This window comes from Dreissena polymorpha, chromosome 1 (assembly GCF_020536995.1).
Source record: "Dreissena polymorpha isolate Duluth1 chromosome 1, UMN_Dpol_1.0, whole genome shotgun sequence".
NCBI lineage: Eukaryota > Metazoa > Mollusca > Bivalvia > Myida > Dreissenidae > Dreissena > Dreissena polymorpha.
In genome coordinates, this window is record NC_068355.1 from 88,677,123 (window position 1) to 88,749,211 (window position 72,089).

The following is a 72,089-nucleotide window of genomic DNA, read 5'->3' on the forward strand; positions in this document are numbered from 1 at the left end:
TCTCACACCTGTATCATGTCGCCAGTGGTGCTCGGACCTGTATCATGTCGCTAGTGGGACTTGGACCTGTATCATGTCGCAAGTAGGACTCAGACCTGTATTATGTTGCCAGTGGGACTTGGACCTGTATCATGTCACCAGTGGGACTCAGATATGTATCATGTCGCCAGTGGGACTCAGAACTGTATCATGTCGCCAGTGGATCTTAGACCTCTATCATGTCGCCAGTTTGGCTAGGACCTGTATTATTTCGCCAGTAGGACTCGGACCTGTATCATGTCGTTAGTGGGACTCAGACCTGTATCATGTCGCCAGTTGGACTCGGACCAGTATCATGTCTCCAGTGGGACTTGGACCTGTATCATGTCGCCAGTGGGACTTGGACCTTTATCATGTCTCCATTAGGACTTGGACCTGTATCATGTCGCCAGTGGGACTCGGACCTGTAAAATGTCGCCAGTGGGACTCGGACCCTGTATCATATCGCTAGTGGGACTATGATCTGTATCATGTCGCCATTTGGGCTCGGACCTGTATCATTTCGCCAGTGGGACTCGGACCTGTATCATGTCGCCAGTGGGACTCGGACCTGTATCATGTCGCTATTGGGACTCAGACCTGTATCATATCGCCAGTGGGACTTGGATCTGTATCATGTCTGTAGTGGGACTTGGACCTGTATCATATCTCCAGTGGGGCTCGGACCTGTATCTTGTCGCAAGTGGGACTGAGGCCCATATCATGTCGCCTGTGGGACTTGGACCTGTATCATGTCGGCAGTGGGGCTAAGATCTGTATCATGTCGCCAGTGGGATTTGGACCTGTATCATGTCGCCAGTGGGGCTCGGACCTGTATCATGTCGCCAGTGGGGATTGGACCTGTATCATGTCGCCAGTGGGACTCGGACCCTGTATCATGTCGCTAGTGGGACTCTGACGTGTATCATGACGCCAGTGGGGCTCGGACCTGTATCATGTCGCCAGTGGGACTCAGACCTGTATCATGTCGCCAGTGGTGCTCGGACCTGTATCATGTCGCTAGTGGGACTTGGACCTGTATCATGTCGCAAGTAGGACTCAGACCTGTATCATTTCGCCAGTAGGACTTGGATTTGTATCATGTCGCCAGTGGGACTCAGATCTGTATCATGTCGCCAGTGGATCTCAGACCTCTATCATGTCGCCAGTGGGGCTAGGACCTGTATCATGTCGCCAATTGGACTCGGACCTGTATCATGTCGTTAGTGGGACTCAGACCTGTATCATGTCGCCAGTGGGACACGGACCAGTATCATGTCTCCTGTGGGACTTTGACCTGTATCATGTCGCCAGTGGAACTTGTACCTGTATCATGTCTCCAGTGGGACTTGGACCTGTATCATGTCGCTAGTGGGACTATGACCTGTATCATGTCGCCATTTGGGCTCGGACCTGTATCATGTCGCCAGTGGGACTCGGACCTGTATCATGTCGCCAGTGGGACTCGGACCTGTATCATGTCGCTACTGGGACTCAGACCTGTATCATATCGCCAGTGGGACTTGGATCTGTATCATGTCTCCAGTGGGACTTGGACCTGTATCATGTCTCCAGTGGGGCTCGGACCTGTATCATGTCGCCAGTGGGACTCAGACCTGTATCATGTCGCCTGTGCGACTTGGGCCTGTATCATATCGCCAGTGGGGCTCGGACCTGTATCATGTCGCCAGTGGGATTTGGACCTGTATAATGTCGCCAGTGGGGCTCGGACCTGTATCATGTCGCCAGTGGGGATTGGACCTGTATCATGTCGCCAGTGGGACTCGGACCCTGTATCATGTCGCTAGTGGGACTCTGACGTGAATCATGTCGCCAGTGGGGCTCGGACCTGTATCATGTCGCCAGTGGGACTCAGACCTGTATCATGTCGCCATTGGGACTTGAAGTTGTATCATGTCGCCAGTGGGACTCGGACCTGTATCATGTCGCCAGTGGGACTCGGACCTGTATCACGCGCCAGTGGGGCTCAGACCTGTATCATGTCGCCAGTGGGTGTCACACCTGTATCAATTCTCCAGTGGGATTCGGACCTGTATCATGTCGCCAGTGGGACTAAGACCTGTATCATGTCGCCAGTTGGGCTAGAAAATGTATCATGTCGCCAGTGGGGCTCAGACCTGTATCATGTCGCCAGTGGGGCTCGGACCTGTATCATGTCGCCAGTGGGGCTCGGACCTGTATCCTGTCGCCAGTTGGACTCAGATTGTATCATGTCGCCAGTGGAACTCAGACCTGTATCATGTCGCCAGTAGGACTCAGACCTGTATCATGTCGCAAGTGGGACTCAGATCTGTATCATGTCGTCATTGGGACTCGGACCTGTATCATGTCGCCAGTGGGATTCAGACCTGTATCATATCGCCAGTGGAACTCAGACCTGTATCATGTCGCTAGTGGGTTTCGGACCTATATCATGTCGCCAGTGGGACTCAGACCTGTATCATGTCCCAACTGGGACTCAGACCTGAATCATGTCGCTAGTGGGGCTCGGACCTGTATCATGTCGCTGGTGGGACTCAGACCGTATCATGTCGCCAGTGGGGCTCGGACCTGTATCATGTCGCTAGTGGGGCTTGGACCTGTATCATGTCGCCAGTGGGACTCGGACCTGTATCATGTCTCCAGTGGGACTCAGACCTGTATCATGTCGCCAGTTGGGCTCGGACCTGTATAATGTCGCTAGTGGGACTTGGACCTGTATTACATCGCCAGTGGGACTTGGACCTTTATCATGTCGCCAGTCGTCCTGGACCTGTATCATGTCGCCAGTGGGACTCGGACCTGTATAATATCGCCAGTGGTACTCAGACCTGTATCATGTCGCCAGTGGATCTCAGACCTGTATCATGTCGCCAGTGGGGCTCGGACCTTTATCATGTCGCCAGTGGGACTCGGACCTGTATCATGTCGTTAGTGGAACTCAGACCTGTATCATTTCGCCAGTGTGACTCGGACCTGTATCATGTCTCCAGTGGGACTCAGACCTGTATCATGTCTCCAGTTGGACTTGGACCTGTATCATGTCTCCAGTGGGACTCAGACCTGTATCATGTCGTCAGTGGGGCTCGGACCTATATCATGTCGCCAGTGGGACTCAGACCTGTATCATGTCGCCAGTGGGACTCAGACCTGTATTATGTCGCCAGTGGGACTTGGACCTGTATCATGTCGCCAGTGGGGCTCGGACCTGTATCATGTCGCCAGTGGGGCTCGGATCTGTATCATGTCGCCAGTTGGGCTCGGACCTGTATCATGTCTCCAGTAGGGCTCGGACCTGTATAATGTCGCCAGTGGGACTCAGACCTGTATCATGTCTCCAGTGGGACTTGGACCTGCATCATGTCGCCAGTGGGACTCAGACCTGTATCATTTCGCCAGTGGGACTCGGACCTGTATCATGTAGCCAGTGGGACTCGGACCCTGTATCATGTCGCTAGTTGGACTCGGACCTGTATCATGTCGCCAGTGGGTCTCACACCTGTATCATGTCGCCAGTGGTGCTCGGACCTGTATCATGTCGCTAGTGGGACTTGGACCTGTATCATGTCGCAAGTAGGACTCAGACCTGTATTATGTTGCCAGTGGGACTTGGACCTGTATCATGTCACCAGTGGGACTCAGATATGTATCATGTCGCCAGTGGGACTCAGAACTGTATCATGTCGCCAGTGGATCTTAGACCTCTATCATGTCGCCAGTTTGGCTAGGACCTGTATTATTTCGCCAGTAGGACTCGGACCTGTATCATGTCGTTAGTGGGACTCAGACCTGTATCATGTCGCCAGTTGGACTCGGACCAGTATCATGTCTCCAGTGGGACTTGGACCTGTATCATGTCGCCAGTGGGACTTGGACCTTTATCATGTCTCCAGTAGGACTTGGACCTGTATCATGTCGCCAGTGGGACTCGGACCTGTAAAATGTCGCCAGTGGGACTCGGACCCTGTATCATATCGCTAGTGGGACTATGATCTGTATCATGTCGCCATTTGGGCTCGGACCTGTATCATTTCGCCAGTGGGACTCGGACCTGTATCATGTCGCCAGTGGGACTCGGACCTGTATCATGTCGCTATTGGGACTCAGACCTGTATCATATCGCCAGTGGGACTTGGATCTGTATCATGTCTGTAGTGGGACTTGGACCTGTATCATATCTCCAGTGGGGCTCGGACCTGTATCTTGTCGCAAGTGGGACTGAGGCCCATATCATGTCGCCTGTGGGACTTGGACCTGTATCATGTCGGCAGTGGGGCTAAGATCTGTATCATGTCGCCAGTGGGATTTGGACCTGTATCATGTCGCCAGTGGGGCTCGGACCTGTATCATGTCGCCAGTGGGACTCGGACCTGTATCATGTCGCTACTGGGACTCAGACCTGTATCATGTCGCCAGTGGGGATTGGACCTGTATCATGTCGCCAGTGGGGATTGGACCTGTATCATGTCGCCAGTGGGGATTGGACCTGTATCATGTCGCCAGTGGGACTTGGACCTGTATCATGTCGCCAGTGGGGATTGGACCTGTATCATGTCGCCAGTGGGACTCGGACCCTGTATCATGTCGCTAGTGGGACTCTGACGTGTATCATGTCGCCAGTGGGGCTCGGACCTGTATCATGTCGCCAGTGGGACTCAGACCTGTATCATGTCGCCAGTGGTGCTCGGACCTGTATCATGTCGCTAGTGGGACTTGGACCTGTATCATGTCGCAAGTAGGACTCAGACCTGTATCATTTCGCCAGTAGGACTTGGATTTGTATCATGTCGCCAGTGGGACTCAGATCTGTATCATGTCGCCAGTGGATCTCAGACCTCTATCATGTCGCCAGTGGGGCTAGGACCTGTATCATGTCGCCAGTTGGACTCGGACCTGTATCATGTCGTTAGTGGGACTCAGACCTGTATCATGTCGCCAGTGGGACACGGACCAGTATCATGTCTCCTGTGGGACTTTGACCTGTATCATGTCGCCAGTGGAACTTGTACCTGTATCATGTCTCCAGTGGGACTTGGACCTGTATCATGTCGCTAGTGGGACTATGACCTGTATCATGTCGCCATTTGGGCTCGGACCTGTATCATGTCGCCAGTGGGACTCGGACCTGTATCATGTCGCCAGTGGGACTCGGACCTGTATCATGTCGCTATTGGGACTCAGACCTGTATCATATCGCCAGTGGGACTTGGATCTGTATCATGTCTCCAGTGGGACTTGGACCTGTATCATGTCTCCAGTGGGGCTCGGACCTGTATCATGTCGCCAGTGGGACTCAGACCTGTATCATTTCGCCTGTGCGACTTGGGCCTGTATCATATCGCCAGTGGGGCTCGGACCTGTATCATGTCGCCAGTGGGATTTGGACCTGTATAATGTCGCAAGTGGGGCTCGGACCTGTATCATGTCGCCAGTGGGGATTGGACCTGTATCATGTCGCCAGTGGGACTCGGACCCTGTATCATGTCGCTAGTGGGACTCTGACGTGAATCATGTCGCCAGTGGGGCTCGGACCTGTATCATGTCGCCAGTGGGACTCAGACCTGTATCATGTCGCCATTGGGACTTGGAGTTGTATCATGTCGCCAGTGGGGCTCGGACCTGTATCATGTCGTCAGTGGGGCTCATCCTGTATCATGTCCACAATGTGACTCAGACCTGTATCATGTCGCCAGTGGGACTCGGACCTGTATCATGTCGCCAGTGGGACTCAGACCTGTATCATGTCGCCAGTGGGACTCGGACCTGTATCACGCGCCAGTGGGGCTCAGACCTGTATCATGTCGCCAGTGGGTGTCACACCTGTATCAATTCTCCAGTGGGATTCGGACCTGTATCATGTCGCCAGTGGGACTAAGACCTGTATCATGTCGCCAGTTGGGCTAGAAAATGTATCATGTCGCCAGTGGGGCTCAGACCTGTATCATGTCGCCAGTGGGGCTCGGACCTGTATCATGTCGCCAGTGGGGCTCGGACCTGTATCCTGTCGCCAGTTGGACTCAGATTGTATCATGTCGCCAGTGGAACTCAGACCTGTATCATGTCGCCAGTAGGACTCAGACCTGTATCATGTCGCAAGTGGGACTCAGATCTGTATCATGTCGTCATTGGGACTCGGACCTGTATCATGTCGCCAGTGGGATTCAGACCTGTATCATATCGCCAGTGGAACTCAGACCTGTATCATGTCGCTAGTGGGTTTCGGACCTATATCATGTCGCCAGTGGGACTCAGACCTGTATCATGTCCCAACTGGGACTCAGACCTGAATCATGTCGCTAGTGGGGCTCGGACCTGTATCATGTCGCTGGTGGGACTCAAACCGTATCATGTCGCCAGTGGGGCTCGGACCTGTATCATGTCGCTAGTGGGGCTTGGACCTGTATCATGTCGCCAGTGGGACTCGGACCTGTATCATGTCTCCAGTGGGACTCAGACCTGTATCATGTCGCCAGTTGTGCTCGGACCTGTATAATGTCGCTAGTGGGACTTGGACCTGTATTACATCGCCAGTGGGACTTGGACCTTTATCATGTCGCCAGTCGACCTGGACCTGTATCATGTCGCCAGTGGGACTCGGACCTGTATAATATCGCCAGTGGTACTCAGACCTGTATCATGTCGCCAGTGGATCTCAGACCTGTATCATGTCGCCAGTGGGGCTCGGACCTTTATCATGTCGCCAGTGGGACTCGGACCTGTATCATGTCGTTAGTGGAACTCAGACCTGTATCATTTCGCCAGTGTGACTCGGACCTGTATCATGTCTCCAGTGGGACTCAGACCTGTATCATGTCTCCAGTTGGACTTGCACCTGTATCATGTCGCTAGTGGGACTCGGACCTGTATCATGTCGCTAGTGGGACTCGGACCTGTATCATGTCTCCAGTGGGACTCAGACCTGTATCATGTCTCCAGTTGGACTTGGACCTGTATCATGTCTCCAATGGGGCTCAGACCTGGGCCCGTATTCTCCAAACAGTTCTTAGACTTAAGTCTAAGTCTAAGAATACAGAAAAAAATTTAAATTAAAATATTCAAGAATTTCTTTTATTTTGAGTCAAACTCTGCAGTAAACATCTCTATGTATATTATTCTTCATATAGAACATTTTGTTAATGACATAATCACCAATGGAGGCCTGTATATATTCAAACACTGAACACATTTTTCTTGGTTCTAAGTCTATTCCTTATTCTTAAGTCTATGAATCGGTTGGTGAATACGCGCCCTGTATCATTTCGCCTGTGGGACTCGGACCTGTATCATGTCGCTAGTGGGACTCAGACCAGTATCATGTCTCCAGTGGGACTTGGACCTGTTTCATGTCGCCAGTGGTGCTCAGACCAGTATCATGTCGCTAGTTGGGCTCGGACCTGAATCATGTCGCTAGTGGGACTCAGACCTGTATCATGTCGCTAGTGGGACTCAGACCTGTATCATTTCTCCAGTGGGACTCGGACCTGTATCATGTCTCCTGTGGGACTTTGACCTGTATCATGTCTCCAGTGAGACTCAGACCTGTATCATGTCTCCAGTGGGACTCAGACCTGTATCATGTCTCCAGTGGAACTCAGACCTGTATCATGTCGCCAGTGGGGCTCGGACCTGTATCGTGTCGCCAGTGGGACTCGGACCTGTATCATTTCGCGTGTGGAACTCAGACCTGTATCATGTCGCCAGTGGTGCTCAGACCAATATCATGTCGCCAGTGGGGCTCGGACCTGAATCATGTCGCTAGTGGGACTCAGACCTGTATCATGTCGCTAGTGGGACTCAGACCTGTATCATATCTTCAGTGGGACTCGGACCTGTATCATGTCTCCTGTGGGACTTTGACCTGTATCATGTCTCCAGTGAGACTCAGACCTGTATCATGTCTCCAGTGGGACTCAGACCTGTATCATGTCTCCAGTGGAACTTGGACCTGTATCATGTCTCCAGTGGAACTCAGACCTGTATCATGTCGCCAGTGGGGCTCGGACCTGTATCGTGTCGCCAGTGGGACTCGGACCTGTATCATTTCGCGTGTGGAACTCAGACCTGTATCATTTCGCCAGTGGGGCTCAGACCTGTATCATGTCGCCAGTGGGACTCAGACCTGTATCATGTCGCCAGTGGGACTCAGACCTGTATCATGTCGCACATGGGGCTCGGACCTGAATCGTTTGTAGCAGAAGGCCAGCGCACGAATAACTCGGTCGTCCTGATTGTTATTCATGGTGATTCACGTACGTGTTCACGCACAAAAAGTATCATTTACAATTAATCAATTGTTTCGCGTTAGTAACGCGTTATTATTTTAAAACATTTAAAATAATTATCATGCATACGTCATAAGTGGTTGTTTTATCCCTGATATATTAGTTTTTTGTATTATTTTTTAAATTAAAAAAAATCAGAATTGCCAATTCAACAATCTGTGAGCAATGCCCTTTAAAGCGAAATCAACTGACTTCACAAACCACACATGTGTCATAAAACAAGTTAAATTCGTATCGAGAGCGATATCCGGGCAGACAACATACGGCTAACGAGCAAACAACAAAGGACTCTCAAGCAGACGACATTGGACATTTGTATGTGACAGTTGCGACATTCGATTAAAGGTAAGTTGATTATTACAAAGACGTAGATATCTACGTCTCTGATTATTATTATTATTACTACTACTACTACTACTACTACTACTACTACTACTACTACTACTACTACTACTACTACTACTACTACTACTACTACTACTACTACTACTACTACTACTACTACTACTACTACTACTACTACTACTACTACTACTACTACTTTTACTACTACTATTATTATTATTATTATTATTATTATTATTATTATTATTATTATTATTATTATTATTATTATTATAATTATTATTAGTATTATTATTATTATTGTTATTATTGTTATAATTATCTTGTTTATTTTGTTTATTTTGTTCATTTATTAAATTATTATTAATCAGTAGAAGAAGTTATAAAAATAAAAGTAACTTAAGTCTCTGATATGTTATACAAAATGTTTCATTCACATAGACTCTACATGATATAGGTTTCCTAGGAATGTTGAAGGAACTTGTTCGCAAATTGTCGCAATGACAAATTTTCAACCGTTTTGTCATAGATCCAAAATATATAAGAACATTTAACATTAGGGATATAAATACTAAGTTTATGGTGCAGACATAATTTAATGTTTCATAAAGACCTATAAAATACATTGTATTCTATAGGTCTTTGTGTTTCATAAACAACACAGAATTTTAAAGATATATATATGTGTGTGTGAATATGTATATACATCGTCGATCATATAGCATGTAACTATCTGTTTTCATCGTCATCGTTTTAAAATGTTTGTGATGTTGCCCGCAGGCCACATGCTGTTTATATTCAAAACAAAGTTAAAATACGAATCCGAGATACAGCCTGGCATATACGCAGATATCTCGATCTCACTGACCTGACACGAGTTAAATCTATAGCATGTAACTATCTGTTTTCATCGTCATCGTTTTAAAATGTTTGTGATGTTGCCCGCAGGCCACATTCTGTTTATATTCAAAACAAAGTTAAAATACGAATGCGAGATACAGCCTGGCATATACACAGATATATCTCGATCTCACTGACCTGACACGAGTTAAATCTATAAGCATAAATTAGCACGAGATTATACGTAATGTCTTCCCTGACGATCACCGATGCGTATTATTGAATCAAGACGATGAACACGTAATCCGATAATGAACCAATCCACATTGTGACAGCTTGAAAAAGCGTGGGAAACCTACCGCTGATTCAAAAGCACTTCTACAATATAATTATTGGCTTCACAGAATCCGTCCAAAGAAGTAGTCACAAACATTTACAATTGGTTAAACTCAATTCAAATTAACATCTTACGATCCACATGTAAAATACAACGCATTTAAAGCGCTAAAGAAAAAACAACATAAGTACAATTTTTGATGTCTATACGACATCCTTGGTACTTTACTTCCATTCATTGCATATACTTCGTGTATCATTATTATGAATTGTAACGGAATATCATATGCGAATATTCGACGATGATATTCTAAGACTACCATCGGGGCCTCTGTAATAAATCCACAAGTACATTTATTAAGAAGAGCACGTATGTCTAATAATCAAAAAATGACCAACTCGTCGGAAAATAATCACCTGAACACTGTGTAAAACGTTTTATCAAGTGATAGATTTCAAACACATTGTAATTTCATTGATTGTTCGCTTATTATTGTGGTTATCTCCGCCGTCTGTCCGTCCGTCCGTCTGTCCGTCCATCCTGGCCACTATCTCCTCCTACACTATAAGCACTAGAACCTTGAAACTTACACACATGTTAGCTATGAGCATATTTGGAATTTTGATCTGACCCCTGGGTCAAAAGTTATGGGGGTTGGGGTGGGGCCGGGTCAGAGATTTTCACTCATTTTTTATGTTATTTTACATTAACTTCTTCATTTCTTCACCGATTTACTTCAAATTGATACTGAACATCTCCTATGACAATACGGTCAATCTCAACTATGCATGGCCCCATTACCAACCCTGGGGCGCCCCGCCCACATTGACCACGCCCACCCAAAATTGCCTTTTACTATATTTTCTTCATTTATACACCTATTCACTTCAAATTGATACTGAACCTCTCTTATCACAAAACGGTCAATCTCAACTATGCATGGCCCCATTACCAACCCTGGGGCGCCCCGCCCACATAGACCACACCCACCCAAAATTGCCTTTTACTATAATTTCTTCATTTCTACACCGATTCACTTCAAATTGATACTGAAATTATCTTATGACAATATGGCCAATCTCAACAATGCATGGCCCCATTACCAACCCTGGGGCACCCCGCCCACATAGGCCACAACCGCCCAAAATTGCCTTTTACTATAATTTCTTCATTTCTACACCGATTCACTTCTAATTGATACTGAACTTCTCTTATGACAACACGGTCAATCTCAACTATGCATGGCCCCATTACCAACCCTGGGGCACCCCGCCCACATAGGCCACACCCGCCCAAAATTGCCTTTTACTATAATTTCTTCATTTCTACACCGATTCACTTCTAATTGATACTGAACTTCTCTTATGACAACACGGTCAATCTCAACTATGCATGGCCCCATTACCAACCCTGGGGCGCCCCGCCCACATAGGCCACACCCACCCAAAATTGCCTTTTACTATAATTTCTTCATTTCTACACCGATTCACTTCTAATTGATACTGGACTTCTCTTATGACAATATGGCCAATCTCAACAATGCATGGCCCCATTACCAACCCTGGGGCACCCCGCCCACATAGGCCACACCCGCCCAAATTGCCTTTTACTATAATTTCTTCATTTCTACACCGATTCACTTCTAATTGATACTGAACTTCTCTTATGACAACACGGTCAATCTCAACTATGCATGGCCCCATTACCAACCCTGGGGCACCCCGCCCACATAGGCCACACCCGCCCAAAATTGCCTTTTACTATAATTTCTTCATTTCTACACCGATTCACTTCTAATTGATACTGAACTTCTCTTATGACAACACGGTCAATCTCAACTATGCATGGCCCCATTACCAACCCTGGGGCGCCCCGCCCACATAGGCCACACCCACCCAAAATTGCCTTTTACTATAATTTCTTCATTTCTACACCGATTCACTTCTAATTGATACTGGACTTCTCTTATGACAATACGGTCAATCTCAACTATGCATGGCCCCATTACCAACCCTGGGGCGCCCCGCCCACATAGGCCACACCCACCCAAAATTGCCTTTTACTATAACTTCTTCATTTCTAAACCGATTCTTTTCTAATTTATACTGAACTTCTCTTATGACAATACGGTCAATCTCAACTATGCATTGCCCCATTACAAACCCTGGGGCTCCCCTGGGTCAAACATGCGGCGTGGGGATACGCGTCGGCCTCTGCCGCGCCATTTCTAGTTCTTTGATTTGACTTCTAGTTTTGTATTCATCGAGTTTTTATATGATTAAAAATTATTGCGAATGAAACTGCTTTAAGCTTTACTACACAAAATAGATGTCCATTCTTTTTTGCCTCAATTACCGGTAGTTATCATAAGAAGACAAAACGGACCGTTTTCTATTTTGCTCATGTTTAAGACAGATTCGAATATCACAGTTCTCACTTGCTGGTCTTCATTTCATCATCTTATCAACAAAAAACAGACAAACGCGCAAATATAAAGGATCATACTTTTACATGCTGACCAATACGTAACGTTTTCACAATAAACTAGAGTTGTCTCCATAGGATGACATTTGTCCCCGAAAAAAGCTTTGATAGAAGTAATGAGCATTTTTCTCGGAACCTAAACGCAGATTTCAAAACCTAAACACGGACCCTATGTTCAAGGTAAAAGGGGTCAAATTTTTGAGCGTATGGAAAGGCCTTGTCCATATACACATGCATACCAAATATGAAGGCTAAATCTGAAGCGACATAGAAGTTATGCGCATTTTTCGTAACCTAAACGCAAAGTGTGACGGACAGTCACACAGACTGAAAGATGGACAGTGCCTCCTTCGGGGGCATAAAAAGTAGGGATGGGAACGAATACTGGAAAAGATATACGAATATTCATTTGTCATTATTCGAATATATTCGAATATTCGATTTTTAAACCTTATATTAAAATGTCCGAATTTATGACCGTCCGGAGCAAATTACTATTCCTGATTGCCACAAATGCCGCTATAAATCGTATCTTATGTGCAGCTTTGAAAAACAGGATATAGTTATATTTTTTTAAAGATCATTGATTATTATGCTCTTTTTAAAAATAAATACTGTTTAGTTTCATTAGATTTAAGATATTTCAGGAAAGCACATTACCGTAATTCTAATTTATTTCAATACTTATAATTGATCTGGATTACTTTCCATCGATAATATTTATGCTTTTGGTTTCGCTATTTTTTTCTAGAATAAAGAACCATTTAAGAACGATTTAAGTGGTTTAGATTTGAGAAACTTAATTCGGATTAGATAATAATTGATTTGATTTATGGATAACGGAATTAGAACATACATGCCAGATCTCGACGGGACAGTCCCGCCAGTTTAGTGATTGTTCCAGCGTCCCGATATGAGACAATGTGTCCAGATATTCGTTAAAACGTTCTAAAAATTCACAATAAAATTCGCTATTCAAGCTCTGTCTGGCTAAAAGTTACCATCGCTCGTCCCTTTATTGCCCCCTATTGAAATCCAACTTCTACTTCTCGAGTGCAACATTACCGGTATGTTAGGCGTAGACAGCTCTGTTAGACTGCATTTACGATTTAAGGTTAACCAGTCGGAGAAAAAATCAGCACTTTCAAAGCTTAAACAATGTTCTGTTTTCTGTAATCTTCAATATGCATAAGGTACAGTAGGCTAAGTGAACAAAGCAATAAGTAGACTTATCAACTAAGTAAGAATTAAATTAAATAAAGCTTAATTGAAACATAATTTTAGTGATGTTATGTATATTACCGGTAATTCGGTAACTTGCAACGAATGAAGTTATCATTTTAAGACCCCAATATTTAATGCTTAATGTCATGAACAGTAAATACATATTAGCTATTTAAATACAAACTTCAGTTAATTTGATACTCAATGCAAGTGATTTCGTTCCAAAGAATTATTTTATGTCTATTTTACTAATTTCATATTTCAAATATAGATTATATCTTGCAAAACGCAGTGTTGCAAAACGGACACTGTTATTGCTTCAAACTTTATACAGCCGGGATTCGATCATAAATTTCGTGACAACATATTTAAAAAATTATCCGTTCGTTTCGTTGTATTGCTTTCTTGTACAAAAGCATGAAACTGTATTCACCCGGGATTCGATAATAAATCTTGTGACAACATATTTAAAAAATTATCTGTTCGTTTCGTTGTATTGCTTCGTTGCACCCTACTTCGGTCCGTGTGAATTACCGTGTCGCTAAAGTAGACTAACCACAATAGTTATATCATACCGATAAATGTATCAGTTTTGCGATTTAATGCGTAAACATCATAACCAGATGGATACTTTTAAAGCCCCATTAACACTCAAAATCAACGAATATTTCGTTAATTATTTCGTAAAATAAAGTTAACCCATACAAAATCAGTGTTCCGTATATAATAATTTCAACGCTAGATGTGGTTTTGTAACAATGTATCTTGTTAAATCTATATTACCAGATCACATCTAGCGTTCACATTTCGGATATTGCTTTAAAGGGGCCTTTTCACAGATTTTGGCATTTTTTAACTTATTCATTAAATGCTTTATATCGATAAATGTAAACATTGGATCGTAAAAGCTCCAGTAAAAAATCAAGAATAAAATTAAAAAAAGGAAAAGAACATTGCCCGGACCAGGTTTCGAACCAGTGACCCCTGGAGTCCTGCCAGAGTCCTGAAGTAAAAACGCTTTATCCTACTGAGCTATTCCGCCGTGTACACATACTGGATGTATTGTATACCTTATATAAGCAATCTTCGTAGTTTCACAAAATTTAACGACAAAAACAGAACTCTCCAAATTATTCAATCGTTTCGCGTTGCAACGCTTTATAATTTTTAGGTTTTAAAATCGTCAAAAGATGCATATAATGGCTATATTAGACCATGGTAAATGTTCAGTATTACTGTTTCCTCACAAATATCATAACTAAAACGAAAATTTGCGAATCTGAAACAACTTTTTTCAATTTTGTCAATTTACCAAAGCGTGAAAAGATCCCTTTAAGGAACAATGAATGTGTATGGGTTAACTTTATTTTACGAAATATTTTACGAAATATTCGTTGATATTGAGTGTTAATGGGGCTTTAAATAATGTATTGTACCAAGTTTCTGACTACAACGAGCATGGTGTCCATTACTTATTAGGTAACGAGTGGCCGCTTTGGTTTGCTTTGAGTTTATGAAGATTTTCTTTCATTAAGTTCTTAAAAACGTCCACCTCTCGGTCACTAAAGAGTTTAACCCGTTTTTCGCTTATTTCTTTTGTGACAGAGTCAGAGGCCATATTGGACCATGTTCGTCTGACAAATTTCGCGAAAACGACGTAATTTTCAGGGTTGCATTGTTGGTAATTTTACTGTGGTAAGTTAACAAATTTCAATGGTTAGGTAACAACGAAGTACTTGTCGTTTATACAAATACTATTATCTTGCGGTAACATAACCATGTAAATAACTGCGTTAATCAAGTTACTAAAGTTAATATTAACCACTGTTTATACAATTGACCGCTGAGGTTAAAAAACCTGTCAAAACACAAATTGTTTAATGTTTATCAATATACGTAAATGTTTTACATAAAGTTACTTACATTTTCGACTTATTTTCAGAAAATAGTTTGTGCATATTGCATGACTATGAATTGATAGTAAATCGACGATTGGTCCCTCTACTTATACCATCCCGTCTGCCAATTATCAACTCGTTCACTCGTTCATTGATGGAAGCTGTTATCAAAGCAATGACTTATAATGGAAACCAAAACTGCGACTTTGTACATGTACTTATAACTTTTTGGAAGTATATTTGCATAAAAATAGAATATTCGAATATGAATTTTGGATACGAATACTCGGCCGATTTTCGAATATTCGAATATTCGGATATTCGGTCCCATCCCTAATAAAAAGCAATCATTTACGAGTATATTGAAGCGGATTCAATATATAAATATCCTTTTTAGTCCCTAGCCCTAAGCGCGGTTACAAGTAAGTAAGCTCACATGCTGGTTAAGATGTATGTACAGTTATACATCTGTCGTACGGTGAGATGGACGGACAACGGATATCTAAGACTATTTGACCCATTTTATAGCAGGACATATGAACACGTTAACCGATGCCAGGAAAAAAGATACATTACATGATTCTGAAGTCGCTGAAATCTTCTGTGGTTTTCCTAAGGCAGCGTCACGCCTCCATACACATTTGGTAGAATAGCATGCCAAACTCGTTTACATTATTTCTTATGTTATAAGATAACTACGATGGCCATATTATCTTAACACTGGTGTTCACAAAGGAGATTTTGGTTATCATAAAAGCGCACGGAAAGGTAAATATAACATACCTGTAATTAAACTGTTTGAACACGCGTCGTTTTTAAAAATTATATTTCCTTGCAGAAAATCAAACGGAAACAAGTTTGAGATATTATAAATAATTCATGACTACGATAGTTTGATAGCTTAGTCCCCCCACGGTCAATCAAGAATCAGAGCGTAGTCGAGCGAACGCGGGTTCCGACGATGGCTACATTCATACATGTAAAATTATCCTAAACGTGAATATTGTCAGAGTTTAAGTAGCATTTTAAGAAGGAAGACACAGTTGTTTTCTTGTCATAACTGGTATTTGCGTTTGTTCAAACACAAGCCATGAACATCACACTCTGAAGCACTTGTTAGTTCTTACAGGCAAGTGTAAGTAAAAAGTATTGTTTCAAACTTACGCAGTTGCCTTTCTTTGAATACATGTGATGGCTATCTGTTAAATGGCTTCGGTAGAAAGTTTAAAGTTTTGAAAAAAAAGTCGAAACAAATGTCCGTGAAGTGCATGAACATTTTTAGAGCCTCAAGTTCCAAAATTCACCATGCTAAAAAATAATCTCCAAAGAAGTGAACTGTGACAAAGAATTATGTTTAATTTAGTTAACTACACGGGCAAGAGATATCTAGAGTTTGTTGCATAAGAGGACGAGCCTATACACGTTCTTACACGTCCTGTACAATGGTATTCACCTTAACGATGGGACATTCTACATGTTCTCATTTTTGGTAGCTAACATATTATAAAAATGTAGAAAATGCAAGTTTGAATACGCTTTATGTGTCTGCCTGAATAAGATTATATATGGACTCAATTTTCGATGTATCGTTATAATCCTTTCAATGTATAACCTTAATATTCATTCTCTATAAATTACTTACTAAAAGTGTGCATTTATCTAGCCTTATCATGCGATATAACACCGTCTAAAATGCTATTGACCATATCACAACTTAGCACTACTTCAAACACGACGTTGATTGTGACATTATAAATCAATGGTAACAAACTTTGATCAAATAAAAGGTCCGAATCTAGTTGTAAAATGTCGCCCGTGAAATGTTGACTATGCCCTATTGCAAGTCGCCTAATTGGTATCCTTTTATAACACAAAGCTTCATTTGATAAACGTTGTTTGCAACGAATACATATTGATATACATACGCGCTGTATACATTTAAGAATATATTCAGAAACAGTGATTACGAATGTGCTGTTGTCATGATTGCTCATGAGAAATAAAATTGAGGGATGAGTCGTTTATTTTAATTGCAAGCTTGGGTTTCACAATAGTACATTCCGTACATGGTGATTCAGAACGCACCTAAAGATTTTACACATGGCGCGTGGAGTCTATGTACAGTTGATTTAAATTAAGCGGAATTGACATGCGCACATTAATTCGCCGTCTTGCAGCAAACAGGACACGAAATTTAATATATGTGTTATGTTTGACATTTAACGAATCAGTTTAGCAGCCACGAGGATGATAAATGACTACTGTATATCAGCTGCATTTAAATAAGTCGTCCAAAATATACAATCATAGAACATACCAGATGCACGGCTATGTTTAATTGGCGATGGACTTGTAAATAATAAGCAAACATTGATTTTTAAACGAAAGCAAATAATAAAATTCCGGACTTCATACACAATAATCTAGATTTTAGCTATCAAAAGATTGTATTTTGCTTTACTATATAAAATATTGAATTTGCTTTACGATGTTTTTCATAAACAGGTTCGTTTACAGGAAATGTTGCTGTTTTTAGAATATTAACAAAACGCACAAAGCCAAACAGTTACGTGCATAGTTGATTATACAAATTATTATTGTATACATGTATATTTGAAGTTTAATGCGCTTTAATAGGGCGACATTATTATATATTATTTTACTATATGGAGGTTTGTGCACCACCAATTTGTGCCATGCTCATTGGGTGGAAAGCTGACCTACTTATGTCTTCAAATAGAGGCAAGGTTATCAAGCGTTTCGACAGCTACTGTTGCTGCAGAAGCTGTTTTTCTAAAATAACGAAGTCAAAAAATCATCGCTAAGCAAAAAACTTATGTAAACTGTATTTCTATATAGTATGTAAACGGTTTTCTTTCGTATCTTAACATTGCCATGAGTAATTTCTTAACCGCTGCATACTTTAGTCTATCTTATGTTAGAATAGTGATGAAAACCGTAAATCACGTAAAGCTGATCAATAAACAACGGTGACAACAGTAAACAATCTCGACAAACCCTTGTCCAAAAATGGTGCCATGTATGTGTGCTCTCATATGAGTTGTAAGTTTTTATCAAAGTAAGTGTATACTTGGCCTGATACAAGAACGCGGCTTTTATACGATACCATAAATTCTTCACTACTCGGGATTGTGAAGCCGTTGTGATATACACGACTCATTATTTATCTAAATGGTATCTGTAGGAGTAAGAATACACACACTTTCATTTCAAGACTCAACTTGATTTCTGTCCATTTTTACTCTTATCTAACAATAAACGAACAACGATTGTCGTCAGCGGTGCTCGGAAAAATGTCATTTGATTAAAAGGATAACGCACGAATCACTCGACCGGTCTGGTCAGATTGTGTTAAAAGGGGCATTTTCACACATTTTGGCATGTATTGGAGTTTTTCATTAAATGCTTTATACATGTGTATTGATAAATGTAAACATTTGCTCTAAAATGCTTCAGTAAAAATCAAGAATAAAATTAAAGAAAGAAAAAAGTAACTCTCAACTTGGCTCGAACCACTGACCCCTGAAGTCTAGTGCTAAGCCCACTCGACCATCCGTGCTCATACAATGAGTGATGTATTTTATACTTTATATAAGGATTGCTCGTAGTATCGCACAATATAACGACAACAACAGAACTCTCAAAATTATTCAATCGGTTTGCGTTGCAACGCTTTATAATTTTCAGGTTTTTAAATCGTCTAAAGATACACATAATGGATATTTTAGAGCATGGTAAATGTTCAGTATTATTGTTTCCTCACACATATCATAACTTAAAAGAAAATGTGCAAATCTGAAACATTTGTTTTTATTTTGTAAATTTACCAAAATGTGAAAAGGCTCCTTTTAATTTGGGGTATCTTTATACGTCGTAAGTGATCTGCATGTTGTACGAAGAATTTACAAAAACACACAGAATTTTTCCAAATTATTCAATTGTTTCGCGTTTGTAATGAGTTTTAATTGTATATATTGCAAATAGTGATAATTCATAAACGAACTTGAATTTAAGATATGAATCTAAGTCATTAGTGGTATTTTATCTCTGATATAATTATTACATTCTTGAAATGTTTTGAATCTGTAACAAACAGTTGGAAACTGGCATATTGACAGTCTGTGAGCAAGTACGTTTGAAGCGAAAACGAATAGGTTCAAAAATCGCACATGTGTCACACAAGTTAACGCAGCGCTTTACATAGATCGTGTCGAGACCGTTATCCGGGCAGACAACATACTATTAACAAGCAAACGAAAAAGGAATCTCAAGCAGACGACATTGGACTTTCATTTGTGATGGTCAGCGTTGTATTCCATTGAACTTAGGAGGATTTTTTATTTTGCACTTAAACGTAAGAACACAAATATTTGTATAACTCATAAGTGGGCATATACATGTCCAAATAATAACAATAATAATTATAAAGTTAATATCAGCATTATATTTTTATTTTTCATTTTTAATTATATTTTTATGTTCCCCAGTTTATACTGGGGGACATATTGTTTTTGCCCTGTCTGTTTGTTGGTTTGCTTGTTGGTTTGTTGGTTTGTTTGCGTCAAACTTTAACATTGGGGCCGTTAACATTGGTCACAACTTGTTCAATATTGAAGATAGCAACTTGATATTTGGCATGCACGTGTATCTCACGGAGCTGCACATTTTAAGTGGTGAAAGGTCAAGGTCATCCTACAAGGTCAAAGGTCAAATATATAGGGGGACATAGTGTTTCACAAACACATCGTGTGCGTTATGTTATTTTTATGATAATTTGGATAAAGAAGTAGTGGCAGAAAAAGTAACTGTATGTGACTCTGTATTTTATTAAAGTGGTTAACCTCAAATGTATTGTGCGTGTTCGGGTGTAATTTGAATTTAACTGTATCATATAAATGAATGAAATATGTTATATGTTAATAGCATGCGCTAATTAGAACAAATATATGTATTTTAACAATCAAATTTATTGGTTGGGAATCGGACACCTGTCCCTGTTATAAAACAGTGAATAGGCAGATTTTACGTAAAAGTTTATGGCGGAGACACAGGGTTTCCCCTGTCATAACTGGTATTTCAAACTTACGAATTGTCTTTCTATACATTAATATTTTCTATGAAATATTTGGTAAGTTTGCTTCATGAAAAAATAACAGTCAAACTTTGATGATAATGCAATAATGTACTTGGAAATTTAGCAAATATTAAGTTCCAGAAAACACCAAGTTGTATACTAGAACAATTATGTTTGATGCATAACAGACCTTTTTTTAACACTTACCCGCACGTCCTGTTATTCACCTTAAATTTGGCCATGATACATATACTGATAATTAAAAGCTAAAATAAATTCGACTTATGACAACACTTCAATGATATCACTTTACCTCACTTTAATCTATGAAGTCGCTGTTAAGTTATGACTAGAGGATTTATGTTTTTATTTAACAATACAAGAAAACCTGAATGCAATTGATGTTTCTGCTTTAATAAGATCATATATGGGCTCCGTTTTCGTTTTACCGGTATACTCTCTTAATGTTATTACCTTCATATAAATTCTTTATAAACAACTGATCTAAAGTATTTTGAGTTTCAAGGAAGTCCCTCCTTACCGAAAGAGTCGTCCCTGATTAGCCTGTGCGAACTGCACAGGCTAATCTGGGATGACACTTTACGCTCATGCATTAAGCCCAGTTTTCTCAGAACACGACTCAATGTTATCAGCGCGTCGATCAAACAATGTCCATTTCAATGCTTGTGTACATGTTAGAAGGATATATTATAGAATTTTTCGTTATTGCTTCTTAATTTGTTTTTCGTCTTATTTGCTAGAATACAACGAATTCCAAGTTCAGACTATATTTGTTAAACAATTTTATCTGAATTTCACTTTTAAGATAGTGATCATAGATCGACCCACTCCAAATCCTTTTTTTCTCATACGGCGCGAGACGCTCTCAAATGTTGCATATGCGCTTAAGAATAAATTGTGGCGCCCTAAATGAACATCTTTTTAGACGCAACATCATAACATCACCTGTGTCTCTGTGGACTTGACGAAACGACATCGCATTACTTTCTCGAATGCATTCATCCGTGCCGCACTTATAAACACAATATCTATATATTCCGTCCCATGCATTGAAACTATTTTTATGGAGATGACACTCGTGACTACTTAACAAATACTAAAATAGATGATGTAGTTCATAAATTCATTATTGATAGTGAGCGATTTGATTCGTAAATATGCTACAGATTCTTTGAAGACCTCTTCCTATTTTCCCCATTCTTCACCCACTTTATCTCCTACACCTTTCAACTTTCGCCCCTTTTACCTATATCAAGTGACACCCAGTCATAGGAGTTACTCTGTTAGCCTCTTATGTTTCTTTACTTATTATTCTACAATCCAATTATGTTCGTACTAAACCATGCAACTGTATATATGTCAAGGCGAGGGAGAAGAGCCATACAAGAATTTCTCTTTCGTTTTCATCCCATTCAAACATTGTATTATTAAATATAAATGTTGAATAAATTGCATGTATAAAAATGCTTATTTGAAATAAATATGCAAGTAAACTAAATAATGATAATTAAGAATGGAAATACATTAATCATAAAAAGAAAACTTAGTGTCTGCCTATAAATACAGTTAGTTGTACATCGTTTGATTTTTATTCGACTGATGCCTTCTGTTTGTCTTATAATTGTACTAACGTACAGATCTATTTTTTAAACGATTTTTCCATAACTCTGATGAATTTGTGAATATACATATTCCGGACGAGCGATGTGCTCTACGCGATTTGCCATTTTGTTCAGTAAAATCTAACAATATAGTTAATGTTTCTGTATACGTATTTATAATGAACTATATTCTTTACTTCGAAGGCAAACATGGATATTTTGGCAGTCGTTATTGCAACAATCGTATTGGCGTGCCCCGTGTTGGGATACGGAAGTGGTGCGCCGCCTGGCGCATGCGCATCGATGATTCCCAATCACGGAGCAGTACCACAGACGTCTGTTGCGCCGTACTCGCTAACTTTATCGTCTGCTAAATATGGATGTGGCGTCGACTCTGTATCAGGTGAGATTTTTCTTGCGTTACTGAAATGTCTGATATGGACATACGACAATTTGTATATGAATGGCATACAAGGCTTTCAATCGCACCAATTGCATATTTGTTAATGCAACCTAAAGCCTTAAATTAAGAGCAAAGATGGTAAACCAGATGTTTAATGACAAGTATCAAATGCATGTATATTTTTAAAAGAAAAATTACTAAATTCCTGGATTATTATGAAACTGTGCGTAAAATGTTATCTCTTATTATTCAAATTAATTGTCTTATACACATGACTTTATTCATGACAGCCAGTATTCACGGATAAGTCAACAGGGGGCAGATTAAATATGCGCCGATCATTTAATATGTTTAACGTTTAAGTGGTATCTCGGGCAATCTTCTATCTTGGTTAAAGGACTACCTACATGAGAGGACCCAGTGTGTTGTAATCTCTGGCTGCCAATCTGACCCCTTACCCATTAATGCTAGTGTCTCTCAAGGGTCTATATTAGGGCAACTCCTCTTTCTTATATATATTAATGACTTTGTACGAGATATTCACTGTCCAATTCGCCTATTTGCAGACGACACCACGCTATATATCATCGTCCACAACCCTGTTGATGCGGCTAATCATCTTAACTCTGATCTTGCAAAAATTCATTCCTGTGCTGATAAGTGGTTGGTTACCTTCAATCCATCCAAAACCGAATCCTTAGTTATATCTAGAAAAATCAACCGCCCAATCCATCCCCCTATTTTCTCAACGATTGCCAAATTACTGAGGTTTCGACTCACAAGTATCTAGGCTTAACTTTTTCTGATACATGTTCCTGGCATGACCATATTGAGTCAATCAAGAAGAAAGCATGGCTTAGAATCAATCTAATGCGAACGTTTAAGTTTACGCTCGATAGAAAGTCCCTTCTATCGATATGCACAACATTTATTAGACCAATTCTTGAATACGCTGATATAGTCTGGGATAGCATTAATACACAAGAAGAAATAGAACTTGAAAAGATTCAACAGGAAGCAGCAAGGATAATCAGCGGGGGAACACGTTTGGCATCTTTGCAAAACCTATATACTGAAACTGCTCTTGAACCATTAAAAAATAGGAGAACAAAACATAAACTTACACTTTTCTTTAAAATGTATAATGCACTATCACCCCCATATTTGTGCACACTGATCCTCTCTAGCGTGGGAGAAAGATCGGCTTATCCTCTTCGTTACTCTAACAATATTCGCGGCATTCAATGCAAATCACAACTTTTTACACTATCTTTCCTACCATCAACTATCAACTTATGGAACAATCTACCGGAATCGGTAAGAACGGCTCCTTCTCTCTCTGCCTTTAAAGCAAATCTTAGTAAAGATAAAAAAATTCCCGAGCATTACTACGCTGGGGAGCGGACGTCTAATGTTCTACACGCGCGCTTTCGAATGCATTGTGGCAGTCTTAATGAACATTTGTACGCGAAAAACATTGTACAAAGTCCATATTGTCATATGGTGCGATTGAAGATACACATCACTTTTTCTTCATTTGCCCCATTTATACAGAAAAAAGAGTTATCCTTTTTGACAGAAAAAAAGAGTTATCCTTTTTGACAATGTGTCCAGTTTCCAACCCATAACTTTGCAATTACTTTTTTTCGGTGTTAAAGACCGATTATACGAAGTAAACTCTTTAATATTCAAACATGTTCAGTCTTTCATCCGAGATAGTCATAGATTCTAACCCAATTCTATCTCAGGAACAAACCATATTCTGCTAACGATGCCCCGTCCCGCAACTGCTTCTTTTCTTACCACAACTTCTATTATTCTGAAACTCTTCTATTCCACTTCTTTCCCTCTCCTTCTCAACTTATTAGCATTTATGCTATCTTTATTTATCTGTAATACTATTTGAATTGTAAGTTATAATATTTCTCCATTTCTAAAACGGTATACAATTACTTATCACTGTAATATATTGTTCGTAATTTTGACATGTCTTTAAATAGTTGTTATACGATTGGTTGTTTACACCATTACAGCAGCGCTTCTAACTGACAGAAAAAGACATAGTATAAGCCTCAGGCTTCCTTCTCAATTCTGTCCAATTGTATTTTACAGCCTTTATGTTAAGCAATATTACAATTCTAACTGCATAGTATGTTGTTCGAAAATAATATGTTTGTTTGTATTGTATTGCTTATATGTACTTTCAATGAACTAAATACATAGTGTTTAAACCAACGTTTGTGCTTGCTATTATGTGCGTCACACTTCTTTTAAAAGCATGATTATATATTCAGAAACAATGTTTACGAAAGTGTTGTTGTCGTCACCTTTTGGAGATCCTAGCATGACGTAAAAGTAATGGTAGCGCGGTTATAAATATGAGGATTCAGTTAAAGGAACATGTTCACAGATTCTGATATTACACAAATGTCCATAAATGAATGTTTTAAAACAGTTTAACATTTTTAACAGTTTAAATAATTTTATCCTATTACCATATGAAAATCGATAGTAGAACAACGATCGTATAAACTTTACCTTTATACTATTGCTATTTTTAGACCATGGTTTTCCGATCTCTATCTTAATTTATCCTACAGCTAAATGATTTTATAGAACAATTACGACTCATAAAGAAAAGATAAATAGAATACTATGTAACTGTGATTGTGTACTTAAATTTATACCACTCGTCTCAGAAAGGCTTACAAGGCTCGGCAAGCCTCGCCATGTAAACCTTTCTTCACTCGTGGGATAAATTTAAGTACACAATCACACTAACATAGTATTCTTTATAACACTACATGTTTCAATGTGACGTCATAGCAAATGATGACGTTGAAGTTAACAAACACTTCGGAGTCAACTTGGAAAACCAGCACTGTTTCTTTGAATTTTAAAGTATTTTTACTCTTTTGAACGATAAACGACCACAGAATAATAGGATAAATAGAATAATATGATTATAGGTGCTACCTAATTTACGGGCAAAAGCTTAATTATTTTAAAGCTATTTAAAAATTACGGTGTGATTGTAATAACATTAAAAATTGTACTCACAACTCATCTTGTAGGCTGCGCATAAAAACTGGTTGTGAGCCCTGGTCTATGGTGAGGCTGAAATTGGAAACACACAAATTAGAACATTAAGGATAATACAAAAGTTTGGTTCAATAAAAAATAAATAGTAAGACGTTTTCAAGTATTATAAAAGAACAATAGAATAGTCAAACACTTGTTATTAAATTTTTTGAAAAACATTTTTTAATAAGTTTTGAACCTACCTTTGATTGGTTCTGTTTTAGTCATCTGGTACTTTTTTACTGTTGAGAGCATCCTGTTTCCATGTTGGTCTTGGTGAGTATTTGTGTTTTATTTGTTTTGGTTAGTGACTGACATGTCACCCACCAGCATTAATTTCGCATGGGCATAATTTTGATACTTGATTAATACTTTTAATGTATTTTGGTTATCATTAAAAATAAGATAATGCATAGGAAAAGTATATATGTGTGTACAGTTAGAGTTTGTTGTTGGAATATTATTTGATTGTTATGTTTTAATTGGATCCGGTTAGTGACTCACATGTCACCCACCAGAGATGTGACATTTGATATTTCTCCTATGTAGACAGACAGACAGTATTGTTATGCAAATCAATCAATTATTGAAATATTATTAAATAATATTTTGTGTATCATACGAAACACACATCAATAGCAACACTAACCCAAAGATATCAAATAATGAATAAGCAACAACGCAAGAATATGCTGATAAAATTAAAAAGTATGTAAGTTTATACTGTTTTTAATATTAACAAGGGTATTGTATGATCCAGAAAAAGAACGGGATTTAGGATATGTCAAACGTGCAGCGTTTTACTGCATATCATTTGGGTAAGTAAATGTTGTTTATGTGTAATAAACGAAATGCATTTTTAAGCCAAAAAATGTAGATCAATCCAATTATTATAGATATCATGATCTGGGATATAAATTGAAAAAAAAAAATTACTGATCAAGTGAAGTAGTTGCAAACTGCATGTTATATATTCATTTCTAGACATAATAAGGCAAAAAATAATCATGCCAATAAAAATTAGATTAAATGTCTAAGTTAAGCATTAACAAAGTAAGGTCCTTTTAAGAATGAGAAAAAAAAATTACTGTCAATAAAACAGACTGGTTTAATTGTTACTATTGGGACACAAAGTTTTGTATTTAATGCTTATTTGTTGTTTATTTTACCCTACCGGTTTCACCGGTGGGGACTTATGGTTTGCGCTCTGTCCGTCAGTCCGTCCGTCTGTCAGACTTTTCTGGATCCTGCGATAACTTTGGAAGTTTTTTATATTTTTTTCATGAAACTTGAAACATGGACAGATGGCAATATGGAGATTATGCACGTCATTTCATTTTGTTTCTACGTAAAAAATTCTGGTTGCATAGCAAAAAATATATTAAAAAAAAATAAGCTACTTAATGGTACACATACATGTAGGGGACATCATTGCTTGGCAATAGCTTGTTTGAAATTAAAACATTTTCCATTCAAATATTAATAAAAAAAGTAAATGAACCATAGATTATTCTGCCATAATTATTTGCGGAGCTAACACATTCTAAGCATGCGCTAGTTACAAATAGTTGATTATCCATTTTTACAAATACACATGTACATAAATATAGAAAATAAATTTTGTCTCTTGTGGCTGCTCCACTGGTTAAAATATTAATTTCTATAATCACTTGTGAAATAAAATTGATAATCTTTCTATGTCAACAAATATTTTCTAATCTTATTTCATTCTAGTTCTTAATGTTCTTATTGTAATTTCAAGCGCTTAAAATCCCAAGTATCATGCTCTTCAGAGCTATCTGACTCGTATGCAGGATTCAAGTCTTTTACAACTGATTCACACATGTATGTGTACCATTTAGTAGCTAAGCTAGACTGTGGATGTACACCATCGTAAAACAAACTGTATGAAAATTTCTTTATTTTGTGCTTATTCTGGCCATTTTTGCCTCGTTTTTTAGTTTTGCAAATTAAAAGGTCTCTATCCCAACGTACTGAATGTTTTGAAAAGCGTTCATTTAGTGAGCTTATAAGTGAATTTATTTCATTGATGTCATTTTCCAAGTCAATTTGTTGTTGTGAAATTTGATCATAAGTATACATTGATTTAGTCAGTGTTCTTTTGGACATATTAAACTGTGATGAGGAAATCAATGAAACAGGTGGAATATGAACTAATTTGCATGAAACTGTACTGCTGTTGTTTGTTTTATAAAAAGAATTTATGACTTCAAAAATGTGTGATGTTTTAGCAAGATCAGAAATGTAGACGATTTCTGTACCATTCGCATGGTGAATTTTTTCAGTTAAATTGCATATGCCTGCAGCAACAATGACAAATACATGGTGAACTGATGTTGATGATGAGAATATTTTTCTTAATTTGTTGTCAAAAGCTTGTGTTAATGTTTCTATTTTTGCTCCCGGAATTATGATTGTATGTACAGTGTAAAGAGTAAGTGTTGTGTTGGACATTAAAAAGTGTTTTAACTTTGCCCCTCTAGAATCTGTGGCAAAAATAATGTGATCCATGACGTTTTCTGAATCTACAATAGCAAATAAAATATGTTTTAAATACATACAATATTGTCATACAGAAGAAATGCCTTTGTGTTAACACAAACAGGACAAGTGCATCCAAATTAGAAAAAAAGTTTCATTTTGAGTAATTATGAAATAAATTGTGTTTCACTTCACCAGCATGTTAAATTTATTTGCAGGAAATCAATAATGCCAACAAAGAATTAAATGGAAACCAAACAGCATTTGTGGTGTATGAAAGAATGATGGAGAGTTCGTCCCCAATGTGTTTGTTATAATTTGAAGAAACATTATTTTACCTTCCTGGTTAATGTCATCAAATTAACCTGAAATTATATTAGCAGCAATTGTCAGTGTTTATATCAGGTAAGAAATTAGAGAAATGTCATAACTTTATTGAATTATAGAATTTATATTGTGGCTTAGTTTTTACATGAACACTAGCAAGCATTAAATCAACTTCTCAGTAAATTGGTTAGTAGCTGACATGCCACCCACCAAACTTACTTAAAAGTATTCAATACATTCATTCTTCTGTACCTTGTATTTCTTGGAAGTGGATGTTGAAAGAAGTTGATAGTAGTTTTTTGAAAACATCATCATTAATCATATTAAATTGAGCAAATTTACTTCCTGTTTGGTTGGCAAGTTTTGACAAGCGCTTAATTTCATTTGACCTTGCCTTAGTTCGAGGTGTATCAACAATGTGACATAGCCTGTCTTCATTAACCAATACATTTGGATGCCAAAAAAAGTCTGATATTTCATTTGGACCCCCAGCTGTTTTTGCCCTTGAAAGTGCTACAAAGAGAGCTCCGGGATTCTTTGACTCAAAAGACTTTGTACCTGGATCAATAACTATGTAGCGATTTGTTTCACCATGTCCGATTGTCATGCCTTGACATCGGTGAATTGTTGTACCCCAGGCAAGCCTTAAAGGTAATTGTTTTCGTTTGCAACCATGACAATAACATTCCACTTTTCTTTCTGCAGGTACAAGAGGGACAATGCATGGGTTGTCTTTCATAAAAGGTGGTCCTGTGTACCTTGGAAAATGCACCATAACAACATCTGGTTGACAAAGAGGTGGTTTGTTACCATTACAGTATATAATGTCAACTATGGTCCCAATGGAGCCATTGAACAAACCATAGGGAACATTAAGATTGCAGGTTAGCATGACTTTTGCACCTCTGCATAAAAAGAGCACTCTCATTAAACCATGGACTTTGTCTTCAGTGGCACTCAAAGCATGTGGGCCATGATCAATACAGGGTATCTTAGCAACAGGAAATTCAGAATTGATTGTCTTAAGCTGATTCATATTATGTTTGTATTCAGAAGCATGAGTAGGGAAAACAAAAAGAGCATTTTGTTCAATGTTTTTCATCACATTGTTAGTATAACGACGTTTGATGTCATTCCATTGAAACTGTTGAAGCCATGTGGCATTTTCTTTAGTAAGTTTGTAGTCTCTAAGTGACATTAAAATGTCTTTAAAGTGTTTCTGTTCCTCATATTGACGAACAATGGTATCTAAATGAACAACTTCTGAAAACTGTTGCCATACCAAAGCACCATGCATGGCTGCTGGTATTTTGCCATTGAAATGATAAACAGGTGAATCAAGAACAGGTGGTAATTGTACATCATCTCCAAAAAATACAACAACAGGAAGCCCACCCCAGTCAGCTGTCACATTGTTTATACCATGCTTGCAATGAAACTCCATCCATCCCAATGTTGTACATCCAATAAGGGACCTCTCATCAACAAGTAATGCTTTAACGTTCTTTAGATTACTTTGTAATTTTTCCCCACGTGATCCATCAGGAGTTGACATATCCTTACAGGAAACTTTTCCTGTAGGTATTTTTAAAAAACTGTGTATTGTTTGTCCACCAATAAGATTTGCACTGTTACCTGTGGGACAAAGGACTTGGACAGAATCATGAGAATGGAACAAGTGTCTTATTGCCTGTACAAGACATTTAATGAGGAACGACTTGCCAGAGCCAGCAGTTCCACTGACCACTAGTCGAAGAGGTGTATATGGTAAGTCGTTTTTACAGTTTTGAAGTGTTGTCATAATAATACTAAATGCAAATTTTTGTTTTGAGTTCATATAAGATAAATCTACATTTTCATATTCAATGTGGTTGTTAGGCTGGTTTTCATTTTTTAAAGACTCCAAAAAGTTTATGCCTAAACCATCTGGATAGTTGTATGCACATTGTCCCCAATCATGGGTTGGACTACCATCATCAAAAGTATATTCATCATCATTTGACATAAATTCATTATTTGGTCTCAAAGTCTCCACCCATTCTGGCTGTTCTACAATGATTTCTTCTGGCTCACATTGTTGTTCATGAACAAAGTCATCAGATTGATTTCGTTTGGCTCTTTCAATAGCAGCTTTGATAAAGTTTGGACATGCTTCCGACTCTACAAAGGTGTTCATGACTTCAGTCCAAGTGTTTGTTTCTCTTATATCATCTAATTTCCTCCAGTCTGGCCAATGCAAAAGCAGTATGGTCCTTGAGTATTCTTCACTGAATGGCCATACTGCTTTTGTACTGTTACCAGCTATCACAGGAACTTTGCCTTTGTTGCATATAAATTGATACCATGAGCATTTTTCTTTCTCAGGCCGTGACAAATATTTATCCAGAGGTGTACTTTTTGTGCAAGTGTTGCCAGTTTTTTCAAGTACCCTGGACCCAGACATGCTTACTGACTGAAACTGGTGACTGCTGTGAAACAAAGGTAAACCTGTCAGTTCATATGCTGCTTCCATACTTGAAATGTCTCTTTTTATTGTGTTCATTAGCAACTTGGTGCAGAGGGATTTGCCATTAGTGCTAGAAGTTTCATCAGTGGCATTTACCATTGCATTAAAAAGATCAACCACTTCTCCAGTTGGCTGATTTCCTTTGCATGCATAACCAGAAACATACTTCTCAGTTGCAATTATATCACTTATTGATGGATTCTCTGGTGAACTTTTTGAAAGAATTAAGGATATATCACCATTTGCCCGCCATGCTTGAGTATGGTACTGGGAATGCTGAACCAGAAATGGGTGGTCTCTCTTCATTTCAAGTCTAAGAGAGCCATTTTTATCCTTTACAATTGCGGGACTATCACGAATAGCTTTACCTTGCATGTTTTCTGACCCAAACTCCATTCTACAGACTTTGTGTTTCATCCCCTTTTTTGAAACGAGGCAGTACGATGAACAACGGTGCAAGTTAATTTTATTTGTAAGAAGTAAATGGTCTTCTAGTATAGAATATTCACTCTGACTTACGTCCATGAACAATTTAAAAAGGGGATTTTTAGATTCAGGTGGTGCGGGTGCATTTCCCTCGGGAGGAGGCCACAGATCCTTGTTTGGATTACCAGAGGCATCAGAACCGGCAGGATGCATTGCGGTCATTGCAAAATTTTGCTGTGCCCACTCAGAGAGCTTACTGGCACAGACATCTTCATCCAGACCGTTTTTCAAAGCCTCATGAAGAAGATTGTGTGGTTCTCTGTCAGATCTCCAACATAGTCCATGAAAGTGAATCATGCCTCTGGATTTGGCAAACTCATACCTGTACCAGAAAGTATCAACCTTAAATGCAGTTTTCATTACAGTTTCAAAGTATTCTTGTGTCCGAAGATTAAAGTAATGTGAGACAATGTGACTGTTATTTTGAAGAATAGAAAATAGAATTTTTTTGTCGTTAAGATCAACAATTTCACCAGTTGTTTGTAGATTGTATTGAGTTAAAAGTCTCCTTAGTGGTGCAAAGTAAAATTCAGCACAGCTAGCAGTGCTGAAAAATGAAGGAAGGCCTTTTCCAGCATTTATTTGGTACTGAATAAGTGCTCTTAACTCTTGTGCTCTTCTGGACCAGTATTGTGAAGTTCCTCGAAGAGAAGCACCAAAGTACAAGATTTTTTGTGCAATAGAACTATCACCATTTTGAATTCTTTGCTTAAGGTCATCGATGGACATGTGCTCATCACCGATCTGTTGTTTCATGATGTATGTGCTCTGTTCTAAAGCTCTTTTACGTGAAATAATGTTATGAACTATGAACTGAAAGTACTTGTGTTGTGCAAAACGACCGTCTGTGTACCATATCAAATGTTCTGCCCATTCACTCATTGAAAAGCAAGTTCTTGGCCGATTTATGTGAAAGTCACCAACACAATTGGGAAACAAACATGGAAATGCAAGAGTAAAAAAATATTGAGTTGTAAACTCTGAAACTGGACTATTGTCTCTTGTTGGCCATGGAATAGTTACTGTTTTTTTTCTCGAACATTTTTCTTTACTTTTAGGATCTGTAATTTCTTGTAAAATGGATTCAATGTTATTTCTAATATTAACTGATTCGTCTGGTAGTTGAACAGCTGAAACGGTATCGCCATTTATTTCATCAGGTGATACTTGTTCTTTAGCTGGCCCTTGGTCTTTATCAGTTGTGCTTTCAAAATTACTTTTGATTGTTTCAAGATTTATTTCCCCATTTTCAGGAAGAAGATTAAGTCTATCTTGACTAATAGTTATATCTGAGTAGGCCACATTGTTGGATTTAAGCCAATTCAGTGCTGATTGAACTGCAAAACGCCTAACTTTAAAGTCTTTGTGTATTGCATTATTTCCAGTTTTACGGACACAAATTATCTGAATATCTGTTGGAAGTTTCGGTAAAATTTGACATGGTTCATTTATATTTTGTGGAAATGTAACACAATGGCCATTTGCAGCAATTCCACCATGCTTAAGCATATGAATATACATGAGTGGTGATATTCTGCTTATTAGTTGCTGTTCGACTAAAGATAAATGGGAAAGTTCTGCAGGGACATTTCCGGGGTCCATATTGTTTTGTTTAGAGAACATTTTAATGTCAGATTTGTCAATGTGACAACGATGACAAACTGTATTACTGTACATTTTCATTTCAATTCTACATTCGTTACATGTGGTACAATTCTTAAACATGTAAGACATTTGCTTTAACTCAAATGCACGTATGGTATCCATTGTAATATTATGCTGCACACTAAGAGACATTGGTGGTGCAGGTGGTATTTCATTAAAATTTAATGACAGGTTTTTTAATGCTGCAGACAAGGCATAGGCATTTTTCTTAATCCGTCTTGTTCTTTGTAGTTTATCTTCATTTTGAATAGGATGAACAAATTTTATACCCAATTTCCTACAATTCTGAAATGTGTCCAATTCATAAGGATTAAGAAAATCTGTGCAAATTTGTTCATGCGCTTGTTTAAATACTTTTGTAGAATTTGTGTTTTTTTGTGGGCTCTTTAATTTTTGGTTTACCTTAGTGGTTGACTGCTTTGTAACACCTTTTGACGCTAAAGCACTTTTGTTGGATTTTTTAATTGTTTTGTTCTGTTGTTTTGTATTTTTGTGCACTATTATAATTGTTGATGGAGGATTTGTTTGTGTGTTTGTGTGTGGGGGTTTATTATGTGAGAAAATAGTATTTTCATTCAACTGTCTGTTGTTGCATGTGTTTGAAGTGTTTTTCCTCTCTGAAAGTAGTGTAAAGTGACTGTTCCACAGCAGAAGAGTCACACTAAGATCAGAGTTATGGTGTGAATAGTGTGAATGTCTTGTGTATACAACTGATGTTTGTCGTGTTTCAGAATTACATATGCTGCCTTTTAACCATATTTCTATGTTTATTGGTAATATATCACATGCTGCCTTAATTTCACTTATCGTTGCCCAACCACATCTTGTAATCATTTTTAAGCGGTATTCTTCCATTGATTGATTTACTAATTCATGCCCACAAATGGCTGACTGCTGCCATGAAATCCAGTTTTCAAGTACATGTGTGCAAATCATGTTTCTATAATAAGTGCTCATTGATGTATTACCATGTAATGCTAAACTGATACAGCTAAAGAAACAATTTCCATCACCCGGCACATTAAAGTTGTTGAAAACCTTACCTTCTATAAACAATGAATTTGCTGGCATTTGCAAGGAATCTAAATTGTACAGTTGAACCGGAGAATGTGTGGGGTTTATATTTTTGCTTGAAACATTACATGTGGCACTAGTATCTCTGTTGTTTGGCCTTCTTTTAGTGAGATTATTATTTAAAGATATTGCTTTATTGGCAACTGTTGATTTATTTATTTTCATATGTGGGGGTGTTTGGTTCAAATGCTTGTTTTTCCCAGTCACGTTTGTTACTATAGGTTGCTTACTGGTATTTGTTACACAGCTAGTTACAATTCCTGTTTGACTAGCATTTGTCTGGTGAAGTGAAACACATTTGTCCATTTTCGTAGTTTTTGCTTTGGAATGACATGTAATCGTCCGAGTGGCTTTAGCGTAAGTAGGTTTTTTGAGATTTTTTGTATTTGAACCCGTTTCTTTTGATCTCAAGCTATTTGTACTGTATGGTTGCATGCAGTTTTTAAGTTCAGTACTTGTGACGTTTAAATAATGGTCTTCTTGTATGGAAGTAGTGTTGAAGTGAACCGGAGTTTGATCTATCGGATTATAATAGGAATGATCGTGTGAAACACAAATATAATTATTTTGTGTATAGGAATGGTCATGTGAAAGACCAATATAATTGTGTGTATTATTGTTATTAGCATTATTTAAATTGCTAACTGTTACTTCGGCGTAAGTACGTTTTCTGGAGTTTGCTTTTGCTTCTGATGTTGAGCTCGAGATATTTTCAATATTTGCATGCTCAATGCAGTAATTATGGTCAGTTAGACTTGTAAAAGACATGTTTATGATATGAAATGAATTACTTTCTGAGCCAAAAATAAAGCCTTATTCAATTAAATATTGGAAGTATCAAAGTAATGCTAATTTGTCATTGGTATAAGGCATTGGAATAAGTCTTGTATGCAAAATGTAAGCTTACTTAGAAATAATGAAGCCTTAAATCAATAAAAAGTTGGAAATCCCACAGTCAAGGCTCATCTGTTAATGGTACAAGAAATGGGAGAAATCTTTATGCTGAATGATTAAGTATTAAATAAAATGAAAATGAAATTAACTGTTTTAATTAATATACCATAAATTGATCTACAATGAAATGTTTTACTATTTTGAATAACACAAAAATACTGGTTCATATAAGGAAATTTAACGTTTTTAGAAGATATATTATTTAAATAATGATAAAAATTATAAAAATAATATTAAAATCGGTTGTTCTTTTTTAGTTTTGAATTTGGAATCGTAAATAAACCAAATTTGTTACAATAAAATATACCAAGACCAGGAGCTCTCAACAGTATCGTTCTTCTCTTTATATCTGCTGCAGACGAACAATAAAATGCTCCGCTCGCGACCTGATTTAGGGAATACCGGTACGCACCGGACGCTGTATGCGCAGTGGTTACCTCCCCTCAAAATTTGAGAGCTCGAAATCAACGCCGATGTTCATGAATGCAGCGAATCAATTTGTAAAAAGTTTTATTTATTGATTTGTGACGATAATAATAACATTGAGATATAGAATAAATCGGATCAAATAAATTCGCAACTAATCATATTCGCTTTATTGCATCGGGATTTAGGCAATCCATTTTAGACGGGTTTGGTTTATTGACGTTATGTTTGGAACAAGTTATCACAACTAGGTAGTAAACCAGTTTAACAAACGGAGGCAGAAACAAGACGAGCATTCAGGGGAGATAAGTAATGACTTAATTCTGGAACGGTTGCGAAGAAAAACAAATACTGCGAGAATATTAAGTGCGATTCGCTACACAATTATGATGTCTTTGATATAACTTTTCCTGAGGTATGTATTTACATGTGATTTAGCATATGTCAAAGTGTTTTTGATTTGTTCAGTTTCATAAATAGCATCGCGAAAATATATGTCGCGTGGCAAATTTTTTTGAGACTCATCCATATGTGGTATTCTTATGTAATTTAAGAATGCCGGACAAAAACCCTCCCGGACAAAAACCCTCCCGTCAGTTTTATAGGGGGCGGACGAAAACCCTCCCATGAATAAACATAGGCGGACAAAAACCCTCCCATGAAAAATACGAGGGAGGACAAAAAACCTCCCATGAAAAAACGAAGGCGGACAAAAACCCTCCCGTGTAATCTGAGCCACGAATTGCAAGTACCAACGATTTTTTATGAATTTGTATTCCGAAATCGGTCATTTCCGAATGTCATTTTCGACATTTGTATTTTGTTGTCGGTTATCCGAGATATTTATTTTTTGTAATAGTGACTTCACTTCAGTAGGTAACATTACACTATATATTGACTAATTAAAATATTTCTGAATTGAAATGTTATTTTACACCCATTTGACGTCAATTATATATGTTTTGGTGCTGTTGAATGTGTTCCATCGCACAACCAAGTCTCTGCCATTCCTAGCAGCCGCAGACCGGTGTCGCTCGCGAAGACCAGCAACCGTGCATCGGTAAATGCATTGTCATAAATAAGGAATGACTTGTCCCCTTCTGGCTGCGTTGTGGTGTACTGCGGCGGCAATGGATGAGGGATGCCGACAGAACCAGCTGGCTCTACTGGTACCACGCCACGTTTCTTCCTCCGGATGGCCCGCTTCAGACTCTCCGTCTTGCCGATAGCGGCTCGGACCTCAACCGGACGAGTGATAAGTTTGTCGGCGATTATCTGCCCCGGTTGCCCTCTGTTGGCGGTGGCGGTCGACAGAATGTCTTCACGCAGCTTCATTGCTTCGACGTGAAACTGATCTCCCTCATGGTTGTGGGTTGTGGTTGAGTTTATTGTCGTCATATTTATGTCTGTGACTACAGCGCCCTTACAAGAATTTGCCGCGCGTTGAGAACATTCCCAGCGTATAGTCGATTTTGATGTTTTCTTCTTAGTGTAGACGAAGCCATTGTGCGCGAGTCTTTTCTTTCCAGCTGAAGTGGTGATGATTTCCATTTTGGATGTGTGTCTTTATACAAACAAATTGCTTTTTATATGTTGCAAGTTCACAGTATGATATTTTGAGCAAATGTTGTCAGCATTGAGTGATTTTTTCGGATTAATGAATGCAACATTGTGTGAAACAAATACATTTGTCGGCGTTTAATTGCTTTTAATTGATTCTGTGATTAAACTAATTAAAAACTAAAAGTAGTTGCAGATTCATAATTTGCTATTTTGAGTAAATTTTGCGGATTAATGAATGCAACAATGTGTGAAGCAATTACATTTGTCGGTGTTTAATTGCTTTCACGGGAGGGTTTTTGTCCACAGTTGCAGATTCACAGTTTGCTATTTTGATATATATTATTGTATGCCATTAACTAGTTATTTGTTATGATTAGCTGATAAGTGGGCCTAAATAACCGCATCATTGACATATTTGACTATACAGTATGCTTTATATATTGTCTGCAAAAATGCAATTGAAAACGTTACAGTCAAAGATAAATTAAATAAGTAATTACGACAAATTCTTTCAATTTCACACCCCTGAAATTACCCCAGACAGTATTATTTTGTCGGATTAATGAATGCAACACTAAGTGTTAAATTTCTTTTACGGGAGGGTTTTTGTCCGCCTCCGTTTTTTCATGGGAGGGTTTTTGTCCTCCCCCGTTTTTTTCATGGGAGGGTTTTTGTCCGCCCATGTATATTCATGGGAGGGTTTTCGTCCGCCCCCTATGCAAATGACGGGAGGGTTTTTATCCGGGAGGGGTTTTGTCCGTATTCCGTAATTTAAGTCTAAATTTCCATATGTATAAACGGTCAACGCCCGCTTCGCGGGCTTTTGCCCGTATTATGTGAGTGTCGGATAGATATCAAGTTTATCATGCTCGGCTCGAAACTTTGTAGCGCTCGGCAAGCCTCGCACTACATGTTTCTCAGCCTCGCATGATAAACTTGATCTCTATCCGACACTCACATAATATTCTCTATTATACATGTTGAAACGTGTTATTTTACCTTAATATCAATTATACCCTTAAATATGCATTTACAACCATACAATTTTATATAATGCATAATGATAATACCAGTAATTCTAATGCTTCAATCTTCTTAAATAATCATGTATGAACCATTCAGATTTATCAATAAAAATGCTTTAATAGTATATATGAAAATTATATTATAATCATTTTATGGTGCACAAGTATCGTTATTTGTTGTATAAACGTTATTACTATATATATTTTAATAGTACATATTTTAATTAAGCATTTAAATGCACTCTTTGATATTCATATGCATGACGTAAATAGTTTACGTATTTTGTTGCAGCCTTAATGACAACCTTAATGAGATCGCGTGTACAAATAATTCAAGAATTGTGGTTCATACAAACTTTGCCTTCTTTTCACGACATCATATGGCCTACGTTATTGAGAGGTTAATTTGCATCACGATTTTACAGCATTGCCCAGTGTGAAATGATCCGCATCCACATCTACAAAAATTCCTTCTGTATTGAATTCGCATTACTTTATGAATGCGTTTGAGATTCAAATAACATGCAATAATGAACGCATCGAGCTCGTTCGCTCGGATGAACAACTGTTCCGCAGTCGCTTTAAGAAAATTAATATGGAGTAGGTTTCTGGCTGTAATGGGAATAAATCACCGATCTATAAATGAACATCTTGGTAGATCTTTTGTATAAATGTACACGCATGCGAAAATCAAGACTATGATTTTACATTTTGAAATGCTAAAATACATTTGACGCCGGTATTTTGTTCCGACGTGTGTTCCGCGTATATTAAGTCTATATGAATAATAAAGCTAAATAGGCATATTGACGGTATTTACAATAAATAGCGAAACGCATTAATACAATACATCTTTCCTCTTTTCAAGCAAACTTTTATCTTTAATCTAAATATTCTTTATCGATGCAATTATTATCAAAAATATATGATGACTCATTTGCGAAACAATGTTTAATAACATTTTTCGATTCACAACTCCAATGTGTAAAAACTCATGCCACCTTAAATGAAAATTCATCTAGTATCAATACATTATTAATAATAATCACTTTATGTACATTGAACACATAAATACGTTAGTATTGCAAAAATAAATATTTCATTGAACGTTTTACAAACGAGATCTTTATGTCAAGCAAATATCAATTTTGAACATATTACGATATATATTTTTTATATTATAATACTGTATTAGCCATCAATACGGAATTTTAAAGTAAAATGTCATTGTTAAAAAATGATCGACAAAAGACTCATTCAAAATTTAATCACACGCCTCGCACATTATTTGAACCAGAAATAGCTTATTATTTTTGGTTTGGACACTCGTCAACCATTGAATATACCAAATATATTAATAAAAATATGTAATAACTATATTTCAATCATGTGATTCTCAAGTAAGTGACGAAAACCGCAAACAAACTGTTTTTAGGCGTAGATGTAATGCATATAAACATATGACGTCAACAGTTACGCTAGCGGGGACTGGTGGCGCCAACTTCCGGGGATTCCTGTGCCAGGCACGTGCTGACATGGACAACGTCACAACAGTGGGAACACTATCCGATGACGACGCTACCCTCACGTTCACAAACAATTGTAGCGCGGTAAGTTTGTAAGATTGTGTATTATGTATCATTTGTACCCAATTCTATAAAGATATTATACACTTTGATATCCAATAACAAACATTTCTTTAAAACTGAAAAGATATTCATGTTAGACGTGCAAAGTTGCTTACTTGCTCGTTATTGCTTTTCTTCACCATAGATGGTGCGACATTCATAAAAAGTTCCATATCAAGCATTAAGGAACAAATTAGTCATACATGTATATTTCGTCGTCAGTATTGTAACATACATTAAACGTTAGGCTAGCTATAAAAAGGTACGCAACTGTCGTTAGGTTGCATATGTTTGTTCAATTTTTGATTGAATAAGTTTTATTCACAGGGATCGATAACTCATTCAGAGAAAAGTGACAAGGCATCCGCGAAGTTCAAGTGGTCTCCATCCAATGAAAAGTCAAATGTTCATATTGTGTAAGTAAACCATACACATAATAATTATTAACCCATTTAAGCCTAGTGGACTCTCCCATACTTTTAAATTGGATCAATTTATTTCCAAAATTAGGGATGTCTAGTATATTTATTTCTATATTTACACTATTTCTTACAGAAATTCCTTTAAGCAAACAGCGCAGACCTTGATGAGACGCCGCATCATGCGGCGTCTCATCTTGGGCTACGTTGTTTGCCAAGGCCTTTTTTCTAGACGCTAGGCATAAATGGGTTAATTGTTTTTTTGTAATGCTACAATTCTCTTTTCTTTTTCACTAATATATACTACTGTGTAACTAACAATTAGACAACCGTGAATCTACACATTTCCATTACCATGTCCTGCATGCACTTATTGGTATGATGTCATTGTTTATGCATAATCTTAAATGATCGAGTCCGCTTGCGTTCCTCTTGATGATGCTTTCGAAATGGCATCTTAGTGTCTGATTGCGTATGTGTCCGCAACCCGCCCATGCGATCCTGTCCAAAATGTTACTTTATCATTCCTCAGCAATGTGCATTATAATTGAAAATAAAGAAAATGATGTAGCTCAAGGAGGACAAATAAACCTTTTAAAAACTGGACTCGTACTACAACACATAGCTGTATGGAATTTCTCTGAAGCTTAGCAAGGAACAGCAACAAAAATACGAATGCACTAAAGCACTATTCAAAATAGTGAGTTTAGTGGTGGTAATATTTGTTGTAACTTGTAAGTTTGGATTTTTCAGACATAAACCACATTCTAATTGCTGATGCGATAAAGCTGTAGGCATTTTACGTCATCTTTGAAGGGCTATTGTGTGCTGAATGTGTTGCGTGTTTTTCCTGAAATAACAAACCCATAGTTATTTTAAGCATCTACCAGATACGACTGTGTATAGCGATACTTCGCAAATAATTATTCTATTTTTATCAATTAAATTTTCCAAACAAACATGTTAACATAGCCTTTGCGGATTTTTTTTTCAAGAATAATGAATTCATAATACATGTATTTACATCATATTAATAGAAACATCTTCAACTAAATTTATTTATTTATATTAACTCGTTGATCTTAAGTATGAAGCCATTTTTATAGACTGATTAAAGTAAAGCTGAAATATTATTACTTAAAAATTGTTAACGTCATGCACTTTAATAAAAAAAGAAGAAATAATGGGCAGCTATTAAATGCTTTCCATGAGTAAAACTGTCGTTGTTTAAGCAGATCTCCGTTCTATAATCATGAATACATTTATTTACTTCAGTTCATGTGACATTCCTGTGACTATCTGTCTTTATCGATTTTCATCATTTTCTGCTGACATTTGAATAAGTGGCCTATGGTTTCAATACATGATTATTTCAAAATGTCCGAGCTATACATTTCCCCCAAATGTCGTCTGTATTGTGCCGAGGTAAAGGTACACGTTCAGCATCTCCATATCACTGTTTTACTGTCGGAAATCAATGAAATCAAAGTACTGACAGTACTGGTGTGACGATGCTTTTGAAGAGGATTGATATAAAAGCATCTATTTAAGTTTATCTACATCACCACAATTGTGTATGTGGGTACGAAAATTTTGGATAGGAAAAAAATGGGTACGAAAATTTTGGGTACAAAAATTATGCCAACAAAAATTGGGTACGAATAAAGATTTGGTTACGAAACAAAATTTGGGTAGGAAAAAATAATTGGGTACGAAAAAAAAGTTGGGTACGAGCAAAAATTTGGGTACGAAAAAAATTGGGTACGAACAAATTGGGTACGAAAAATGAAGGGTACGAACAAAAAATTGGGGGTACGGGGAAGTAGTACCCGTGGGGAACTTGATCCATTCAGCGAAACTGGGAGGCGGGTTACATTCTCGATCAAATATAACAAGAAATATCTTTAAAAAGATATTCGACGTGTATTTTCTGTACCACTTATCTTAAAAAAACGTTCTGTTACAGTAAAACGTTTGTGGGTTATAACATTACGTTTCAGCATATAAATTCAAAACTTGACATGCTCTTTCATTACACCATGCTCTTTTATTTCACACGTATATCATACCAAACTTCATATTTCGATGTTTCCTTTCCTAAGTTAATGATGCTATGTGTACGGACGTGATTTCACATGCCCATGTGCATGAACATATAATTTTTCTCTTTTGATTATTGTTTTTTTCTCTAATTCAATAAGCTTAGGCATGTTTGTTCGTTAAGTGCGGCAATAATTTCATGATGATTTCCGAAAGTAGGTATGAGCACATAGTGGTAAGAGCACTTGAATACGTGAGTTCGCCCATGAACACATGGTAAGGTTAACTAAATCTCCGCGATATGACCTAATATGTTTTCAAAACAGCAAACAATATCCAACAAACGAATGAATTATCAAACATAGTATGTGCACTTATGTGGCTCTGTAATTTCTGTTTTAAAAGTTTATTAAATATGCAAAATGAGAAAGCGCGCATAAGAGCGAGTTTCACAGATGTCATACAGCTATTATGCTGTTTATATACCATAGTCGCTACAACGTTTACAAATGACAGGTTCGAAATAATTCTTTTTTTTTACACTCATGATCGCGTTGAAAGTTAATTATACACGTTTTAATTCGCAATTTATTTACTGAATCACGACAAATGTCAAATACAATACAGAAAATGCATAGTTGTTTGATTGATCTATAAACATATAGTGGATTGAATATGATTGATTTAACATTAACGTTTTCAAACTATTATAAAATCTTTTTCCCAGAATATGCTGTCCTATTTATAGTTGAGCTTCCTTTACCTTCATCAATGATAATCAGCGAGGTATGCCGATTAGAAAAATCGAGCTATCCCAATCGGACTGGCTCGGTCTTTTACATAGGTCGCCATTGTGAAGAATTTTTTCATGTTATGATAACTTAGACGAGCTGCTTCGCAACATCGTCAAAAACCTTCACATCTGAATGGGATCATCGTTTAGGGACTTGACCAAGATCCATGACTCTTAAGAAAAATTATGGACCTTTTTGTACACAGCAAAATTAATGAAGTTAAAAGTCATCATCACAAAATCACTTCACACCTGTGTTCGGGGTCATTTTATGTGGTCACCGACAAAGTTGCATATTTTTGATATTCAATTACGCAGAATTCTGTCAATTTTCCCATTATCATCATTTTAAAGTTAAGGTTACTTTTGCTTTTGTGTATATGTAGCGTGCATGCAGACCTATATTAATATAATATTTTGAGGTCACTCTGGCTAAATATAGAAAAACAGTTCACATCAATAACTCGAGTTTGAATGTGGGTATTGTACTGTGATTATGTATGTTGGTAGTCTACATGTAGACCTCGTTTTGGATTGCATTTGGTGTAAGTCGGTTCAAGATCAGTGTCAGAGAAAGCTCATATTCTATTTTTTTAAGCGATCATGTGCGACAGACTTTGGTAAGTTTTGGGATATATTGTATATTACAATTGATATAATTTTTAATGGACCTTTTGTAATTAATAATTACGTTTTTTAAGTCCTGATGGTAGTCCTTACAGTCCAAATATTTTAAGTTTGAATAAAAAAAATATTTGTGTACGGCTGTTTTTGTATAATTTGTAAAGATAACGTTGTCGTTCATAGTTATCTCATATTTTTGCGAGATAATCTCTTTTCATGTTGAATATATAAATATAACTTTAAATAAAAGTTATACTATTTTCACATTAAACAGCGTTTACAAGAAAATACGTGGTTTCATGTCGCATTTGATACAAATTTGCCACCAATAAAATTTTATATAAGATACATCATATCAACTGTTTTAGCCCAACTACCAGAAGGTATTAATGGTGGATATTTCAATTACTATAATTATGATATGTAATTTGATCTGTCTGTCGGTGTCCCTAGAAACCTATGAAGACTGTACCTTCCGCATGCATTGCAGGATTCACATATAACCATGTTGATACTATCAGCTCCGATGGCATACTGTGACATTAAATGGAAAAAAGAGCATTATTGTAACAAAAGGTCTTGTTCGCACTATTACGTTTACGGATTATACAATAAATATTCATTGATATGAAACCATGTGTCACACGCAGAAACTACTAGGCGTATTGAAGGGTCAAGGTTTTGCGTCTTTTTTTAACTATGTTTAATATTTAGATTAAGTTATACTAGATGCATCTTCGATACATCACGTCAAATTGTTTAAATGTATTTTGAATCCATTTAACTAAGTTGCGCTCCTTATTGAAACAAAAATCCTCAGTACCTTTAGCGTAACGTTAAGTGATCATTCAAACCTGTTTAGTACGCATGTAAACGATACAGAAAAAGTTGCAATCGTCGTGAAGTTGCGACCACACTAGTTTTAATAACTGCGCGACGCGTTTAATAGATTTTTGCTAAATGCCACATATTACTGTTCATAATGCGCGCTGTCTTCACATGTCTCCACAGCTGTTCGGTGGTGCAGAATGTTTCTACCTACTGGGTGAAGGCCATCCATGAACAGATTACCCCGTGCTCCAGCGCTACAAGTGCTACACTCGCCTTCCTGGCGTCCGTTGCTGTTCTCCTCGCCTTCGTCATATAAACCATCGCTTTCAAGTGCAACGTCGTCAGCGCCATGTGCCATAAAGGCTGGGCAATTTGCTAAACCTTTAATATTGATGTTAAATACATTTAAATCTCAGCAATTCATATCTAAAAATAAATCTCACAAATGGTAATTTGGGCTATATTATATGAAAATCTAATGTGCCGTACACATGTAAAAATTCTTATTTGATGAGCCACACAGGCATTCAATTTCTGTTATTGTTATTTAGTTCTATTAATAAACCAATCAATAAATATTTTCTAATTCATCAGATTTTATTGGTGAAGCATACACGATATTAATATGGTTCATTCACAAGTAGCTATATATGAAACTGCTGCCGTTTTTGTTATTTAATTATTATTATGATATGTATTGTGAATTGTATTAGACGATCACTTAGTATTTTGTCATTTGTTTTCAAACGGCGTGTCCATGTAATTACGGATAAAAACCGATACAAAAGCCTTAACTTAAATATATTCAGTGTTTTTTTTTAGTAATTCCTTGAAAAAATATGTATATATAATTATTTGTATCCGTCTTAAAAACATTTTATTAAATTAGTTTTTAATATCACTGAGTTGTTTTCTTTATAAAAAAATCCAAAAACAACAACAACCAAAAAAATTTCGTTCGATTCATTTCAACATGTACGCCCATATTATTGAACCCTATTACATCATAACTTCAAAAGATTATTACATCTGTAATTATAGTATATGCAGTGTGAGACTAATAATGTTGTGTTTTGCCATTTCTACCAGCAAAACACAAAGCCTAAAGCAAAATTGGTAATAAAAACAGTATTCACACAGTACAACTGAAGCAATATATATTAGCAAACAATGTATAGTAGAAACACGTTTATATATTCAATTGCTGATTAAGAATATAAAAACTGATGATTAGCATCATGCTGCTGCTGCAGATGATTGATGATGATGATGGTGGTGATGATGGTGGTGGTGATGATGATGATGATGGTGGTGATGATGGTGGTGATGATGATGATGGTGGTGATGATGATGATGATGATGATGATGGTGATGATGGTGATGATGATAATGATGATGATGATGATAATGATGTTGATGATGGTGACGGTGATGATGATGATGATGATGGTGGTGGTGGTGATGATGATGATGATGATGATGATGATGATGATGATGATGATGATGATGATGATGATGATGATGATGATGATGAAGATGACGATGGTGGTGATGATGATGATGATGATGATGATGATGATGATAATGACAAAACAAGGATCTATCGTTTTCTTCCTTAAATGTTAAGTTTAAATGAACATACGTTTAATACATACAAATAATCAAAACGCTGAAGGCACTGAAGTTGTTCGCTATTGCATAATCTTAGACGTAACTCAGCTTTCAAAATTAGTTTATAAGTTTTTATATCGCAAGTTTGAAATAAACACATCCCGTTCAAATTTATAAAGAGTGTGTCTTAAAGCACAGGTATAGATGCGGGTGCACTGTTTATTCTCATATTTATTTTATAGAGATAACTTAGACAAAATAACAACAATATGTCTCTTTCTTCGCAATTGGTTGCTGCACTCGCAACCATCTTTAGAATATTGGTTGCCTTGCTAAACATTAACAAGCCAAGACTCAGTACATGTTGTGTTATATGTCTAATACTTTATTTATTTTCTAAAAACTATTTAGCAACAATTTTGCCGAAATGACAGACTTTTAATGCATCATGTCTTGTTGTGAGCCGGAATTGAACCATTTCATACGCCTAATTGATCCACAGTCGCCAATTTGTATTTTATGTTTAATTGGATTGATTTGTTTCAAGATTTGAAAAAAACTAGTTGCCTTGCTTTTAGCCCAACTGTAACCGCCTTTTGAAATTGTGTTTCCTGGGCTTAAATGTACTGGCCCCCGGCTAACAGGCAACCACTGAACCTGTAAGTTATTCATGATGTAAGAACTGACAGTGTATTGAACTGATTCAATTTGCAAGTCTGAAGACATTTTAAGGAACCTTTTCATGTTTTGCTAAATTGACAAAACTAAACGATTTAATAATTTGGATAGTTCTGCTGTTGTCGTTATATTTTTTCATACTACGTTGATTGCTTGTAAAAAGTATAAAATACACCTCTCATTGTATGAGCACGGATGGTCGAGTGTTCTAAACGATAGACTTTTATTCCAGGGGTCAGTGGTTTGAGCCCAGTTGAGGGTAACTTTTTTGTTTCTTTAATTTTATTATTTTTTAATGGAGCTTTTAAGATCCAATGTTTACATTATCAATAGTAAGCATTTAATAAAAAAATGTGAAAAGGTCTCTTTTAGATGTTTACTAAAATGCTAAAAGTAAACATTTAGAACTCATTGGTTGTTTATTTGATTTAAAAGTTATTTTGTTTAATTTCCTTTTCAACGAGGTTTCTCTCTTTTATCTTCTTTTTTAGCTCACCTGAGCACAACGTGCTCATGGTGAGCTTTTGTGATCGCCTTTTGTCCGTCGTCCGTTGTCCGTTGTCAATCGTGCGTTGTGCGACGTCAACATTTGCCTTGTTCACTCTTTAGAGGCCACATTTATTGTCCAATCTTCATGAAATTTGGTCAGAAGATTGGTTTTAATGATATCTTGAATGAGTTCGAAAATGGTTACGTTTGCTTGAAAAACATTGCTGCCAAGGGGCGAGGCATTTTTCCTTATATGGCTATATATGGCTATAGTAAAATCTTGTTAACACTCTAGAGGCCACATTTACTGTCCGATCTTCATGAAACTTGGTCAGAAGATTCATCCCGATAATATCTTGGACGAGTTCAAAAATGATGCCGGTTGGTTAAAAAACATGGCTGCCAGGGGGCGGGGCATTTTTCCTTATATGGCTATAGTAAAACCTTGTTACCACTCTAGAGGCCACATTTACTTTCCGATCTTCATGAAACTTGCTCAGATGATTTGTCCCAATGATATCTTGGATGAGTTCAAAAATGGTAACCTTTGCTTGAAAAACATGGCTGCAAAGGGGCGGGACATTTTTCCTTATATGGCTATATATGGCTATAGTAAAATCTTGTTAACTTTCTAGTTTGCTCAATCTTCATGAAATTTGGTCAGAACATTGGTTTCTTGTGTAGTAAAGTTTTGTTTAATTATGTCAATTTTATGTGACATTAACTGTGTTATGTAAATTTTCGTAGTTAACTTAACTGTTTTAGTCATTAACAGTTATGATAAGCCTTTCAACTAAGAGATAACTGAAAGAAAGCCAACATGTACATGATTTTGAAGTAGTTATGCAGTATTTATCTCCCTTGTTTAACCTGGTTCAGTAATCAATTTTAGTTCTGCTCTGGAATTATGGAAGATATTGATCATTGATAAATGCACTGTTCTGAGGGAAAATTGACTACTCTGCCATTGATCTCTTCTGAACTGTATAAAATAAGCTGTTTGGGCTGATTTAAACACCTCTTGATGCTTTCTTGTTTTAATATTGACGCTGGAAAAGGCTGGAAACTTAGTCCGAATACCCCAGCCTCATATTTTCCATGGATTTCCATGGAAAACCCTAGACAATGTACGCCCGGGTTATGAACCCACAAGACAGGGACAAGCACGCAATATATTGATGTGTGTATCTGCTCAACAATATAATGATTTTTACAAGCTTCACACTCATTAGTTAGTTTGCATCTTGCAAAATGAAATGCTGCATCCCTAAAATTATCAAGTTGGCCAATGCTGAACTAGATTTCATTAATTTTGGTCTTCTGTCAGGACATTTCTTTAATGTTTTATTGGCTGTTGAAAGGTCAACAGAGATCAAAACCTGTCAAAAATACTTGATTTTTGCAAAAAAAGAATTTCCAAAACAAATTAAGTCCTTGGTCCAACAAACTGTCAAAACTTGTTTGGCCAATGTATATCTTAATATTCATGTTACATCAAGCATCTTTTCTTATAAAAAATGAATTTTAGCTGTTTTTAAACACATTTACGTAAAATAATACATGATGTAATGTATTGAAGTAATATATAACTATATAATTAGTTTAAATTCATACCAATCTACAAAGACTATGATCTTACTAAATAAATGTTAAAAAATGAAAGTTTATGTTTTTTTTATATATTTATGTTATATGTTTATGTGGCATTGATAAGCTTTTCGTCATATGTTGTACACTTTTATGGCTTAAGTTGCAACTTTATTGTTAACACACCCACCTCTTGGACTGCATGTGCCATTTGTTTCATAACCCATAGCTGTGTTAATTTTTTTGTAATTAAGGTTATTTCTGTAAAATGAGGTTGTCAAGTATGACACATGCTGGTGACTTTGAACAGTATCAACTATTTGTATTTATTTAGAGCATGAGCACTCCAAAATTAAAGAACGTGAACAACCAACATTATAGCTGATTTATAGTAACATGCTGCAATTTAATAATTTTTTCCGTCAATTACAATCACAATATATCGGATTTTTTCGTTAAAAAACAATTGGACGGTTGGACCAATTCTTATTAAATGAATATTGGACCACTCAAACTTAGTCGATCATTGCAATTGGACAGGCTGTTTTTGGGACGTTTCTACAATTACTAACTGTTAGTCAGAAACTGATCCACTTGATTTTGTGTTTGTTGACACCTGGATACGCCCCACTCATGATCAGACAACAAATGCCGCTCACTGATAATGTCGGACCAAATAACTATAACAGTAAATCTGGATTTCAGCAAAATAACACATCTATTCACGATATGGACTCTCCGTTAGCCAGCACTAATTACAGTCCAGGATTATCAGTTGTGTCAAATGTAGAAAACACGGGTTTTGCGCAATTGTTAAATTTGCAGAGTGTCCAAGTGAGCGATGGGTCATTAAATAGAGCGGACCAGACAGACAAAGTTGTGAACTCCGAATATTTACATGGGAGTTATTTTGGAACGATGCCTTCCCTGTTAAAAGATACATGTGCACTATTATTACCCAATACTACCCCTGCGTCCGGTAGCATTAACACCCATTCGCCGGTCGTTAGTGAGCAAAATCAGTGTAATATTTCTGAAAACAATGCGCCTTTAAATGATCGGACATATGCTAAGGTGGTGACAGGTAGTGGCTCGCATGTATCCCGTACAAGAAACCGTACATCTCGGCGGACTTACTCCGCTAGTCCATATAGTAGAAATTTGACAGCTGTCAAAAATGGGAATTTCCCAGTGTCTAAAAATAGAAACGAGACGAACGATGGACAACAGAGTGAGCCGGAGGTCAAGAAGTAGGACGGAGAGGAGAAGATCAAAGTTCGATGCGCTTATATGAACATTAACGGACTATGTAGTAAAAGGACTGACAAATTGAAATCGGATTTTGTAAAGAAATTATTCGATAACAATGATTGTATTTTATTTACAGAAACATGGACAGATGCTTTTTCAAATTTACATGTAGATGGTTTCGAACATTACGTTTTAAATAGAGAAGATATTAAAAGCACAGCAAAACGAAATTCAGGCGGTATTATTGTTTATATAAGAAATAATCTAGTGTCAGATGATAGTTTAGTTTTTACATCAAAAGATGACATTATTTGGGTTAAATTATCTGCCAAAAAGTTAGGTACAGAGAGAGACTTTTTTATAGGTTTATGTTATGTGGTTCCAGATGATAGTAGCCGCCAATCTATGGATGAGACTAATGTTTTTGATAGGTTAATTGATTCCGTTATATATGTAGAAAGTTTGTCAGAAAATGAAAATTATTATGCAATTTTTGGAGACTTTAACTCACGCACTTCAACTTTGCCTGATTATGTAGAAAATGATATTGTGAACAATTTCAATATTGATTTACTGCCTGAGGGGTACCAGTCTGATATTGAATTACGTAGGTTTTCATTAGATAAAACGTCTGTCAACAATAATGGAAGACTTATGCTAGATTTTTGTAAACAAACGGGCTATAGAATTGTAAATGGTAGAAAAGGCAATGATAATACGATAGGGAAACATACATTTGTAAGCAATAGGGGATGTAGCGTGGTGGACTATTTGTTATGCAAATATGCTATGTTCAAGAATATTTCCATTTTTGATATCGATGTTCCAAATATTGTCTCAGACCACTGTTTAATGAGCGTTACATATACATTAGACTCAATTATCAGTAAAAAAAGAAGTGATAGGTGTGATACAAAAGAGTTTGAAAATGTAAACTATAAATATGTATGGAAGCCCGACTTGAAAAATACTTATATTGAAAATTTAGAGAGTGAAGAAGGTTTAGAAAGCTTAGACGTTTTGACGAATAATATAAGGGCTAGCATGACATGTGATGATATAGATGTGTGTATAAATAATTTCGAAACTTTTTTAGACAATGTTGCCTCACCTTTTGTTAAAAATATATGTACAGAAAATAGTAATTATGTTGTTAACTCGGAAAGTTCACAGCCATGGTTTAACGAGGAGTGTTTTGAGAAAAGGAATATTTTCTTAAGATGTCTTAATCAGTATAGAATTAGTCAAAATGAAAACACAAGAGTGAATATGGTGAAATCTAGGTCGGATTATAAGTTAACAATAAGAAAATGTAGATACAATAATGATAAAGAAAAAACAAACAAACTGTTGAGTAACAGGCACAAAAATGCTCGTTTATATTGGAATATGCTAAAGGAATCTGCTGGTATCAAAAAGTCAAATATATCGATGTCAATGTTTGAAAATTATTTTAAAGCTGTTAATAATCCAAAAGATAGGTTTTTTACACCTGATGAGGATATTGTGTATTTTATTGATAGGTACGAAAATGATGAATTTAAAATTATGTTCAGTGAATTAAACACAGGTATAACTATTACGGAAATAACAGCAGCCATTAACCAGTTGAAAACCAACAGGTCAGGTGGTCCTGATTGTTTAATAAACGAAATGTTTACTGTCGGTAAAAATGCATTGATGAACGTTTTTTATACATTGTTTAATAAGATTTTTGAAAACGCATATTTCCCCAAGCGATGGTCGGAAGGCTTTGTGATTCCACTGCATAAAAAAGGCAGTATAAATAATGTGGATAATTATCGTGGTATAACTTTATTGAGTAGTTTAGGTAAGCTGTTTACTAGGATTATAGATAATAGATTGAAATCATGGGCCGAAAAGTATAACGTGTATATAGAAGCCCAATCAGGATTTCGGGCAAATATGAGTACGGTAGATAATATATTTGTGCTTAACGGTTTAATAACACATGTTCTGAATCAAGGGAAACAACTCTATACATTATGTGTTGATTATACTAAAGCGTTTGACTATGTGGTTCGTGAAAATCTTTGGTTTAAGCTGATACAGCTGGGACTTAGAGGTCATATACTCAACATTGTTAAATCAATATACGATTCTGTTAAGTCTAGAGTTAAGTATTGCAATAAGTTAAGTGATGAATACACATGTACTCTTGCGGTACGTCAGGGGGAGTGCTTATCTCCCTTTTTATTTTCGATGTTTATCAATGATTTAGAAGACATGTTTATTCATAACAATGCAGATAGTATAGATGTTAATATGTTTAAGATATTTATGTTACTGTATGCCGACGACATTGTCATTTTTGCAAATTCGGCTGAATCATTACAGCGTAGTATTGATATATTATATGATTATTGTTTAACATGGAAACTGAAGGTAAATGTTGCTAAAACAAAAGTTATGATATTTAAAAAAGGCGGTTCTATCCCAAATGACATTGCTTTTTATTATAATGGCGAACCAATTGAAATAGTTAACAAATTCTGTTATTTAGGTGTGATTTTTACTACAGGGGGTTCGCTTAGTACCGCACAAAGTACTTTGGCCGGACAGGCACAAAAAGCCATTTTAACTATGAATAAATACTTGTATAAATTTACTTATATACCGCCAAAACACAAGTTGGAACTTTTCGATAAGCTTGTATCGCCAATTTTGAATTAATGTTGTGAAATATGTTGTTTTGCGAATTGCTTATCAATTGAGACAGTACATATGAGATTTTGCAAAAAACTGCTTGGTGTGAAGAAAACTACTCAGAACGATTTTATATATGGAGAATTAGGCAGAGTATCTTTTAAAACTATACATATGTATAAGGCTATTAAATATTGGTTACGAATTCTTCAAACGAAAGAAAATAAGTATATTCTTCTTGTGTATAATTTATTAAAGAATGATTTAGAATTGTATCCCAATAAAACAAATTGGTGCTCCTTATTGAAGAACTTATTATGTTCGCTTGGTTTTGTTGATGCCTGGACTTTTCAAGGTGTAGGTAAGAATGACATGTTTCTATATATTGTTAAGCAGAGATTAAATGACCAATTTATACAGAACTGGTACGCCAGATTAAATCAGTCTAGTAAAGCTTTATTCTACAACAACAACCATATCTCGAATGTTTGAATATAAGCAAGTTTTGTCAATCGTTTTCTCGTTTTCGAGTCTCATCGCATAGATTGCATATTGAGGCTGGTCGATGGACCAGACCTTTGAGTACCCCAATAAGTGATAGAAAATGTGCAAGATGCAATACAATTGAGGATGAATATCATTTTGTTATGGAATGTGTAATGTATACTGACATTAGGAAAAAATATATTGGCAGAAAATATTGGTTTAGACCTAGCATGGCTAAATTTGTAGATCTTATAAAGTCAGAAAATGAGAATATACTTAGAAACTTAGGAACCTATATTCATAAAGCATTTATTATTAGAAATGACGTAATGTATAGAAATTGACATGGTAAAATTGTTGCACAATGTGTTTCGTGTGATACTGTAAATACATGCTTTCTATGTGTTTCTTTGTACTTGAATTGTATATATTTCATGTTTTCAATGTTTTTCTGCTGAAACTGTTAATATGTCTGATGTACTATGTATGTTCCTTGGTATATTACAGAAACCATACGCAAACGATGTTTACATGATTGTTGGTTACTGTTACATACATTTTGTCATACGGATAATAAATATGATATGAGGCCTTTATGCCGTTTTAATTGTTTTAATTGTTAAGTATACCAGACTATGATAACGTGCTATTTAGAACTGTAATGTATTATAGTGAAATACGATTACACTATAACATTTACATGCATTTTTCTATTACGATTAATAGATAAGACATGTTGCCTTAATACCCTTTGTATTATTAGTAGTTCACGATCGTACAATTAATGTATTATAATGTGTCATTTTAAGTCTAGTTTCCACAATATTTGTCTTACATGTTTCTTTCGGTAAGACAAATATATGAAAAGTGGATATAAATTGTTAAGTACAGATGTTAGTGATAGCAGTTGCCTATGATATCAGTCTTACATTTTCGTTTCGGTAAGACATATATATCAATGGCACTCTTAATGTTAATTACATAGATGTTAAAATACCATCTGTGATAGATATATAACTCATACATGTTTAATAATTAAACTATATTATAATTTTTGTATTCAAAGGTTTCTTTGCGATTGGTTATTTTACTTGTTTTTCGTAATAGTAAAATTGAACTAAATTTATAAACATATCCGAAGAGGCCGATGTAGAGAAACCATTTAATGCAGGATAAAGTGGTGTAATATGGCATACTTATGTAAATGTGTATGTTATGTCGTTGTTTGTTAAATCGATGCATATGTTTAGAATACAGCCCGAAAATGCTTCCTTTAAACAACATACTACCATGCTTATATGATGATATTTGATAGTACGAAACAAATTAGGATAAATGTAAGATACATTTTAAAAGCCAATTTCTATGTTTCTACATTGCTAATAGAATATCATCCAGTAATTGGATTGAAGAAACCTCTAAGATAAAAACATATTGTATTATATCTTAAAATAGATTGGTTAAATGCTTAGAAAACGTTCCAGAATTATCTTGCATGTATGCTTTTTGAAATATTGTTCTCAAAGCGATCTTCTCCAAATGTTGGAAACATACAACTACAACTTTTGTTAAAATTTTGTATTCTAGTCTACACTGTTCGTCAACACTTGTATTGTATATATGTCCTCGTGGGCTTAAATGCCTTATTGGATTGAAATAAACTGTCTGTCTGTCTGTCATAACTATTTCAAGTACTTGGCAAAATGTTTCATAGACAGCTGTCACAATCAGTAGTAAACATTATTTTAGCATCCTTGCAAAAAATGTTGCGCAGCTGCAAAAATGGCTGAGTGTGTTTAGTGTATGTTAAAGTGTGTGTATGCTGTCTGCATCCGCCTGAGCTTTTCTGGACTGTATCTTTCATCATTAACTTTGAAAATGTAACACCACAAATCTTGACCATGTGGGGATTACTGTGTGTCATGTGTTTGATTGGTTTCCAAGCTCAAATATCAAGGTCACTTGTTAAAGATACAGGTCAAAGGTTGACATAATATAAAGCTAGTCTGAAAAGAACTTGCATGAATAAGAAATTATACAATCTCTTGAAGAAAAGTTCACCATTTGGAAATTGTATGCACTGTGTTAGTCCTGCACTTTTTTTTACCATTTTAGGAATGGGAATCAGAGCCATTTGGATTGGGATAAATACGTCGTTTTGACTAAGTTTTGAAAATGTTTGCATTTTATTTTTAATACAAAAATCTTAAAAATTGACAGTGTTTTCAATATTATATTTACTCAGGTTGAATCTGTAGAGATGCTTTTGGACATTAACTGAATGCTCCAATTTGTTAATAACAAAATTTTTTTGGTTGATTCCTTCGGAAACCTTCCTTATGGGAATTTGAGGAAGCCCTTTCAGGAAAATATACACTTTTTAGCTCATCTATTTTTTGAAAAATAATGAGCTATTGTCATCACCTTGCCGTCGGCGTCGGCGTCCGGTTAAGTTTTTCGTATAGGTCCACTTTTCTCATAAAGTATCAATGCTATTGCATTCAAACTTGGTACACTTACTTACTATCATGAGGGGACTGGGCAGGCAAAGTTAGATAACTCTGGCATGCATTTGACAGAATTATGTGCCCTTTTTATACTTAGAAAATTGAAAATTTTGGTTAAGTTTTGTGTTTAGGTCAATTTTATTCCTTAAGTATCAAAGCTATTGCTTTCATACTTGCAACACTTACTTTCTATCATAACGGGACTGTGCAGGCAAATTTATGTAACTCTGACTGGCATTTTGACAGAATAATGTGCCCTTTTTATACTTAGAAAATTGAAAATTTGGTTAAGTTTTGTGTTTAGGTCCACTTTATTCTTAAAGTATCAAAGCTATTGCTTTCATACTTGCAACACTTACTAACTATCATAAGGGGACTGTGCAGGCAAAGTTATGTAACTCTGACTGGCATTTTGACGGAATTATGGGCTCTTCATACTTAGAAAATTGAAAATTTGGTTAAGTTTTGTGTTTCGGTCCACTTTACCCCTAAAGTATCATAGATATTGCTTTCATACTTGGAACAATCGCAAACTATCATAAGGGGACAGTAAAGGACAAGTTGCACAACTCTGGTTGTCATTTTTACGGAATTATGGCCCTTTTTAGCTCGCCTAAGCACAACGTGCTCATGGTGAGCTTTTGTGATCGCCTTTTGTCCGTCGTCCGTCGTCCGTTGTCCTTCGTCCGTTGTGCGACGTCAACATTTGCCTTGTTCACTCTCTAGAGGCCTCATTTATCGTCCAATCTTCATGAAATTTAGTCAGAAGATTGGTCTTAATGATATCTTGGATGGGTTCGAAAATGGTTACTTTTGCTTGAAAAACAGGGCTGCCAAGGGGTGGGGCATTTTTCCTTATATGGCTATATTAAAATCTTGTTTACACTCTAGAGACCACATTTATTGCCCAATCTTCATGAAATTTGGTTAGAAGATAACTCCCAATAATATCTTGGACGAAGTCGAAAATGATGCCGGTGGGTTGAAAAACATGGCCGCCAGGGGGCGGGGCATTTTTCCTTATATGGCTTTAGTAAAACCTTGTTGACACTCTAGAGGCCACATTTATTTCCAATCTTCATGAAACTTGCTAAGATGATTTGTCCCAATGATATCTTGGATGAGTTCAAAAATGGTAGCCTTTGCTTGAAAAACATTACTGCCAAGGGGCGGAGCATTTTTTCTTATATGGCTATATATGGCTATATTAAAATCTTGTTAACACTTTAGAGGCCACATTTATTGTCCGATCTTCATGAAACTTGGTCTGAACATTCATACCAATGATATCTTGAAAGAGTTTGAAAATGATGCCGTTTGGTTCAAAAACATGGCCGCTAGGGGGCGGGGCATTTTTCATATACAACTATAGTAAAACCTTGTTAACACTCTAGTTATGTTATAAAGTGCTGCTTTAATGTATTCTTACAATGAAGACAATGTTAAGTTAATATCCTTCCTATTTTGCATATTGAACTTGCAATAATCTATAAATTCTTAAAATTAAATAACACCATTAATTCATAACCTCTTAAATTTTTTTTTTTATTCAGTTGCCCAATCGTCATGAACTTTCGTCAGAACATTTGTTTCCTGTGTAGTAAAGTTTGGTTTTATTATGTCATTATTATGTACCATTAACTGTATTATTTAATTTTTCATAACACAAAATTTTCATAATAAACATAACTGTTTTAGTCATTATTACTTATGGTAAACCTATCAACTAAGAGAAAGCTGAAAGAAAGACAACATGTACACAATTTTGCAGTATCTATCTCCCTTGTTTAACCTGCTGAGTCATGTTTTCCAATCTATTTTTTCTTCTGCTCTAGAATTTGTTAGACGCCTTGGTTTCAAAACACTTAAAGGGTAAATACTTCAAAATGCATATGTTTCTAGTATAATGACATTTTTTGCTAAGCTGTAATTTCTTGTGTAAATCTGTACTTATTGTTTTGTCACATTTGTTATCAGTTTGTAGCAAATTAATCTATAATGGGAACTATTACAGAAAAGCCATCTTTGAGAAATTCCCTGCAGATATTGATCATTGCAGTGTGTAACTTTTTCGGCGAAGCTGTATAAGCCAGCTTTTCACCTTACCTGACCTTTGTAAGTATCCAATAAAATTCAAATAAAGTTTCCCGCGGCTAGATACGAATGAATACGCTTCATTTATTGATTGATTTGAACATACCACCAGAACATTGGAAACATGGACGCGTCTTTGTAACACTGTTTTACTGCATGAAACAATTTCATCTCTAATGAAAAGGCTTGATAGATAGAACAGTATTACACTCAACTCTCGACATCAATGCAATTTGTGCGTGCACCTTTTATTTTACGCTATCGCGTGAACTAGGTGAAGTGTTTGGGTTATCTGGAAGACTTGTGGTCAGCAGCAATAAATCACTTTCTCCGGTAAACCTTCTCAAAGGGTCAATCTCAGCATGTTATCTCATTAACAGCTCCAGACCATTATTGTATTGCTGATAAGAGATGAAGTCTATCTGACTCAAGAATCTGGCTTATTACCTGGACTCTGGAATTTTCTTTAGACCAGAAATATGTTAAATGAAAATATTCAGCAATATAATTATGATATGTCAACACTAGATTCTTAATGTGTTTCTTAACAATTAAATGATAAATAATATTTTTGATTAATTTTACAAGAATTATTCCACCATAATGACTAATGTGTTACGCATGAGCGCGATGATTCTCCATACTGTTAATAATCGACAAACCACTAAAACAGGTTTGTTCGAAGAACGCGCGTATGAATATTTAAAATATGTACGGATACTTCGCGTGTGGCCGGTTGCCTTAATGTTTTAATTTCACTCACATTCTTCTTTTGATTTTCAGTTTTGTATCTATAGGTTTATGACCAGAATATATGTAATAATGTAAAATAAGCCGCGAAAACTCCGCGTAACATCCCGTATTGCGTGTCATGCAGCTAAGAACTGCACAGAAAAAGACATTCGCTATCTTTGATCTCATTCATTGAACTCTTTACCTTTCACCAAATCCAACCACAATCAACGCCGTATGTCTTTTTTAAAAGATATTTCTTGTTACCAGCCCAGCCCCCCTGGAGGTCATGTTTTTTAGCTCACCTGAGCACAACTAGCTCATGGTGAGCTTTTGTGAACGCCTTTTGACCGTCGTCCGTCGTGCGTCGTGCGTTGTGCGGCGTCAACATTTGACTTGTTAACTCTCCATAGGCCACATTTATTGTCCAATCTTCATGAAATTTGGTCAGAAGATTGATCTCAATAATATCTTGGATGAGTTTGAAAATGGTTACGTTTGCTCGAAAAACATGGCTGCCAAGGGGCGGGGCATTTTACCTAATAAGGCTATATATTGCTTTAGTCAAATCTTGTTAACGCTCTAGAGGCCACATTTATTGTCTTATCTTCATGAAACTTGGTCAGAAGATGCATCCTAATAATATTTTGGACGAGTTTGAAAATAATGCTGGTTGGTTGAAAAACATGGCCGCCAGGGGGCGGGGAATTTTTCTTTATATGGCTATAGTAAAACCTTGTTAACTCTCTAGAGACCACATTTTTTGCTTGATCTTCATGAAACTTGGTCAGAAGATTCATCGCAGTAATATCTTGGACGAGTTCGAAAATGATGCCGGTTGGTTGACAAACATGGCCGCCAGAGGGCGGGGCATTTTTCCTTATATGGCTATAGTAAAATCTTGTTAACACTCTAGAGTTCACATTAATTTTTCGATCTTTATGACACTTGCTCAGATGATTTGTCCCAATGATATCTTGGATGAATTCGAAAATGATCCCGGTTAGTTTAAAAACATGGCCGCCAGGGGGCGGGGCATTTTTCCTTATATGGCTATATATAGTAAAACCTTGTTAACACTCTAGAGGCCACATTTATTTTCCAATCTTGATGAAATATAGTCAGAAGATTTGTCTTAATGATATCTTGGATGAGTTCGAAAATGGTTACGTTTGCTTGAAAAACATGGCCGCCATGGGGCGAGGCATTTTTCCTTATATGGCTTTATAAGGCTATTGTAAAATCTTTAAAACACTCTAGAGGCCACATTTATAGTCCGATCTTCATGAAACTCGGTCAGAAGATTTATCCCAATAATATCTTGGACGAGCTCAAAAATGATGCCGGTTGGTTGAAAAACATTGCCACCACGGGGGCGGGGCTATTTTCCTTATATGGCTATAGTAAAACCTTGTTAACACTCTAGAGGTCACATTTATTTTCCGATCATCATGAAACTAGGTCAGAATATTTGTCCCAATTATATCTTGGATGAGTTCGAATATGGTTTTGGTTGCTTAAAAAACATGGCCACCAGGTGCGGGGCATTTTTCCTTATATGGCTATATATGGCTATAGTAAAACCTTGTTAACACTCTAGAGGCAACATTTTTTGTCCAATCCTCATGAAATTTGGTCAGAAGATTGTTATCAATGATATTTTTGATGAGTTCGAAAATAATAATGTTTGTTGAAAGAAAAATGGCTTCCAAGGGGCGGAGCATTTTTCCTTAAATGGCTATAGTAAAATCTTGTTAACACTCTAGAGGCCACATTTACTGTCCGATCTTCATGAAACTTGGTCAGAAGATTCATCCCGATAATATCTTGGACGAGTTCAAAAATGATGCCGGTTGGTTAAAAAACCTTGGCTGCCTGGGGGCGGGGCATTTTTCCTTATATGGCTATAGTAAAACCTTGTTAACACTCTAGAGGCCACATTTATTTTCCGATCTTCGTGAAACTTGGTCAAAAGTTTTGTCCCAATAATATCTTGTTATCTCAGGTGAGCGACTTTGGGCCTTTTAGGTCCTCTTGTTTTAAATTATTATTAATAGAAAAGATAATGTAAGCTTCATTTTGGGAAAACAGGGCTTAATGCATATGCATTATTTGTCATCTCAGTACCAGAGACTCTCTTTAAACGAAAAACACTATAAAATCAGAAAGTGTCGTCCTTTATTAGCACTGCACAGGCTAATCAGTGTACACTGGACACCCCTTATTTGACATGCATTAAGCCCCGTTTTCCATGAACGCAGCCAATATGTACAGATTTTAATGACACACTGGCCAATGTCGTCGGACAGGCTGTTAAACACTATTGATTACATACACACACTCACTGTCTGCAGTGTACCAGTGGTGAAGTATAAACAGGCTAATCAGTGTGCACAAGCAGATGCGGTGGTTATTGTTCTTAGCGTAATTAAGAGCAGACCGATTTTCAACGCGTAGTAGTAATCTTAGTTTTTCGCAAGCGAGCAACTAAAAAGCATTATTATGTAGATTGGCTCTCAAAATATTTATTTCAAAACCTTTCGTCTTAGTTTTACTCTATAATAACCCAGTCCTTTATTTCGCGACGGCATAAGGAACGTGTCATTTATCCCTTATTTAAACAAAATAAAAAGCTGGGTCCGTATTCACTAACGCATTCTTAGACATAAGAACAAAGAGTAGACTTAAAACCAAGAAAAATGCGTACAGCGTTTGAATATATACAGACAACAACTGCTGATTATGTCATTAACAAAATGTTCTACAAGGTTAATGATGTAGATAGAACTGGTAAATGCCAAGTTTGACTCAGAATTAAAGATATTCTTGAATATACTCATTTAAAGAATTTTCTTTATTCTTAGAATTTAGTCTAAGAATTGTTTGGTGAATACGGGCCCAGGATTTTCCTAATTTAAATAATCAAAATTAACCAGAGAGTACCACATATCAATCAAAATCAAGGCATGTGTAATGTGGTAATAAAACTGTTAATGTCAATTAATTTGTACTGAGTTTGTTTTGCTGATTATTTTAGTGCCCTTTTTGCGGCAGTACATTTGAAGATTTAAAAAAAATATATAATTCAGTTTCTTTTTCGCGACTTAAGAAGGACAAAAGTTACAAGTTTCATTCATTTCGGACAAATATTACTTGTTATAACAAACTGAGACCAGGACAATTCTATCGGTCCCCACGATAAACAATCGTGTGCCAAATTTGAAGGTCGCCATGAACCGTTGGATACCAAGAGCGAGAAAACGCGTTTTCTGAGGTAGAATATCTTTCAAAAAATAAAAACACTCAATTGAAAAACCATATATCGATGCATCTTGATATAACTTTAAAGTCTACTAGACGAACTTGGGTCGCTTATTCTGGCTGCTTTATGGTTACGTCAGAGATATCGCACTGACGGCAACGCTGTCTGAAATATATGGATTCAGTTCGAATACAGAGCATGGCCGTTTCGATAAGATCGGCAAAAAAAGTTTCACCATTGAGGTCGTCATCGTTTTGTCAATCCCACGACCAATAAAAGTGTGTCAATGTTAAGATAACCTGATGTATCGTTGGCCTCATCGGTTAGCCTGATTCATGTCCATTTATAACATAGGCTGTAACAATCGACCAGATGTTCGACGGAAAAGCCTCATATAAAATTGGCATGAATTAAATAATACGAAGCTATATGCGTTTGCCGTAAAACCTCAACTAATATGTACACAATAACAAAAATCTGTGCTTCACGCTCGCCTCTAATTATATCGAACATGGAATACATAATTATTTTATTGCGCTTGCTCGCGCAAATTTTTTCTCTCAAAATTCCGACTAATCATGTTGAGGTTGCTTGATTGTTATACTGAATCTCGTCGTTTGTTTTGAGATTTCCTTGAACGTTATGGTGGCTATGAAAACTGAATTATAATGAAATATGAAACTTATGTTCAATAAAAGCCTATAAAGTTAATATGATAATTTTCTATACCAGTGACGATTGAAAACTGACTGATGTATCATCGAAGTACCAAGTATATGTTACATTTCTTTTGATAAAGTAAGGATTACCAGGTATTGATCAATACGTATAGCGGCAACGAGATGAGATGACAGTGTGAGTTTGATTTGATGTTGTCTCAACATTCTTTTTACATGGTTGTTTCGAAACATTATATCGTGGTGACGTCAATGTATGGATGCAACGCTAAAATACCCCACCAACCTTAAAATAATTAAGTTACAATTAAATCGCTGGAAATTTGAGCTGCAATTCAAAGTTCATATCAACATCCGTACGTTAATCATGTTGGAATGCTGGGACATAATGAACATAAAATTAGACACGACATGACCTCATAAACTTAGAAGTACACACATACGGGTCAAATTGTTTGCGATTTTGTTTTAGGTCATTGAAACAATCATTAAAGATATACGATGTACAATATAATCATAGTTGCACGAAAATAAATGTACTAAAGACGTTAACCCATTTATGCCTAGTGGATTCTCCCATCCTTCTAAATTGGATCAATTTATTTCCAAAATTAGGGATATCTAGTATATTTATTTCTATATTAAGAATATTTCTTACAGAAATTCCTTCAAGCAAACAGCGCAGACCCTGATGAGACGCCGCATCATGCGGAGTCTCATCTGGGTCTACGCTGTTTGCCAGGGACTTTTTTCTAGACGCCAGGCATAAATGGGTTAATTATTATTTGCTGCGCGCGTTTTTACGACAATAGTCTTTGCGTAAATGATGCCAAAGCCCAATGTTGACATCTCTGAGTGATTATCGCATAGTAAGTGGTCAGCAACTAAGCATTATTCTCAATATTATAATAATAACGTTGTTAAATTTCAATAAATGTCAGTGAATGCCCTACATGGAAAGATTTAAACCACTGACTCGTACAGATCCATTTATCAAATGGATAAAAAGGCTACCGGAGGAATCACTCGATCGTCATTGTTGTTATAAATTTTAGGTCTCTTTATACTTTGTAAGTGATCTACGTGTTGTAAGAAATTTAAACAAAAACAACAGAATTATTCGTAATTTTTCAATTAGTTCGCGCTTGTATTTCGTTATAATGTTATCTGTGTCATATTATGCTAATTAATTTATAAACGAAATTGAATTTTTCAGTATTTTAAGAGCCTACTTCATTAGAGGCGTTTTGTTCCCTGATATTTGAATTCTTCGATTTTATTGCATCGGTGACAATAAGTTGTACAATTGTCATTTCGACAGTCAAGAATTAATACTAATGGTGTAAACATTGAATGTGAAATACATGTACATGTATACACCAAACAATTTCAAAGATCGGGATTTATTTTTAATAATAAATACATAAATAAATCGTTGATCATATAGCCGCTTACTATTTTTTTATCGTGCTAATGCGGACTAAAATGTCTTTATGATTTATTGACCTTAACCCTAAGTACGGTTAAGGATGAGCAAGTTCACATGCTGAGTAGCTTGTAGTTTTACCTCTCTAACAGTAATACCTTAGGCGTAACTACCGACAGGAAATCATCCGTCGTGCGAGGGGATGGACTGACAAGGGACATTTAAAGCTATATGACCTCTATGAAAGCAAGGCATAAGCACGCGTTAACCGCTATCACACATCAAGATATATCTGTAGATTCCACAATTCTGAAGGCGCTGCAGTCTTCTGTAGTATTGCAGCTTTATGTCTCCAATTTGTTTACAAGTGATTTAAAACAACAAACACAATAATGAGCTATGATTAACCAAACATGTAAACACAGTGTTTAGCATTGATGAAAAGCAAACAATGACGAGCTATGGTGGATTTCATTGCCAATTCATGTAAATTAGACCTACTTGTATATGCTATAACGAACGTGGCGATATAATCTCAAACTGGTGTCAACGAACGAGATTTTATTAATGCGAACTGATCGAGAATGTTTGTGTGTTTGTTTACTTGGAATTTTGTTTTTTTGAATAGTAGCCCAGTCATATTATGGCGGCCTTTTATCAAATATAACTTTTTTCTTTGTAAGCTGGTTTTGCCAGTACTAAGTATCCATACTAACTATGCCAGTAACTGACAACTGCTCTGCGAAGAGTCAGAAGTAGGGGAACGGCCGCAGAAAGGATATATGATTTCATTACTAATCATTTAACTGTACTTAAGATGTTTATATAATGAAAGAAACTCTTTATTTCGAAGGCAAAGATTGATATTTTGGCAGTTATGATCGGTATCCGGATACAGAAGTGGTGCACCGGCTAGCGCGTGCGCATATATGGTTCCAGGCCACGGTACAGTACCTCAGATGTCTTAAGACACGTTCTCGTTAACTTTGTCGGGTGATAAATCTGGTTGTGGCGTCGAATCTGTCTGGGGTGAGATGTCTCTTGCATAACTGAAATGGCTGCCAGGGACACACATATGTTTGTAAATGGCTAACATGGCTTTCAATAAAGACGTGATGCGTTTACAGGCTCAAATGCGTGTATATTACTAGTAGCAAAATAACTTCATTTCTGGGCATTAAGGAAACTTTGCGTTAAATTTTATGGTGGACATATACAATAATCGCCGACGATTTTATGGCGTACCAAACGTTGAAAAATTCAAATATATTTGTTGGATAATTTTCATATATATGTTGGATAATTTTCATATATATGTTGGATAATTTTCATATATATGCTTGATAATGTTCATATATATGTGAGATAATTTTCATATATATGTTGGATAATTTTCATATATATGTTGGATAATTTTCATATATATATGTCCTATAATTTGCATCACGGGAAATGAACAGGCGTGGCTGAAAAGCGGAGGTGGCTAAATCCCGCTTAAAGTGCTTAAAGTGGAACGAAAAGGCCTCATCAACATTAATGCTGATATTTCAATAATGATGTATGAGTTCTTTATTTAGATTATTAGTACATTTCTTTTGTATCTTTTGGAAAATATTCAAAATAAAACATATGAGACCCTTTCCGTTTATAGAAAACCCTGTCCTTGGAAAGGGGAACTTCTCGCTATTCAATCATACCGATTTGACGGAATCTCAATTAATTCAGCCATTATGATAAATGACTTGAAGAAAATTAAATGGACTTGCTTTTTGATAAGGCTAGTAGAACAATGCCAAGATTCGCCGCTCTATGTGCAGCAATGTACGTATTGTGAAATATCTATTCTACCATTATTAACGAATTCACTTGTTATATTCAATGTTATTTCGGATAAACTAAATTTCGGACATTATAAAAACAGTAATTTTGGCCTCGGGACGTGAATAGTTTAAATGTATACACCGAGTATTAACTATTGACAATTACCAATTAACGTATATCTGTTATTTATTGGATTAATAGTCGGATTCATTAATTATAAAAACAATAAAGATGCTAAAGAATTTGTATCACCCAAAGGGGTGTACCCATACTCCCTAACATCTAAGGACCATGCTTAAGCCCTGTGATGTTAACATAGCCATGAAAACAAACATCTAAACTCAAATTTGAGTTTTCATCATCATCATCATCATCATCATCATCATCATCTTCAGTAATTGCATTCCTCTAACTAGAGTATTCTCGCAATGAAGTTAAAACTGTGCGTATGCAGCAGATAGGGCAGACTTTAAAAAGACGAAAGGTGTCACTCTATTTACATGGTTTAAAAAAAAACAGGGATCTTGTCTAGAAGGTGTGTGATGCCAGTGACGCCCGGAAGGACTCGGGTATCGAAGGGTGTATCGTGATCTGTGAGAGGCTGTTCCACAGGATGATGGTGGCAGGAAAGAAGCTGCTCTGGTAGCAGGTACTTCTACACTGGATCTGTCTGAAGCGCTGGTTGTGACCCCGGGAGGTGGTTCTAGAGGGCTGAAGATATGGTCTAGGGGGATACCCACAAGGTTGTTCTGTACTTTGTACAGCATAGTGATCTTGATACGTTGCGCCTGTGTTGTAAGGTGTTCCAGTTCAAGTCTTGAAGCATGGTAGACACGCTGCTTGTAGTGGAGTAGTCGTTCTTTACGAAGCGAGCTGCTCTGCGTTGGACCATCTCTAGCTGTTTGGATTGGTTGACTTGGTGTGGAGACCAGACTGATGATGCATTTTCTATGATGGGACGGACGTATGTGATTAGGCTTTTGATTTGGAGTCTGATGATCCTGGCTTGATGTTACGACGGAGAAAAGAGAGGGTTGAGTTGGCTTTCTTAGTAATGTCATCTATGTGGGTATCCCAGTTAAGGTCGTGGCTGATTGTAACACCAAGGTATTTGGCTGAGATGGTTAAGTTTAGGTTGATTCCATGAATGCTGTATGTAGATTTGATTGGGGTTTTCTTTTTAGTGATGTGGATTACTTCGCACTTGTCCGGGTTGAAGGCCATTTGCCAATCTTCTTCCCAGATCTGGAGGTTGTTTAGGTCTTTGCATTGACCGTTCCAAGGCGGTGACCCCAGCTTTATTCATATTTTGTGTTTATGTTGGTTTGTATTGTGCTGTATTGTGCTGTTTTGTACTGTTTGGGCAATCGGTCACTTGCCTTAAATAAAGGACCTACTAATTTGTTTTAATGAAAATTCAATACTGCTCCAGCAGCTGGAGTTTCACTTCTTTATATTGTTAGAGTGTGTCAACATCTGACTGGCTATCTATAATCCGGTAGAGTAAGCAGTCGTCAGCGAACAGTCTGGCTGTAGAGGAGGTTTTGCTGGGCAGGTCGTTGATGTAGGCTAGAAAGAGTAGGGGGCCTAATACTGTACCATTGGGTACTCCGGATGTGACTGGGGCTAACGAAGATGTTGCGTTCTCTAGGAAAACCTGTTGGGTTCGGTTTGACAGGAAGTCATCAATCCAGTCTAGGACATTCCCTCTGACACCGTAGTTGCTGAGTTTCTGAAGGAGGCGTTGGTGAGGTACCTTGTCGAAAGCTTAAGAAAAATCGAGTAGGATTGCATCTATTTGTTTGTTCTTGTCAAGGCCTTTATCTAAGTCGTTGATTGTGAGGATGAGCTGAGTTTCGCATGAGCGTCGTTTCCTGAAGCCATGTTGACTGTCTGATAAGATATTGAAGTGTTCGAAGTGAGAGAAGATGTTACTGTGAACATTTATTTGAATAATTATTGCAATTTTAATGGCACAAGATTGTATTAGGGCCCTGGGTTGAAAATGCTCTGAACAAGTAATACAGATTACTAAGCACAAAAGTCATATTGAATTTTAAGGTATTAATAAGCTTGACGTAATCAAAGCAATATCACACGCCTCTAACTAAATCCATTTAACAACTAGTAATTTGGTTTCTTTTCAGCTGCAGAGATGATGTCCCGAAAGTGGCCAACTACGTTGAAGTCAACGTACCTCAGTACCTTCCAGATGACTTTAAGACCTTTTTTCGCATGACAAGGGGTACTTTTGAGAGAGTTCTGGGGAGAATTTCAACTGATGATCAGCTTCGTAGAAGGATTGCAACTGGGGGTCGTGAACAAGTTCCATTGGATAAGGACTTACTAATTACGCTTAGGTATTTGGGTAATTTAGAGACAGTAAGGTCTATTGCAGACCGTTTTGACGTATCAAAGTCAACTTTCTTAGACCATAACCGAAGAATGCTGACAGTTTTATGTGACAGCCTTCGTAAGACAGTAATATGTTGGCCATCAAACAATGACAAGCAGACTGTGAATAATGAATTTCAAAATAAGAAAGGCTTCCCTGGAGTCTTGGGGGGGGGGGGGGGGCAATAGATGGGACGCACATACAAATGTCGGCACCAAAGAAAAGGTCTCCAGACTACTTCAATAGAAAAGAACACTATTCAATAATCTTGCAAGCTGTTTGTCGAGAAGACAGGCGTTTCACAGATGTGTATTGAGGGTGGCCTGGAAAGATGCATAATGCACGCGTTTTCCGTAACTCGCCTTTATATGCTGCACTTCCCGCTTTTACTGGAATGAATCACATAATAGGAGATGAAGCTTATCCGATTTCTAGATACTTGATGACACCATTTCGCGATAATGGTCACCTTTCAAGGGAACAGGTGAACTTCAACAAAGCTTTTCGGGCTCCCGTGTCCTCATAGAAAACAGCTTTGGCATGTTAAAGAGTAGATTTTGCAGACTTATGTTTATTGATATTGTCAAAACAGTCATTGCAAGTTGCATGATGCATAATTTATGCATTTTAAATGAAGATGAATTTGGCATTCTTTTTGAAAATGACGATAATAACTTTTCATTATTTGTAGCTCAAAATAATGTCGAAGGCGTTATGAAAAGAGCAATTATAACCAGGCATTTAACGATAAAATTAATTAATAAGCTTTCAGTTTCTGTTCTACCTGTTGAGACAATTTAGTTTTGTTAACTTTTTATATTAAAAATAATGAAACATACTTATAAAAATTGTCATTGACCATTATTTTTGAAAAATGATTGGTTTTCACTAAAACTGCTCAGTAGTTATTGTCCCCTACCGGTTTCACCGGAGGGGACTTATGGTTTGCGCTCTGTGTGTCCGTCAGTCTGTCACACTTTTCTGGATCCTGCGATAACTTTATAAGTTCTTCATATTTTTTCATGAAACTTGAAAAATGGACAGATGGCAATATGGAGATTATGCACGTCATTTTTGTTGTTCCTATGTCAAGATTTCTTGTTGCTATGGCAACAAATAGACTAGAAAAACTGCTGAAACTGGTGGATCCTGCACACTTTTCTGGATCCTGCGATAACTTTAAAAGTTCTTCATATTTTTTCATGAAACTTGAAACATGGATAGATGGCAATATGGACATTATGCACGTCATTTTATTTTCTTGATACATCAAAAATTATGGTCGCTATGACTACAAATATATAATAATATATATATATTTCTGACAATGGTGGAGCCGGTAGGGGACATATATCGTTTGGCAATAGTCTTGTTTACATTATTTTCTAATCAGACGGTTAGTTTTGAGTCCTGATCATGCATTTATCTTCATATTTTTTAATTAAAACTAATAAAAAATTTAAATGTCCATATGCCTGTTAAATGATAAGGTATTTGTGTATCCAACAGAATTGTTTTCACGTGTATGCAATGCTATGTTCTTGAAAATATGTCTATTGCTTTTAAATAAATTGACTAAAAAACTATTGCTGTTCCGCTTTTAAAGCAAATTACATAACAAACGATAACATATCTTTAAACAACAAGAGCACCACATAACGGCCACGCTCGGCTGCAGGTGCAGTTTTGAATAAATGAAAGCTTGTCAGAATTATTATTTTAGAGGTCACAGTGACATTGTCCTTTGACCAAGTGACCCCAAAATGGGTGTGGTGTGTAGAAATCATCAAGGTGCATCTACATATGAAGTTTCAAAGTTGTGGGTGGAAGCACTTTGATTTTTAGAGCCAATGTAAAGGTTTTAGCACGACGCTTGACAGCGGACGAAGAGCTGGCTATGGCAATACCTCGGGGGTTTCTCCGAAAACAGCCGAGCTAAAAATCAACAACAACAATAATAATAATATCATCCAAGATTTGGAATTTGACACTTATTTCATTTAAACTTTGAGTCAATGCAACATGCTAAAGTGTTGGAAGGTTCTTACTGAAGTGTATAGATTTTTTTTAAAGTTGTATGCATGCAATTTATAATTGGAATGCAAATGTTGAACCTCGAATTTGAGCTAAAATAAATTCAGAACTGCACACAAAAAATAATTGCCTAAACATGCATGTATCTAGAAACAAGAGCTGTCAGAGGACAGCGCGCTCGACTATTCGAGTGCTTGACAGTATAACGTAAGCCATCATGGGGTAATTGTTCAAATTATTCAATAAGGTCAAGGTAATAGTTCAGGTATATTTTCCACAATCTATTGAACATTTGTAAAAACATAAAGCAAACTTATAAGATTTTATTTCAAGTTTGATAGCAATAGCATGGTTCGGAAGTTTGGACGGTCCTTCAAAAATAACAAGATGGCCCTAGTTCGCTCACCTGAGAGGAGTCGGTTCATTTAATCTTTACCAAACGTCAACCTTGACCTAGATATTGTCCAGAAAAACGTCCTGGTCAAGTTTCATCATTATTGAACCAAAACTCTGGCGTAGGGAGTGTTTTTGTTTTTGTAAGATTTGAAATGGTGACCTATCATCAAACTTTACTGAGATCTTTCAGCAACTTTGATAAAGAATGCTTGAGAAATGTGAATGCTAGAGTGTTTACAAACCAAATGTGGACGGACGGACAGCGGACAAAGACCAATCCTAAAACCTCACCTGAGCAATCAGGTAAGTTAAAAAGTGTGTTTCACCGATCTGAGCCATTTTCCAACTTGTCCAAGAAATCAATAAAACCAATGTATTGACTAAGTTTCAAGATGATTAGGCAAAATATTTGACTTCCATAGTGTTCAATCACAAGGTTTCTCTCTATATAGTCACATAAGGAAAACTGCCCCACCCCCCTGGCAGCCATGTTTATTGACCCATCGGGACCATTTGCAAACTCATCTGAGATATATATAAAACCAATCTTTTCACCAAGTTTCATGATGATTGGGCAAAAAATGTGACTTCTAGAGTGTTCACAAGCTTTTTTTTACTATATAAATATAAGAAAACTGCCCCCCCCCCGCGGCAGCCATGTTATTCAACTGTCCGGAACCATTTTCCAACTTAACTCTCGTATCAAGGAAACAAATGTTCTGACCAAATTTCATGAAAATTGGGCAAAAAATGTGTTTTCACTGTATACATATAGAGAAAAAATGCCCCGCCCACTGGCGGCCATGTTTTTTCACCGATCAGGACCATTTTCAAACTCGTCCGAGAAATCAATAAAACCAATGTTTTGACCAACTTTCATGATGATTGGGCAAAAATTGTGACTTCCAGAGTGTTTACAAGGTTTCTATATAGCCAAATTAGGAAAACTGCACCGCCCACTGGCGGCCATGTTTTTCAACGGTCCGGGACCACTTTTGAACTCAACCAACATATCATTAAGGCAAACATTTTGACAAAGTTACATGAAGATTGGGCAGGAAATGTGACTTCTACAGTGTTTACTAGTTTTTTCTTTTGTTTTTGACCTAGTGACCTAGTTTTTGACCCCGCACGACCCAGTTTCGAACCCGACCGAGATTTCATTGGGACGAAGCCTCTGACCAAGTTTCATGGCCTATAGAGTGTTGACGAACAAATGTTCACGGACGGACGGACGGACGTACGACGGACAAAGACCGGTCACAAAAGCTTACCTGAGCAATCAGGTGAGCTAATAAAAAAGGGAAAAATATATATAAAAATTGGGGGGGAGGGGGGGGGGGCAGGGATTCTGGGTTGGGGCATGGGGTATTGTTTGGGTGGAATCCATTGTGGTATTCAGGTAAGTGTTGTTTTGTCAAAGTATTAATAAAATCTGATCATAAATAAAGAAGTTATGGCAATGTAAGTAAAATTTACTCTTG

At 36.9% G+C, this 72,089-nt stretch overlaps 1 protein-coding gene, 2 long non-coding RNA genes and 1 pseudogene across 3 annotated transcripts; 3 read left to right on the top strand and 1 right to left on the bottom strand.

The window, feature by feature from the left end:
- Positions 1–15,202: 15,202 nt before the first annotated feature.
- Positions 15,203–44,944, top strand: LOC127839614 (putative defense protein 3). Its single transcript, XM_052368005.1, has 5 exons — positions 15,203–15,225; positions 22,350–22,548; positions 39,631–39,767; positions 40,113–40,201; positions 44,673–44,944. The coding sequence occupies exons 2-5, from the start codon at positions 22,356–22,358 to the stop codon at positions 44,806–44,808; spliced, it is 555 nt and encodes a 184-aa protein (XP_052223965.1). The 5' UTR covers positions 15,203–15,225; positions 22,350–22,355; the 3' UTR covers positions 44,809–44,944.
- Positions 25,810–35,141, top strand: LOC127839624 (uncharacterized). The gene is made up of 7 exons (XR_008030360.1): positions 25,810–25,905; positions 26,390–26,447; positions 28,350–28,536; positions 29,164–29,342; positions 30,080–30,225; positions 30,823–30,939; positions 31,516–35,141. It is a non-coding gene; the product is annotated as an uncharacterized LOC127839624 (long non-coding RNA).
- Positions 27,466–35,615, bottom strand: LOC127839631 (uncharacterized). Its single transcript, XR_008030361.1, has 2 exons — positions 35,451–35,615; positions 27,466–28,175 (listed from the first exon to the last, which is right to left on the bottom strand). It is a non-coding gene; the product is annotated as an uncharacterized LOC127839631 (long non-coding RNA).
- A 19,732-nt stretch (positions 44,945–64,676) lies between the features above and the next one.
- LOC127835504 (uncharacterized) lies at positions 64,677–68,701 on the top strand (annotated as a pseudogene).
- The last annotated feature ends 3,388 nt before the right edge of the window (positions 68,702–72,089 follow it).

Excerpts from the sequence above, each read along its gene's own strand:
- LOC127839614 (XM_052368005.1), top strand. The coding sequence starts at position 22,356 with ATGGATATTTTGGCAGTCGTTATTGCAACAATCGTATTGGCGTGCCCC. Across the intron at positions 39,768-40,112 it reads TCACAAACAATTGTAGCGCG|GGATCGATAACTCATTCAGA; the intron begins GTAAGTTTGTAA and ends TTTTATTCACAG. Across the intron at positions 40,202-44,672 it reads AAGTCAAATGTTCATATTGT|CTGTTCGGTGGTGCAGAATG; the intron begins GTAAGTAAACCA and ends ATGTCTCCACAG.